Source organism: Giraffa tippelskirchi, chromosome X (assembly GCF_054371585.1).
Source record: "Giraffa tippelskirchi isolate mGirTip1 chromosome X, T2T-mGirTip1v1.2.pri, whole genome shotgun sequence".
Taxonomy (NCBI): domain Eukaryota; kingdom Metazoa; phylum Chordata; class Mammalia; order Artiodactyla; family Giraffidae; genus Giraffa; species Giraffa tippelskirchi.
In genome coordinates this window covers 22,447,763-22,519,851 of record NC_137289.1, presented here as the reverse complement: position 1 = coordinate 22,519,851, position 72,089 = coordinate 22,447,763, and the positions used below count along the sequence as shown (strand labels likewise).

The 72,089-nt window shown below is 43.6% G+C and overlaps 1 protein-coding gene across 2 annotated transcripts; it reads left to right on the top strand.

The window, feature by feature from the left end:
- The first annotated feature begins 24,210 nt into the window (after positions 1 to 24,210).
- Positions 24,211 to 55,181, top strand: ARHGAP36 (Rho GTPase activating protein 36). Of its 2 annotated transcripts, none has more exons than XM_081564392.1 (12): positions 24,211 to 24,308; positions 47,065 to 47,223; positions 48,448 to 48,513; positions 49,095 to 49,333; positions 49,568 to 49,760; positions 49,977 to 50,032; positions 50,280 to 50,430; positions 50,884 to 51,032; positions 51,205 to 51,381; positions 51,621 to 51,718; positions 51,855 to 51,961; positions 53,931 to 55,181. In XM_081564392.1, the coding sequence occupies exons 1-12, from the start codon at positions 24,251 to 24,253 to the stop codon at positions 54,086 to 54,088; spliced, it is 1,611 nt and encodes a 536-aa protein (XP_081420518.1). In that variant the 5' UTR covers positions 24,211 to 24,250; the 3' UTR covers positions 54,089 to 55,181. The 2 variants fall into 2 exon arrangements, with proteins under 2 accessions (XP_081420518.1, XP_081420517.1); XM_081564391.1 differs by having other exon boundaries at positions 51,855 to 53,521.
- Positions 55,182 to 72,089: the final 16,908 nt, after the last annotated feature.

Below are 72,089 nucleotides of genomic sequence, written 5' to 3'. Positions count from 1 at the left end.
TTACTTTTATAAAGACACTTGCAATTAAATTCAGAGGCCAGTCAGATAATCCAAGATGATTTCTCTATCTCAAGATCCTTAACCTAATTGCACCTCCAGAGTCCTGTTTAAGGTAATATTCAAAGATTCTGGGAATTAGAACATGGGTATTCGGGGTGGGGGTGGGGGTGCATCATTCAGCCAGCCACAAAGACTAATACCAAATAACTAATGCTCTTCTCTGTCATACTTTTCTCAGCTCTTTGGTTTATCTAAGTGTGAAGCAGATAATTGGTTGGAACAGAGAAAAGCAAAATATTGCAGAAGACGTCACTAGCCTTCTTTCCCTTTTTCGGCCCCTGGTGGTATGTCCAGTTGTGAATCTATTTATGTACCTGCTCAGGTTTCAAGCATACCCTGCTGGGAAGTAGGGCAGTATAATCCACTCCTGAAATTCATCTTTGCCACTTTTCACTCATTTTGGTTGGCTTTCGACCTCCACGGCATAATTGCTGACGCAGGTTGAAATTTTAACGGGGGAAAGATTCATTGGCTCACCAATAACATTTGTCTCTTGTGCTGGCAGTGAGCACAGAGGAGCCATTTATGCAATCTAATTATTACGTCAATTGGGGGATGGAGTAATGTTTCCCAGATGCCATTTGGCACCTGGAGAGCTGCAAATCAGCACTACCGTATAAGAAACATTAATACAGACCATTGATTGCATTCATTGATCCCACCGCCTATCCCTCCTCCCTTTGGCTTCTTATTTTGGTTAGAAGTGAAATGCAAAAGCTTTGCTTTGCCTCTTCTAGCTGCCATGTTCGGACACGGGGCTGCATCGATTATTTGTCTTTTACCATTAAATGTACTTAAGGAGTGATGTGCATTTCTGAATCGCTGTCCCTTTTCCTGACCTTGTGTCATTTAAAATATTCGTGGTCAGTGGGAGTGAGATCTGGACTCCAGAGGAACCTGAAACAGAAATTTCAGAGAAACTGAAATTCCTGCTGCCTATTTCCACTTTGATCTAGTGGTCAAAGATCTCTTGTGATCCCTGAATCCTGAGCCTGTGGGATATGTACTCAGAGCTTTTCTCCAAGCCCTTTGTGCTCATGGTTACAAGAGCTCCTTGGTGTTAAAGCACTGTAAACCCCAAAGAGGGCTTTATTTTTTAATGATTCTTTTTTTTAAATCAGTAACTATGATTTGGGATTAGCCTCAACAGAATACCCTAAGCCTAAGGCAAGAAGATGTTAGGATATTGGGGAAGTTTATCTTCTTTCCTTCTCATTGCCCTTCCTCAAATACTTCTTCCTCTTGTAGGTAGATCCCTGAAATTTATTCACCCATTGACAAAGCCTTTCATCCCACAGTGGGGGAAGAGCTTTAAGATTAGCTTAAAATGTAGCTAAGGCCAGGAAGAAGAAGCATAGACACTTAAATCTATACTAAGAAGTAAATTACTGCTGCTGCAGACTCCTGGATGGTCTTTCAGATTTGAAAAGTCCCTATCCCAAATTCCTTATTTTGAGGAAGGACTGGAGAACTGACTTTCCCAAGGTCTTACAGCAATTTAGTAGCAAATTCTTTCTTAAAAGAAAAAGTTTTACTAGGGGAGTACCTTAAAGGCATTGAAGACAAACATTTCTGATTGGTTTTATTTAATACTAAGGGCCAGTTCTGGAGCATTTCAAAGCCAACTACAGTATCAGACCAATCACTAAAGAATGTAAAGCAATCTATCATCAATGCTCAAAATATACTTCCCTTGGCCCTGCCATGGTGGTCTTCACCAAAAGCTCATGTGTCTTATTCCTCTTTGTCCCCTTAACGTCTAGTAGAGTGCTTGCCACATAAAAAGGCACTCAACAAGTATCTGATGAATGACTGAATATCTCCAGAAATAGAGAAGGCTTTGCACTGAACCCCCTATACACTCTATGCCTCTTCTCTATTCATTGTTTAAGTGACTTCTCAGCTTTGGGGTTTGGCCTTGGGTGGCACTAATAATAATGTCAGTGGTCAGGGAGTGAAACAAAAGTTAGCCAGTCTACTGAGGGTTGAACTTACAATCTTAGCCTTCCTTGCAGGACATAAGGAATTGGTCAGATTGCAGTCTGAGATGTAAGAAGCAAAGATCACGGGATCCATGTGTCCTTGGAATCCAAAGCCACTAAGTCTATCTCTGGGCTTTGTGAGAATCCAAAGGCAGGAAATACAGGTTCTTATTGGGAGCCAGCACTCTTTCTCCAACAAACTTCTCTTGTTCTCTCGGGAGGACTTCTTCCCCGGCTGTGGTTTGAGCTACAGGCAAAGAATAGAGAAGGCACCATAGGGTTTTGGACGAACCACTTGGATAATCATGGCTTGTGGGAAGGAAGGAATGAGAGTTTCACCTGTCAGGATTTGCCCTTCATTTCAGTCCTACGGTGCCCACTCCCACCGGTTCTACCTGCTGTTCTTTCCCTTTGCCGGCTCACCTGCACTCACCTGCAGGGGATGTGGGCCTGGGCCTGGCTCCTGGCCCCCAGCATGCCTACCTCTCATCGAGCTGCCTTGATTAGGTCCCTCTGCTCATGCCTTCTGTGCTTCAGGGCAAAAGTTCTCAATCAGGAATGACAATGGGGATAGAGGGCAGCCCCTGAGGGAGGGCTACCCATCAGCCTCAGAGGAAAACAGGAACCAGCAGCCGAGCACACTCCTGTTGGCTGACGGTTCAGTATTGGCTGAGAGTCCAGTAGCCTTCAGTTGGCCTGAACCAATGAAAAGGAGCCAAAGATGCAGTCTCTCTGGCCATTAAAGAGATACTTCCACCTATGATTGGCCCCAAGGTACTTCACCTCAGGGCTCTCCCATTGGCTTGGAACAGCATGCTGGCAGCCAGGGCATCCTGTGGTGAGCAGGCACCTACGTAGGCATGCAGTCAAGCACAGCCTGCTGCTGGGCACTGAAGGAAGAGGCAGATAGAGAAGGAGGTAACAAGATCCTCCCCTCTGCTTAACTGGTGACATCTTGGGGGCCCACCCATTTCTCCTTTCTGTGCCTCTCCCGTTGGGCTGGGCCTGCTCGCTCTCCTGGTCCCATTCCCCAAAGGACTTCGATTCCCAGGTGTGGTGGTGACCGGCAACACAAGGGTAAGAAGTAGCCTTTTCTCAGGGTTATCTGCACTGTCATAGGGGATTCCTGAACTATGAAAGGCTGTGATAATCTAAAGAAATCATAGATTCATAGAATTTTTGTGCCCAAAAGGGAGCTTTGGAATATTTCCCATTTTACAGAAGAAGAAGAAAACTGAAGTAAACTCTGACAGGTAATGGAATATGGTCAAAGTTACACGGCGAACTAGTGGCAAGTCTCCTGACCAGAGGCAAGGGCACTTTCTGATGTAACACAAATGAATCTAGAACTGTGGTATTTCATGTAACCGTGCCTTTCTATTGTTCTTCAAAGCACAGGTTTGCTGCCCCTGAGAAACTCCTAGTCCCACTGGGGAGCTCTTTAGACCACAAATGTGGCTTAGTTAACTTTCTCAAAGAATTTTTATCTGTGTTTCAATGGATAGAGAAGGAGGCTTGTGCCATAAGCATTCTCTCATTTTTCTCTTCTGGTGGTTATCAGCCCACAGCAGTGAACTGGCTCTTACCAGGGCTCTGGAATCACGGAATCAGCTATGTACATAGGAAGCTGTTCAACTGGGAACTGTAGCCACTAGTACCATGATGCCCGAACCATCACTGTTTGAGACAGCAAAGAAGCAAGTCATTACTAAACTGAAAAAGGTCTGAGCCTAAGCCACTGCCACATTAATATGAGTGCTTCATTCTTCATGCATTTATTCTCCAAGTTCCCTTTAAGTTGGAGACATGGGTTTATTTGTTCATATGTAAGATGAGCCCCTGGACAGTTCTGAAATCCTTGCCATGGGTAGCTCTGAATCATCATCAACAACAACAAAGCATAAAGGGAATTTGAGTGTTCCATCCAGCTTCCCCTGATTGCTTCTGTTTCATTGATGCCTCTGCTTTTTTCATTCTCCTTTACTTATCCCTTACAGGAAAACTGAAGGCTTGCCTTCTCTCTGAGCCTTCCCTCACTAGTGTTGCCTACATCAATCTCTCCTTCTTTTGGGTCCTTACTATCCTTCGGCCTGTCCCAAGAAATGACACTTAATGATATTCCGTTTTTAATTTTTCACTATTGGCATCACGCACATTAGTCTCAACTTCTCAACCAGATTATAAGGTCCATAAGGGCAAGGTACACATGTTAAACTTTTTAGTGTGCTCTACAATGTCTGGTAGGCATTCAGATTAGACTAGAATCATAGCTTTCTAATGATATGAAAATGCTCATGATATACTTGTGTATAACTCAAAGTATAAAACTCTATGATCACAATTTTATAGAGAGATGGAAAATAAAACAAGCAAGCAAAAAGCATATATGTTCAAATGGGCAAGATGTAGAAAGATAGATGAGTGTAAACTTCCATATATTTATCTCATTTTCCAAAATTTCAACAAGGAGTGTGCATTATTTTTATGAGAAACAATAAGCATTTAAAAAAAAGAAAATCATAGATGCATGGGTGCTGAAAACTAGAGCAGGAAGACAGCTTAGAGATCGTGTAAGTCCCATTTCCTTGTTTTAAGGTTGAAAAGCCTGGGGCATGGCTGTGAGAAACAGCAAGTGAGTAACTCCTAGTCTCCACTTTCTAGGAGCAAACAATCTAGAGTCCTGGAGCTCCGAGACTGAGCCTTCTAACTTCTACTTGATTTCCCTTCCCTTGGGTTTCCCCTCTAGGCATTGGTCCTGGAAGTATTTGCGTAGTTTTAACCTGCTGAATTGTCCCATGATTCCTTGGAGTCTTCTGGTTGGTGGAGCCTGAAGGTTTAGCTTTGACTCATGCTCGAGTCCCTTGCTAACTCTCTGCATTGCCTCTGGAGCATCTCAGTTCAATAGGACATAGCATCTCTGCCCCCAGGTGACTGGAACTAAAAACATCCAGCTCTACACTTAACTAGCAATATAAACTCACTGTATTCCAAGTACTTCCTGGGGAGGGCGATTTCAAATTCACTGCCTCCATACCTTTGCAAAACATGACTGAGAGCAATACTATTTAAGGAGGATAACCTGCAGATGAATGCAGCCCATCCATTCCTTTCACATTGGACTCAACAGAACAGCCCCAGGTACTTCCCTTGCCCATCTTTTCCTTCTAGTTAGGCCTACCCCACCCAAAGTACCATTGTCAGGGAAAAGGCTGGTTGATTTATTAACAGGAGTGACCACTCATTGGCCTGGGTTGGTCACCTGACCCCCGGCATGCCCTCCATGATGTGGTAGCACAACTTTGTGGTAGATTTTTCTAATAGTACACCTCTTACTAGGAACAGATTCAAAATGTGCCCACAATTGGCTACTCTTGTCTAAAGAAAGCTGTGAAGACTCTTGTTAAATGCATATTTGTCACTTATTTGGGAGGCTAAACATATGTAAACATATTGTATCCATCCATCCACCAAAACAGCACTGGGTTCCTACTGGTGGTTTAGTCACGAAGTCTTGTCTGACTCTTGTGACCCCATGGGCTGTAGCCCACCAGGCTCCTCTATCCATGGGATTCTCCAGGCAAGAATACTGGAGTGGGTTGCCATTTCCTTCTCCAGGGGATCTTCCTGACCCAAGAATCAAAGCTGGGTCTCCTGCATTGCAGGCAGATTCTTTACCGACTGAGCTATGAAAGAAGCCCTAAAAATGACTCCATGGATGGTGGTGGTTCAGTCACTAAGTCATTCCTACTACAGACCATCAATCCTCATTTGCACTTCCAAATCCACAAAGTTCTGAAAATAAAAAAAAAATTCCTCACAAGTTTGATGCTAAAACTGATTTTAAGTCATGTTAAGATATTGATAGTCTCTATTTGTCTCAGTATGAATATTCATGTAGTTCATGACACAAATATTAACATATTTGATTATGGGGAGCTATGTCACAACCTGCTAGAGGTATTATGTAATATAGGCAAATGCAGAGGATTACCTTGGTAAAAATCTCCCAAACTCTGAATTCTGAAACATCTGGCCTCGGAGGTTTTCAGTGAGGCACCTTAGCCCTGTAAGATATGGGGGCAAGTTGGGGGTGGATACCCTACCTAAGCTGAGTGGGAACAAAGGAGGCTTCGGAGAGGGAAGGCTTGCTGAAGTTGAAGCTAAGGAAACCCGGTTGGGTCACTCAGTCATAGGTCCAAAGGCATGAACAAGGCTGAAAATAGAAGACAAAATAAAGACTTGGGAGAAAAACTGAAATGGAAGTAGAACAGCTTGAGAATGGGAGGGATGAAAAGGGGCCTAGACAGTAGCCGGGGTAGTATCTTTGACTGTTGGTTTTGGCTGACAAATTTGACTATTTGACTTTGTCAATTATCAGAAAGCTGTTTAGGTACAAGTGTGGGTTAATCTGGCTTTAAAGATGGAGAATTGTGGCACATGCAGAGAGGAATGGGCACAATCTTGGCCTTCTCTTTGTCTAAAGTCTAGAATTCCGTTAGCCAGAAGCAGGATCCTGAGAGGATGGACAGAACTTGCGGTGATGTTAGTGCGAGAAAAAGATTTGTCTTTGGATTTTTCCTATATCTGTAGTTTTAAAGCTTTTTCTTGTGTGTGTGAAATTTGCCACACATAAAGAAAAAGGCACAAGTCATAAGTGCACAGCTTAGTCAATGAAACACCTGTGTTAACTCTCGCTCAATCAAAAAATAGAATATTATCAGCACCGCTGATGTCCAACTTGTGCCCCTTTTCCTAATCACAACTTCTTTCCCACCTACTAAAAGTTACTCTTCTGACACGTAAATCACTTCTGTGTTTTCATTTATACTTGTCTCCTCAGCATGCATCCCTAAACTCTATAGTTCTATCAGTTATTGATGTTTACACAATCATGCAGTATGTACTCTTTTGCATATGGCTTCTTTCATTCAACATGTTCGTGAAGCTTATTTTTTTCCTTCTCATTGCTCTCTACTATTCCATTTGTGACTATGCCACAATCTATCCATTCTACTGTAATGGGAATATGGATCATTCCCTGTTTGGAGCTATTAGGTCTAATATTTCTGTGAATATTTTTGTTTGACTTTTGGTGCATGTGTGCATGCATTTCTGTTACTTGTGGAATCACTGAGTCATAGGGACTGCACATGTTCCACTTTGGTAGATGTTGCTCAACAGTTTTCCAAAGTGTTATACCAATTTACACTCTTCCATTGCTCCAAATTATTATCAACACTTAGTATTGTCAGCTTTTTAAATTGTCATCATTCTGGTGGGCGTGCAGTGGTATCTCACTGAGGTTTAATTTGCATTTCTCTGGTGACTAATAAGATTGAGCACATGTCCATATGTTTATTGGTCTTTCAGATATACTCTTTTGTACAGTTCCTTTTTAAGTATTCTCTCCAATTTTTTCCTGCTAGATTGTCCTTTTTTATTCATTTGTAGGGATTTTTTAATGCATTTTAGATGCAAGCACCTCATCTTTTATATGTGGCAAATAAATTCTCCAGTATCTTGGATTCCCACTTTTTGAGTCTCATTCTTTCCCTCTAATTTCTATCAGCCCCCTGGGGCCCAAATGACCCCCATTTTTCTAAGGTCTTAACAAGCTCACCCAAGGCTGTTTCCTTCACCTTCACTTCCCTTTTATCTGTCACCCTCTTTCCCACTGATCTCCCCTGTCTCTTTCTTCCCTCCTTCTGACATTGCTCATTCTTGGGGGGCCAATTATGATTCACAGGATGAATAGAAAACCACCTTATTTCACCCATGATGCCAACCAAGGCCATCAGATTTGCCATGTCAAATTTGTCACATATGTCAGATTTGTCGTTAAGTCAGAAAATCTTCACTTTCGAAAACCCTTAGTGATCATGTGGTTCTCTCTTTAATAATGAGGAACTGAAAGCCCAGAGAAATTGAGTTCCCATGGTGAGCAATTATGGGACTTGTCCAAGGTCATACAGCATTTTTGCGGCCAAGCTGGAACTAGAACCCCAGCCTTTTGCATATCTTTTCCACTTCACTATGCTAAGAACCACCAGGACCCACAGCTGTATGTTGACAAGAGTGGATTCTTTTTATCTTTTGAAAATAGTGTTGTCTGTGTCTGTGTAACAAAGTAATCGGTAGAGACTTTGGCTCATGTCTGTCTGGACCCAGGTTGAGAGATCACATCACCTCTGCTACTTTCCCATCTCCTGAAAGACAACAAATGGCTTGAGTAATGAGATGAGTTAAGATAGTGTCTCCCACGCTGAATTATGTGCCAGTTCCAGGAGTACAGGATTCTGCCACAATCCGTTTACACAAGAAATTAAATTGAAGATCTCAATGTAATATTCATATATTAAATCCTGGCGGACAATCAAAGTAATTAAGGCCAAATGTTCTGAATCATCCTGTGGCATCACGAATATTCTATTGCTGGATTTTTAGAAGGACTTATTTCTACAGCCTATTATCTTGGAAATCATTAAAGCTCTTTTGGAATGTGAATAATTTGAAAGCCACCACAGTACCCAGTATGGCTCAAACCCATCCCCCCCCTACTTTGTGAGAGAAGAATTCTGCTAGAAAGGGGTACAGAGTGGGCCAGGAAAGTCTGATTTCAAGAAGCTGGAGTTAGAGGATAGAAACTGTTTCTGACCAACTCTTTCACTGTGTGTGTGTTTGTTAAGGAGAGGCTATATTTCATCTTAAATTGAAATAGCTAAACTGATGCAGGTTACCGAGTTAACCCCAGCCACAGACTGATCTGCTTGATGTGTAGCTTTGTTGCTCATACGAACACATACTGATTAAAACAACAACTTGGGGAATGGGGATGGCTCCATGTAGTCATGATAAATAGGGCTGACCTTCCGACCTACCCCCACCAGCGGGTCATCTTATATCACAAAGTTCCCCAGCCACCCTCATCTTTTAGTCCTTATTCTTTACAGCCTCCCTTTGTGCCCACCTCTGCCACAACATTCCTGCTAAAGTCCTCAAGCTGTGGGTTAGTTCCCCTCTTGGAGCGTATGTCCCTCAAGAGCAAGTGCGTGTTCAGTCACTCAGTTGTGTCCGACTCTTTGCAATTCCATGGACTGTACCCAGCCAGGCTCCTCTGTTCATGCGATTTCCCAGGCAAGAATACTGGAGTGGATTGCCATTTCCTCCTTCTGAGGATCTATCTTCTCGACCCAGGGATTGAACCTGAGTCCCCTGCATTGGCAGATGGATTCTTTACCGCTGAGCCACGAGGGAAGCCCTCAAGGGCAAGGGCAATGTCTAAATCTTTCCAGTATCCCTACACCTGACCCAGTACCTGCTTCAGACACGGTCTTCGTGTACAGTTGGTGAATGAATGAAATAATAAATAAGCAAAATAATGAATGACTGGGAGAATAAACTTACACAAAGCTATCTCTAGAAATGACAGAGTTAATGTCATGGCAGCATCAAAGAGAGGAATGAATCTTCCTTTCTCTGTCAGTAAATGGCTTAATTCTCAAAAAAAACAAAAAACAAAACAAAACCACAATGATCTCAAACCATCACCAACAAATGAAGCTCTGTCACCAAAACTGTGTAACTAAAAGATAAAAAAAAAGTATTAAGTTAACTTGTACTTTTTAGAGTCGTACTTAGAAAACAATCAGGTTATTTTACCTGAACTAATTACAAGAGTTCTATGCATCTTGAATACGGCATGCAAAAAAAGGTCTCTGATTCACCAGTTTTGCCATTGGGAATAATTAAAAGCATGCATATAGTGTAATAGTGCTACCAAATTATTTCTTCTCATAAATATTTATCCATAGCCGAAGTTTGTTGATGCTGAGCAGCATCAATGCTGCTCGGCTTTAGTGCATATCCTGGCCCCTTCCACCTGTACCATAATTAATTCTGGCTCATAAATAAGATATTTGAGAGAGAGTTGATTGTATCTTGTTCACATCTACATCCCTAGCTGTAGCACAGAGCTCAGCACAGAGAAAGCAGTAATCGTAGAATGAATGAACAATTGAATGGTGAGACATGTGCCAAGGGATATTTTCCATCATCGAGGCAGAGCAGCAGAAAGCAAGCCCCATTCACTTAGGTTCTTCCTGTGATCAGTTGGCTACACTATCTCAGAGCTTCTAAATCAACTTAATCTACCAACTCAAGCATTATGCCCTGTTCAAAGGCAGTTGTCACGTGCCCAGGACTGTCCAGAGGAGGTGGTGCAGTCTGTGTGTCAGCGTGAACCAGATGAACACACCAACAACCATCTGTGGTTTTCCTGGGAGGGCATCTTGAGCCTGCATGTTTCATATCATTACAGGTCTAGTAGCCAGTGTCAGAAACTGCACCAAGAAATATTGATACTGCACAAAATCAATAAACTGGGGCCATGGCTAAATATTTATTGGGGCAGACAGTGATGCCATATTTGCTCAGAAAATTCAATCAAGTTTTGTCCAATTACTGTGGGTTTAGATTTGAACGAATTAGCTCTTAGTCATAGAATCCTAGAATGTCAGAGCTGGAGGGACCCTTAGAACTCATCTGGCCCTGTGTAATCCTGAGATTTTCAAACTTTTCTTTTGTGAGAAGCACTTTTTATCCCATGAAATTTTACAGTGTTCCTCTCATTCAAGTGGAAGTGCAGGTATTAGATCTTGTTGCTTGACCTCCCCCTCTCAGGGAATACTGGCATGGGGGCGGGGGAGGGGGGAAGTCCTAGTTTTGGAGTAAGATTCAAGACGGACTCTGAATCTGTCTTAGCCACAGGTTCTGATATTTCACTATTTAAACTCATGCCTGAAGGGGCCTTTTACATACAGTTAGGGACATCTGCTCCTTGGGAAGGATGGCACAGTAACTAACAGAGCAGATTGATTAGCAGGAATGAGTTTATTTAAATAAAACACACTGCTACCCATAGTCACAATGCTCAGAGGAAAATCCTGAGGAGGGGGAGATACAGGGAGTAAATGCCTTTTATTAGGACACTTCACAAAGGCAAAGAGAGGAGAGGAAGATCACAGCTAAGGCGGCCCTTCCTCCTCCCACTCTGCCTGGTGTCTGCTTCTGCCCCTGTCTGGCTGTACGTCCATCTTTTCTGTGCCTCTGTGTCACCTTTCACAGCAGTGTATCCAGTTTCTTGTCGGTTTCTGCTGGTGCCCATCCTTGTGTTCAGGTCGACTCTGCTGACACCTGTCTGCTTGGGTCTGTCCCTGCCTACGTCTCAAGTTTTTCAGCACCTGTGCAGCTGCTTGCCTCAGAATGTGTCAATATCTTTGCCCGATTTTGCAGACGTGTGTGTGTTTGTATATGCACGTGCTCTTCTGTGTGTTCAGTGCTCCGTATCTGTGACTTTTATTTGGGTAAATTAATTGTCCCTACCTTTCTGTTTCTGCTTTCAATGTGTTACCCCACAAGAATGATTAATGGCAGAAGTGGAAGAGAGCTTTCGGAGCTAGGAGGGGAACCTGGTGACTCTGATGTTCTGAGTCATCACATTAAAATCGCGTGTGCCACAAAGCAAAAGGGAAAAGATGCAAATAGGAAATACAAAAACAAAAACTATTTCCTGTGCGTTTTAAGACCTCGATCTCTTCTTCTATGTTTCTCTCCTTCCTTCATCTGTTTTTCCCCTCCCATCCTCCTTCTCCCATCCCCTTTTCTTTCACTCTATTTCTTCTTGTTTTATTTTTCTATTTCTTTATATCCATTTCTCATTTTTTTTACTTTATTTCTCCTTTCTCCTGTTTCTTACTAGAGTTAGCTTTCTCCATATATTTTCCTTAGAAAACACTTTCATTTCCTGTTTATCTTTTTTCTCTTTTGGGGCGCTGCTTTCTTACTGTTTTTCTTTTCTTTCTCCCTTTCCTCTTAGCTCCTTTTTCTGAATTTCTCTTTTTACTCTATTCCTCTTATTCCCTGTGTCTTTTTTTGTTTCAAAATTTTTCATTTTCTCTTCCTCTCCCTCTCTCTTTTTATTTCCATCTTTCTTCATTTCTTTTTTTTTTGTCATTTGAACTATTTTTAGTTTTTTAAGAATTTATTTATTTAGTTGGAGGATAATTAATTTACAATACTGTGATGGTTTCTGCCATACATCCATATGAATCAGCCATAGGTATACACATGTCCCCCCATCCCCATCCTGAATCTCCCTCCCTGTTGCCCATTCTTCTATCAACAGGTTCCTGTGTATGAATCTGTCAGTCTCTTTTGTGCTCTGTCTTCCCCAAACATGCTTTAAGCATCAGGAGAGACAATAAGTTATCTTTTTCCGCTCTGGGCAGGGCTGTGGGTAGGTGGGGTTCATTATCCGTCTTCTTACTCACGGTGGGTGGAGTTGTTGCTGCTCCTTGGCACCTAAGCCCGTTCCCCACCCCAGGACCCATCTGCAGAGTCACACTGTGACTCCAGCTGCTGCTGGCATTCCCTGCACATCCCATGCAGAGCAATGAGCCCCCAGGTGCGATGGGAGAATTCATCAGCCGCCCGACAGGACTAACGATTTACTCCTGAGAAATAATCCATATCCAGATAATGGATCACCCCCGACTCCCTGAGACCATTTGTCTTGGCACTTAAATAGCACCAGAATCCAGGGGCAGAGCCAGGACTCTATCCCAAGTTCATTGGTAGATGAATAGGCTGGAATAATAATGTTAAGGATTATCATAAGGAATGCTTTGATTTGCATGGTGCTTTTAAACTTTATAAATTTGGAGGCGATTAACCTTCCCTAGCTCATCACTTTGAAATCTGACACACTGTGGACCCTGCTTACGAATTTAGAAGCAGGGGCTTTTAAGTGACTCACCCAGAGTCATCTAGCTCGTTACTGGCAAAAATGGAAAGGAAACTCTATTTTTCTGACTTGCTGAGATTCTTTCCTCTGAATGTACGCTGGCTTTCTGATCTCTGGATCTCATCTATCTGGGAAATGGAAGCCTACACTGAGAGACAGAATACTGTCAGACAGGCCTGGGTGTGAATCCTGGCTCTGCATTGACTAGCTGTGTGACCTTGGGGCTGACCGCTTACTTAATTGGAACTTCAGTTTTCTCTTCTTTAAAAATGGGGATCCTAATAAACCTTCCACAAAGTACCATTATGAAGATGAAGAGAGATTATGCATGTGAAGTGCTTAATATAGTGCCTGGCTCATAGTAAAAGCTCCCAGAGTGTTAGTTGTGATTGCTACCACTGCCTGTCTCTTTGCAGGGCACAAAGTGAACTCACACAAAGGCATGAGAAAACTGGTCTAGGGGAGGGGAAGAGATAATTGATGAGCCAGCTTCTGCAGAGGTGTCCCTGAGGCCACTAATGGGGGAAGGGACCTAGAAGGATGAATTCTGATGGTGGGAGGAGCTGAGGATTCTGCTTGGGCTGGAAGGACTGGCTGGCTCGGGAAACAGGTGAAGAGGAGGAAGGAGGCTGGGGATCACCGCTCAACACGTCTCAGTAGTGTGTTGCTACCCAGGATCAATTCCAGCTGGCTAATGTTCCCCTTCTTGGGGTCTCAGCTGTCAGCTTCCCTAGGGAGGTCCTGTCCTCCAAAGCGGGATGGAGGACTTGTTTCTTTGAGGAATACTGAAGCCATAAAGGCTTTGTGGAAGGCCAGTACACACTTAAAACTAATGAAATCTTGTGCAGGACCCTTCTGCATAAATGGAAGTTCACTGCACAAATGTAGGAAAGATTATTAATACCCCCGATAATAACAGTAACAATCAATCTTTAGGGTTTGTTCTGTGGAGTGTGGCTGCTAGAGGTTGACACATTATCTCAAATGGTGAGAAACAGCCCGCATTCTTCTCCTTGCCTGGGACCTCCTCCTCCCAGAGTCATACACGTAATTCAGCCTTCATCGAAATGATTCTGATGCTACTGAGGCTCCCTGGAGAATGGATGCCATGTGGAGGCGGAGAGTGTGGGCTCTGGACTTCAAGCTGAGGGAAGGGGAGGAATCGATACATCTCCTGAGCACCAAGGGCTCAACTCCTTTGGCGATGAGAAAGGCTTTGTCAAAGCCTGATGGCTTATTAATAATTCTCTCAACTGTGGAGAGCTCCCCGCTTATCAATTGACAAGTATTTCGTGAGAACCCTCTGTGGGGGGACCTAAAGAGGCTTGGCGGAGCTGACAATGTGGCTGAGGAGACAGACCACAGACGTATAAAGATTACTGACAATACAAAGCAGTCCCTTCAACAAAGGGATGCAAGCAGCTGGAAAAATATAAGATAGTCAGGAGACTTGACGTCATTTAGTCTCTCTGAGCCTTGGTTTCCTTATCCTCTCAGAAAGACAGCCTAGCGGTACTGAGAGAACACTAACTTTGGAGTCAGAGCAACCTGACTTAAAATTTCAGTTACCTCAAAAATGAACTAGGGGTCCCTGAACAGGTTACTTAACTCCTATGAGGTGCAATTATTTTATGTATAAATTGGGGTGTAACAGTAGCCCAGACCACATAGGGTGATGCTGAGGATCAAATGAAAGCACACATATAAAGCACTGAGCATAATGCCAGGCACACGGGAAGCACTCAATAATCAATTCCTATTATTATAACACGCAGTGGGAAAGGCAAGGGATGTTTGGAAATACAAGGGTTTTATTTTCCTCTTCAGTTCTTTTTATGCCTGACATTCCATTTCATAGGAATGCAAACTCAAAAAGAAAACTTAGATGTAAACAATAATTATAATATCATTCTGTGATACCTTTTATATGCCTCCCCAGTATTGCTCACTAAATTTGGTATGATCAAATGCACAGAACAATGAAAGAGCAGAGGAGGCAAATTATATACTCTTTGTGATCTTGGGTACCTCTCTGAACTTCAGTTTTCTCATCTGTAAAATGTGGCTAAGAGCATCTACATCACAGGGCTGTTGTAAAGATTAAATTGAAATGTTTATAAAGCACTTGGCACAGAATAGACAGAAGACAAATATTGGCTCCATTCCCCTTCTTTCTTTTATAAAAATTGGAACAATAAAGAATTAACCTCACCAGGTTATTATAAGGGTGAAGTCAGGTAACTATACAGGAAATGTTTGTAAACTGTGAGACCCCAATAACATGCTTTACGGAACATTTGTTATGTACCAGACCTATGCAATTAACAAATGTTAATCAATTAGGTAAATATTAATTAAGTGTCTTCTATACACTGGACACTGTTTCAGGTGCTGTAAGTGATACAGAAATAACAGAGCAAATAAAGTAGGTGAGCCCCTCCACATAAGAACAGAGCATTAAGGACAGGACCTTGAGAGATGCTCCCATTGGGGTACCAGGGGAGAAGACAGAGCCAGGAGAAGTCATGGATAAGACACTAGTACAGCACAGTATCCTCAGAGCCAAGGGAAGACAGGGTTTCAGTAAATACGGAGGGATTCACAATTTATGCCACATAAATGTGAACATGTTTATGTTCACATTAACATGTGAATGCTTTATGTGCATTCCACAGAGAAGCCAAATAAAACTAGGACACGTGTGTGTCCCATTCCATGGAGAGAGGAGCCTGGTGGGCTACAGTCCATGGGGTCACAAAGAGTCGGACACGACTGAGTGACTACACTTATGCGTCCCTTTGGATTAGGCCTCCCAAAAGTCATTGGTAGCTGCGGTGAGAGGAATCTCAGTAGTGTGTGTGTGTGTGTGTGTGTGTGTGTGTGTGTGTGTGTGTGTGTGTAGACAGAGCAGTTAGTATCTTGCTGTGGACTGAGGAATGGGTATGGTGAGAAGTAAGGAGAGAAAGTCCATACAGCTCTGTGAAGGTGCTAAGGAATAGGGCTGAGAAAATGAAGACTGGATGATAGCTGGAAGAGGACTCAGGGTCAGAGGAGGGTTGCTGTCATATAGGAGAGTTTAAATATCTTTGGGCTATGGGAAGAAGCCCATAGGGAAAGAGAAGGTCAATAAGAAGGTTATTATGAGAGACGGCTATCGAGTAGGCAAAATTCCAAGACATGGGAGATACAGCTAAGGTAAGAGGGACTTTCTTTTTTAAAAGTATAGTTGATTTACAACATTGTGTTAGTTTCAAGTGTACAGCAAAGTGATTCAGATATCTATACACATACACACACATATGTATGTATTCTTTTTTCATTTCATTTCTATTATGGTTTATTATAAGATATAGTTTCCTATGCTATACAGCAAATCCTTGTTGTTTATTTTATATATGGTAGTTTGCATCTGTTAATCCCATACTCCCAACTTATCCCTCCCCACTTCCCCTTTGATAACCATAGGTAACCTGGGCACATATCTGAAAAAGATGAAAGCTCTAATTCGAAAAGATTCATGCACCCCAATGTTCACAGCAGCACTAGTCACAAAGCCAAGACATGGAAGCAATCTAATTGTCCACTGATGGCTCAGACGGTAAAGAATCTGCCTGCAATATGGGAGACCCGGATTCGATCCTTGGGTTGGGAAGATCTCCTGGAGAAGGGAACAGCAACCCACTCCAGTATTCTTGCCTGGAGAATCCCATGGACAGAGGAGCCTGGCAGGCTACAGTCCATGGAGTAGCAAAGAATTGGACATGACCAAGCAACTAACATGTTCACTTTCACATTTTAGCATCTTTAGTTCTGAGGCCAGGTCTGGTGTTCACATACCATATACCACAGGGCCTGAGGTGTAGGAATGCAGAGGAGAAGGACAGACAACTCACCAGCTAAGGAAGACTGGCCTCTGGATTTAGCCTTGAGTCTCTATCTAAGACTTGAATTGCCCCAAGATTGAGTTATAGCAGAGAAAGACTTACTTGTGTTGACAAATGGCAATTAACAAAGGTGATTAAAAGTGAGAGAAGCTACAGCCTCAAAAATGTCAGCAGTTGGTGTGCAAGAGAACTCCTTCATTGAATTTTCCTCTGCCCTTCTCCTTCCACCTTTTCTTCCCTCCCTTTTTACTGTTTTCCCTTCTCCCTTCTCTGGTGCCCTCTTTCTGCTTCCTCCATCCACCCCCACCAGCAGCTACTGATGTGATTTCTCATGATCTACAGTCAAATGCCATTAATCCCAACAGGATCACGAGGGTCTAGCTAAGCTGTCCGATGAACCAATCCCATGAACAGACAGAGCAGGGGAAGCGGCAGGCTGACCACCCCCCCACCCCGCCCCCTCAGGGGCAATGAAAGCTAAACCAATGAACTAGAGTGGCTGCCCCCAAAATAATAAATCACTTGGGGGCCGCAAGAGGTGGAAGACTCCCCAGCAAACAGTTCTCAGGACAGATCCATGACCTCCTCTGTCGTGAATGTCCATGGTGCACCAGCCACACAGGCCTGGCCCACCTGCTCTCAAGGCGCCACTCCCAGATTCTGCCAGTCCCATCTCGCTGTTAGAGGGAGGTCATTCATTCCAATGGGATGTGACAGGTGCCATCTTCAGGTGCCTGGCTCTGCTTCCAGCGGCAGGGACTGTCGCTGACTGCAAATCCCTGAGTTCCATGCTAGTTTGAAGAGGGCAAGCCCTGGGATGGGCAGATGACCTTTCAAGAGCCCACGAATCCAAGGTGAGATGACAGTGCGATGTCATGGACCGACCCGGGAAAGAAGAGGCTGGACACATGGCTTCCACTTTCATTTCAGCCACTAATTCGCTGGGCGATGTTGGGTAAGTCACTCTCCCTCCCTGGATCTCAGTGTCCTCCCTGGCATGTGAAGAGGTTGGACTGGATTATCTCTAATGACACTTCCAGCTCTGATAAGCGAACCATGAAATTTAAAAAACAAGCAAACTCTCTTCTGGAAAAAAAAATCAAGCTCCGATTCTCTAGGGCTTCCATTTAGCTGCTCTGCCACAAAACCCCTCATACCAAACACCCACTCAATACATGTAGTCATTTTCCCACCACCCAAGCTCCACCTAAGACATCAAAACCAATCATGGGTCCAGTTTGTCCCTCCTGCTGAGCTAGGTCTGGACTTGGGGCTGGGCCATTCCGAACGATTCCCTGTGAAAGGGTATATGCCATTGACCTCCTAGATTTTAGCATAGGCAGGTAGGGGGACTGCCTGGGTTGGACAGATTTCCTCCAAGTTTATATTTTCAAATTCTTTAACATACCGTATCATTGAAAGAATGACACATATATTTGTACATACCCTCATTAATAATTTGCCATATTTGCATACTCTCCCTTCTCTCTCTCTCCTTCCCCACCCCCCTCTCCTATATTATAGACATTATGACACTTCACTTGCAGATACTTCAGCCCATAACTCCTAAGAACAAGAGTGTCCTTTACTGGAAGGCTTTTTAAGGGCCCTACAATGCTCAGTTAGGGGAACGTCTTCAGTCTCTATAGAGTCCAAAGGGAGTCAAGAAGTATATGAGGTCTAGACTCAGGGAAGTCAAACTGGGGCTCTGTAATAACCTTAGAGGAGTGGGAATGAGCAGGAGGTGGGAGGGAGATTCAAGAGGGAGGGCATATGTACCCCTATGATTAATTCATGTTGATGTATGACAGAAATCAAGCCAATATTGTAAAGCAATCATCAATTAAAAATAAATAAATATTTTTTAAAAAGAAGTATATGAGGTCTAAAGACCAGATTGAAGTCTGCATACAGGTGGTGTGAGAAGGAGCTAAACACAAGAGAAGGAGGCACAAACAGTGGTCCCAAAGGCAGAATGACCTTGGGCAAGTCACTTCCCTTTCTTGGGGTTCACTTTCTTCATCTATAAAATGGGGATTGTGCTAATCTCTCTCCTGCCAATCTCCCAAGCTCAGATGTATGAGGCTCAGATGTGGAAACAGATCCAGAACACATGGGGAGCTGCCACACTTAAACATTTAAGGGCGAGTGATTTACAGAAATGACCTTCAGAGCTAGTAAAGACCAAAAGCATTAACTTCCCTGGCGACACACGAAGTTGACAAGTTCCCCTGCTCAGCCCCCATACTCTTTATTACTGAAAGCCACAAAATTTTCATTTCTAATGGAAACCTCAGTGGCTCACATCTTTTGCAGTTTTTCCAAGGCATAAAAACACACACACCCAGTTCTTTCTAGTTCTTTTTTCAGATAGCTCCATTTTCTCTTATTGATTATGGCACAGACTAAATGATCATCTCTCTACTTTTTCTTCTGACATTTTTTTTCTGTGCTCCCCCTTAATTCCTACTATTCTGCCCCACTCTGTCGAGACTTCTAGACTTAAAAATTCTATCATCCTGCCTACCTTTAGCTCAAAGAGCAAAATGCTTTACAAAATTAAGTGAGCATTTGGGATTTTTAACTTGATTTTATCTTTTCATTCAACCAGAGGGGTATGTGTGTGGGAGATGCACTTGTCAACTAAAAGCAATTTCTCTGCCTCCTTGGGGACTGAAGCGTAATCGTAGTTCTGTCTTCCTGGTGTCAGGATGAAACTTGCATTTTCTTGAGTGGTGTCAGCACACTGACAGACAGCTCCTGGGATTTGTGGAGGGGTACTAGAAAAGAATGGGCGGGGAGTGAGAGATCGCGGGGATAGTCTCAGCTCATCTGTCCCCTGCCGGGTGACTGCGGGCTAGTTACTTACTGTCTTTTGCCTCAGCTTTTCTAACTTAAAAAATGGGAATAATTTTCTCCATTTCTGCCTCACAAAGATGGTGCCAGAACCTTGTCAGGCTTTGGTGATATGAAAATGCTTGGAAGTAATAGAGCTATGGGAAAAAATGAAATGCTGTAGAAGCAGTGTATCCTAGGAATGCTAAGTAGCTGCAGAGGAACTTCAAGTTTTCCTTGTAAAACTCCACTTAAAAAATGAGGACACCTATGCCTTTCTGAAACTCAGAGAGGTCTCAAATGGTCCCCCATGATTTTACTATATGTTCACCATGAGTTCAGATAAATCCTTCCCAAATAGAAAAGCAGGGAAGCAAAATCTTGAGGTCCTAAGGCTTCTAGCCCCCTTTAGAGGACCCATATGACCCTATACACACCATGTGGGCCTTCTGATAGGACTCTTCAAAAGGGGGTGAGGGGAGGCAGGCTTGCTAATCTCCCACTTCCTTCCATGGATCTGGGGGTAGTTACTTTTGTTATCTAACTTCTGAAATTGCGGAGACCTTCACACCAACCAGCTGGGAAGGTGGGCGGGGGGGATGGGGATCCCCGTTTCATAGAGGAGGAGCCTGGGGCTCAGGTTACAAAGCAGACATACTTGAAGCATCCATTCAGCCAGTCAGTCGAAATGCCCAGCCTCACTCCCGGTATTTTAGCTTTAAATGCCATACTCTTTCCACGGTGCCTCCACTGCCTCTTGCCTCACATAAGGACCCCAAGCAGGGAGTCCAAATGAGATAACCCGACTGAAAAAATGCTACATCGACATACACAAGGGTTCTTAGACAATCCAAGTGAAGGCTCATTTTGAGTACTACTAGATCCTATCAGGAGTCAAGTTTTGAGGTTTGTTCAACTTCTCATGCTACATATTTACCTGTATACCCAAAGGAGGTGGAGTGAGGTTCAAGTGATCGAGTTCTCCTTAGGGCTGTCCCAGGGTTCCTTGTAGTCGGAGTGCAATGGGAAGAGACAGTGGTGGAAGGTTTTCAGGGAAAGTGTTCTTTCCTCTGTATTAGAGTTTCTCTAACTGTATTGGGTACAGGAGCCCCCAAGGTAAGCTAAAATGTTGTTTCGTGGTCCCCATGCCCAGAGATTCTCTGGGTATTTACCCAGAGTAAATAAGAAAATCTGGAGTGGGAGCAGGGGATCTTCATTTATAGCACATCAAGTGATTCTGATGCAGCTGGTCCAGTGGACCATACTTCAAAATACGCTGATCCATGACAAGGTTTACAGGCCTCTGATGCTTGGCATCTTGTTTAAATAGCAAATTGTTTGCCTGGGTGCCAAGTACTTTTGAACTTCGGTAAAAAAGATAGGAAACCTTTCTTTTCATAGTCAGTGAGCCTCCAGTTTGATTTCATCATTGTGCCTTCTTAGCTAGTATATGTTTTTTTTCCTACACAGCAAACAATGACCTAAGTTAGGAGCAGGGTGCTTGGCTTTTAATTGGAATTGAAATGAGACAACCTTAAGAGGCAGAAAGTTGTTAAGCTTTAAGCCTTAAACTATCAGGGTGAGGGCAATCACACCCAATACACCTTGAACACCCTGGGGTGAGGGGTTGCAGGTCCAAGCTAGCAGGTTCTTGGCTGCTCAATTAGGATCTTATGAACCTCTGCATTCTTGGAAAGGAGATACCATATGGGTTCTGTGGCCCTGCACAAGAGGGGAGTTCTATATTTTACTCACAGACCAAGTTTCAGCTTTTTCTGAGTCACTGCAGCCAGGCCCAGAGCTCTGTACTAAGAGCACAATTCCAGCGTAAAGGCCCCAGTCTTTCCCTTACCTAACCTCTTTCTTTACTCAGCAGACAAAATTATAGGTTTTTTTTCCCTATAAGTAGCATTTTCTAACTCCAGAAAATGATATACGTTTATTAAAGAAAATTTAGAAAATACTAAAATATGGAAATAATAAAACAGTTTAAAATTGCCCATAATTGCATTGCTTAAATAAGAGTCACTACTAAGATTCTGGAGTGTTTCCTGTTAACATTTTTTTATGTAAAGTTTATTATTTATTTGCACTGTTTATATAATAGTGTGCATACATTTTGCATTTTGATTATTTTTCACTTAAAATAATCATAAATGTTTTTTTTCAGATTATCACACAGGCTTCCAAACTATACACTTAAAAATAATTGCAGGACAATTCATTGAGTTAATCAACATTATATCCACAGTTCAATATCTTACACACAAAGGACATTTAATAAATATTTGTTGAATGAATGGATGGATTGATGGATAAATGCATTCCCCTATTATGTGACATTTATTTAAGGGTAAATATTTTCAAAGGAAACAACACTAAGTCATTAAGTGGCAGAGGACATGGGTCAAAGCAAAAGGAGTTGGGGAAAACTGCTAACTTGACTGTTAAATAAAATTTTTTGACAATTCTGAACTCCATATTTTCCCTTTTCTTTTTTCCAAATGAGTAGGCTTTGGTTTGCCAAGAGCTTGTTCACAACTATTAATATCCCCATTTTACAGATGAGGAAAACTAATCCTCAGAGAGGTAAAATATCTTCCTAAAGTTACAGAGCCAGTACATAGCACAATCGGGCTTCCAGTCTAGGCATGTGAGCATCCTTAGCTTTGTTCCTTTACTACATCACCACAAGGGATAGTGGTCATGAGTTTGTACTTCAGGTAGAGCTATTTTAGAAGGAGAGAAACTTCAGTTACTGAAGGCCATTGGATTGGATTGGGCAGGCAGGCTTTATGGGACCCCCTCCCCACACACAAAATCTCATTCAGTGGGGGAAAAAAAAGAAACCCATTGAGACCATCACAAAAGCTAGTGGTATATATGCTCAGGGGAAGAAGTAAGGCCGAGATTTCAATAACCAGAGCTTGAAACTGGACATTTCTAGATGTCAGACTTGTTTGGCTTGGATGACTGGGTATTTGTACAGCAGAAATTGGTAAAAGAGCAGGTCTGGTGAATGTTTGTTGACTCTGATTGCTTTTAGAAAACAGAGAAATTGGAAATGATTTAGAAATTGGTATAAAGGCAGAGAGGTACCATGTTTCCCGGAAAGGAAGGGAAATAAGTGGAAACCCTTTAAACTCTGACTACAGCTCTGCTTTACTAAGAATTGCATGGTGAAGTACAGGCGATTTTTCCATTTTATGCACCCCTTTTGCTGCATTAATGCTAATATCAGTGGTTAGCAAAGCAAATATAATAACTGCTCTCCCCAAAGAACCTTTAATTGCAGCTTCCACTCCTCAAGCCTGCAATCGAGCTGTTGGAAGAGAATTTTTCATATTCCTTTCTACCTCCTCACTAGCGTTTTGATCAACAGAGCCCCATTTTCCCAGTAGAGAAAAACAAGGCACAGAGTCACGTTTGTACAACTGCCAACAGAGAATCGGGGGGAGAAATTACTATGGGGCTGAACAGGTATAGAAAGGGAAATTTCTCTCAGAAGCCTTTCTTGCCCCAAATGGTCCATCTCTGGTGGCTGCCTCTACCCCAGGATTTGGGGGTAGGACTGGTTTACTAGCACCGGACGCTCCCAAACACTGAACCTATTATGGTATGTGCCCCCATATGCATTTAAATTTTAAAAACTCAAAGCCATAAAAGAAGTGCAATGAAATCTAACACAGTACCACCCCCCATTGAAATATCAAATATCAAATTCTTTCTAAAAATAAATGTTGGTGCCCCTCCTATGTCAGTGCCCTAAGCAAAAGCGTAGGCGGTGGAATCCGTAAGTTAGCGGCAACTGAGGGACACCCCACATTCATACACACTTGATGCCATGTTCTTTTGTCTCAGTTGGGGACCAACCCCCTCAAAACAAACGATCCCAGACAGGAAAGCATCTCTCGCTTGCCCGAGGGATCCACAGGGCAGGAACAGTAAAAGTACTCTCAACTTTGGGCTCCTACATTCTTGGTCCTGGAGAACAGAGCTGTGACATCACAAATCAGATCCGGAGTTATTCACGGCTGAGGTGATGCCTCCTCTAAGGCAAGGGGGTCCCCAGGGGCGGAGGCCAGGCCTCCCCCTCCGGTTCAAGGCTCCTAAGGCAGACACCACTTCCCGCCTAGACGAGGCCTCTTCCCGAAGGCGGCGATGATGTGTCCGCTAAAACGTGGGGGTTTTCGGGCTGGGATACCATCTTACCCTCAGATCTGAGCTCCGAGAGGCAGGTGCACTATCTCGCCCTCAAATACCAGCTTCTTGGGGGGCAGGCTTGCTTTTACGCACCCGATTGGGGCTCCTGGGGGCAGAGGCCTCCCTTCTCTCTCAGCTTCGGGGCTCACCAGGGCTGAGATGGCGTCTCCCCTCAGACTCGGGGCTCCCCGGGATAGGGGCAGGGTCCCGCCTCAGAGTCGGGGCTTCCCGGGACAGGAGCTGGATCTCGGCCTCCCTCCGCGTGGGGGAAGGGGGTGTGGGACCAGCCGCCTCTCCTCCGGCGGGAGGGGGGGCTCCCGAGGCCCTGCCCCTTTCGTGACAGGCCCGAGGTGTCCGGTGACCGAGACACTCTTCGCTGGGTGCAGGGTGCGGCTCAGGGCGTGGTCACCGGGGGCTACTTAGGGCCGCCGGCGCGGGGGCTGGCGCGGACGCCGGCTGCGAGGCTGCGGCGCCGAGCGCGGGCCATGGCGTGGATGCTGGACTGCCTTTTCGCGTCGGCCTTCGAGCCCCGCCCCCGCCGTGGTGAGTGGGGCCCGCCGAGTCGGGGGGCTGGGGTCCTCGGCCGGGCGCTGCCGGCGGCTACCGCCCCGGCCGGGCGCCCGGGGGCTTGGATCGCCGCCCCTTCGCCTCCCTTCCCGAGGGCTTTTAGCTAATTGTTCCTGGCTCAAGGACTGCCCCGTCGAGGCCCCGCATAAATCACCGGCTTTGCCGGGAACAGCGAGCAATCGCGCTAATGGCTCGGCGGGACGCGGGTCGAGCGCGGGGGCGGAGTCGTTGGCTCAGCCGTCCTCGGGGACAGCTAGAGCGTCTGGGCCAGACACTTAGGAACAAGAGTCCCGAAACCTAAGGGCCATACAGGCCCCAGGATGAATGTCCCCGGCCCGGCAGCTCGGGCCCGCGAACCCTGAAGATGGAGGTGGGGGGACGGGGATCCTTTTGCCTTGAAGCCTGTCCCCCATGTGCCAATTGCAACTACAGAATATCGACAGGGGCCTCTTAGGGTCATCAAATTCAGCCCCTTTATTTAAGAGATGGTGACATTGAAGGCCAGAGATGGCAAAGGCCTGCCCAAGGTCACACAAGGAGTTGGCAGCCAATCTGTTTCTGCAGAGGCTCTGTCAACTGCCCACTACCCCAAACTGCCCAATGGCAGAGGCCTGGGATCTTTAGTCTGGGTCTTCCCATGAGTACTTTGAGATCAGTGCTGTTTTCCCTATCCCTGTGGAGTTGAGGGCATAGGTATACAAAAGATCCCAGGGCTGGTGTGCCACGTGGGTGGCCTTTCCTGGGAACTGCTTCTATAAAGTACATTTTGGAAACTCATTTATTTTTTTCCTCCTTAAGTTTCAGGAGACTTATATTTTCTTTTTGAGATTTCCCAGGACCCCCACCCACACTGTCCTTCACTCTCCCTTGGTAGGCCCCACCCCCTCTAGGCTGCCACCTGCCCCCGCTGCCACCTGTTTTTCCATAGTCTCCACCTCCAAAATCTATATTGGTGAGAGTGCGTCATTGGTCACCAGCCATAGACCAAACCTGGGGTTGTCTCTTCTTTCCTCTGCCCCCTCACAGGGAGGGGAGGGGAGGCAGGGAGAGGAGGGGCCTAGGCAGTTTAATTCTGCAGAAACGGTTTTTAGTCCTTGCCAGCCAGAGCACCCTGCTGAGAAACATCCCAGAACTCTGACCTACTAGTAGGGGGCTGCAGCATGCTTAGCAAGTTCAAGTGCAGTCTCTGGCAGGCCACACTTCTCTGAGAAAGAAAGATCTGCATACACACAGAGAGTTTCATTTTTTGTTCTGTATATTTTTTTTTCAAGTTTATGTGATCCTGTATATAGAAGACAAAAAAATTATAAGGGAGTTTTGTAAGATGCCTTTTAAGGCCTTTCAGCTCAAACACCCTACCTTTGAAAAGAGGATGGAATGAACCATTCCACCTCTGCCTGGCCTGAAAGCTGTGCCTCCAACGAGATCAAGGAAGTGAAGTCTCCTTTATGAATAACCCCAATGGGAAAAGGGTCAGTATCACACAAGAAACCCATTCCCAACTAAAGACAGTCATTTCTATTAGAATTAGAAGGTTTTCCCTTAAGCTGAACCCAAATCTCTTTTTCTGGCTCTGGTGCTGACCTTCATGATCCTTCCAAGGGAACAGTGCCAACCCTCTCCGTTCCCCACCCCCACTCACCCCTGTTTTCATCCAGGCCAAACCTCCCCAGTTCCTTCATCTGTTTAACACATGACACGGCTACAAGGCTCCTACCCACATCTAGCTGCTCTTCTTTGAATGTACTCCAAGTTGTGAATGCCCAATGACCTGGCCAAAAGAGGATTTCCAGCTGTGTCCCTGTAAATATAGTCCTGGATGGTTGACTTTCCCTCTGTTGGAAGACCAGGTTCGCACTCATGGTACACAGACACGTAGCCATAAACACACACATAGATACCATTCCCACCTACAATGTCACCTGTGCACACATACTTCACATGCATCACATACTTTTCACACACAACATAACCACATCACACATACACATGCCACACACAAATCCCTTGTACATGCCACATAGTTCACACAAATTGCTAATTTATAGTGGAAGTACTTTCTTCACCTGAAGAAAAAAGTAAACTCAAGTTCTTTTCAGAGTCTGTATTCTATAGTTGTTTGACATATATTTGCTACTGCATTCCCAATCTGGTGAGACCTGTCCCCCTACATATGCCAGCGGGGTACACCACTGCCTACACCAGTTCTATTACTTGCACAGAACAGCTAATATATGTGAAGTACTATCCAGAGGCTGGGCCCCAGCCTCAGTCCTTTACATATGTGATCTCACTTAAGTCATGGAACATTTTGAAATAAGTAATTAGTTTTTGGGTATAGTTTTTTGACCAGGTATGTGGTAACTACTGATATTCTGTAGGGCTCCAGATGCCCTCAGTGCCTCCTCTCAAATGCTTTCCAGAAATCCTCAGGAGTCAGAGAGAGGGAGTAGCTGACTGATGATTGGGAAGACTAGGGGAAGCATTCTCAATGTTCCTTTACCCACCCAACCACCTCTTGCTTGGGACATTGTTGGTGTGTCAGAGCAATCTTTTGAGGGTAGCAATGGGCAATCGATGACCATATGAAGACATCTGGGAGAAGCATCAATTAGGTATGGAAAGAATGGGGACCCAGAAAGGGCTTCTTTCCCAGGGAAAGGGACAGCACAATTGACCCACTTGAAATTCTGTTCCCAGTTCACTCCTGGCATTGGATTTAGCCTCAGACAATTGGACTTCTGTAAAGGAGCCAAAACTCTAAAGCTGAAGGGACCCTAGGGCCCACTTTACATACAAATTTGATCTTTTCTTGGGGATGGGACCCAATCGATGCACTGAGACCAGGCCTGGTTGTGCTGCACAGGATTACTTCCCAGAGCTGGGGGAAGTTTGCCATTGAGATGCCCCGCTTCCTTGATCATGGCATCGGACTAGCACCCCCATCCATCAATGGCAAGACTTCCTGAAGTGCCTTTGAAAATCATTTGTTTGCACCTCAAAAGACATTTCTCCAAAGGAAAAAAATGTGACACTCCAGAGCTTAGGTTCCTAGGTTAGGCCATGCTTTACCCATCATAGTATAAAATGCAGCATCTGTGTGATGAAAACTGGCAGAAAATGATACTCTTGCAAGTGTATCTCAGGCTCCAGCAGTAGAGCTGACATTCATCAAGCTTAAATATCAAATGACAGAAAGCATATTGGGCATTGATGGAGCAGGATGCCAGGTCCCTGAGGGTGATGATGACAACAGTGAAAGCAACGTCATTCCTTTGTTCAACTTATCAACCAAGACAGCCTAAATGTCCAACTGTAGGGGAATGGTTAAATAAAATATATGACATCTCCACTTGTTAGACTAGTCTAAACCCATAAAAATGCTGTTTATGACAAAGATGTAACAACATGGAAAATGGTATGATTTATGTGTCAAATATGCATTTTTTAAAAGACTGGAAGAAAATTCAGCAACGAGGTCAAGTAAGAGACCCTATTAGGTTGATAGGATAATAGTTATTTGTTCTCTGTTTCCCAAAATTTTTATTGAGTTTTTTCTTAAATTACTCTTACATTTTAAAGAGATTCTTAAAATGCTAGTTGAATGCAAACAGTCCATAGAATAGTCCATACAATAGTCCGTGTAATATAGTCCATACAATAATTATAATTATCCAGAATCCCACTATACGTAGTTTAATCTAAGGGATATTTTTCCTTCAAATTTTAGTTTAAATGTAATGACTAAATCAGGTCAGCCAAATATGATCTTCCCAATGATCATGAAATGTCCCCTAATACTGGGTGGGAAAAGGCAGAATGGGCTTGAATCCCAGACCTGCTTTCATAGTCTTGCAATGAGCAAGTGTCTTAACCTCTCTTAAAATGTAATAATGCCTACATTTTCAAGTTATAAATAATAATAGTCATTATTTTTAATAACTTTAATGATAGTTGTATTATTGTTATTGGCGATATCATTATTAAGTGCCTTCTATGGTTCAGGTATCAAAAGATGTGTTTTATTCCTTCTCCAAATATTTGCTGTGTACCAGTCATCTTACACAAATGATCCCATTTAACTTTCATAACAGCTCTTTGAGGTATTATCATCTTTACTGTAAAACAAAAACTCAGAGAGGTTTAGTAATTTGCTCACTGCCACACAATAGCTGAGCAGGGACCACAACCCCTTTTGGTCTGATTTCAAAGCCTGCATGAGATTAAAAGAAATAACATTTGCAAAGCTTCCATTCCTAAGCTGGTACAGAAGCAGACATTTACTAGGTGGTCAATACGATGATGATGTTTCCTTGCCCGGAGTCCAAATTCTGGTCTTTGATCTGCTTGATTACTTATAGATTCCTTTCTATGAAAAGGTGCACATTTCAACTGGAAAGATGCAATGAAAACACCATCTGTGTTCTTATTGCTGGGGCTCTGAGTCACTAGGAAACGATTTCTGTTTCCTTCTGGCAGTATCATTTGTTCTCACATGTATCAGCAGAAGTAGGTAGATGGCATGTTTGATGAGCCTTGGCAGCTACTGTCACGTCTCAGATACAGTTCTTGAAAAACCACACAGCTTCCTTGGGACAGGCACCTGCTACCCAGTAACTGGGAGGTCCCTGAACTCAGTGATGCTTATTAAATGGCCGGGGCCTCTCTCGAACCCCTGTTCCAGCCATTCTCTGTATGGTGTAGCTGACCCCTGTTACCCCTCCCACTTTCCTCTTCAAAGCAGGGGCTACAGGACCTCCTCAGAAGCAGACAGGGATAGGAACTAGAGAAAAGCTTAAATTCCTAAATCCTCGGAGGGACTCACTAACAGATTATCTCACGTGGTGGAGTCTGGGGTCTGTGAGGGGTAGCATGCAGGATGAACACGAGAGGTGAAGAAGAGGGAGGAATTGAAGGCATCTCCCAGAGACTGGGAGCACCTGGAGCCTGGCCGCTCAGAGCTTTTCTGCCATAAATCTCAATACATCTCTACTCTGTAGCCTCTTTATCCCTCCATGGGATTATATCCACCCCTTCCCCTCAACTTCTTAACCTCCACCCCTACCTCCACCCCCACTCTGCCCAAATGCAGCTTCAGCTTGTAGTGACTTGTTTTTGTCTCTAGAGGGAGGCAACAGCATCAGAGAGGAAAGGGCACCGATTGGGGTCTTCTCCTATACTTTACCAAAGGGTAGGTTTTCCTTTCCTTTAACTGCGAACGGTTACCTAACAACTAATTGGAACAGTATTTTAGGTGTTGCAGAGTATATTTCAGAGAAACATCATCTCTCCCCTCATCTACCCACCCCCCGCAACGTTGGTGGCTGCTAGAAAAGGGGTGGCCTTGGGAGCCCCTCATAATTTCTAGGTTAGAGTTCAGAAAAACAAAACAAAAAACATAACGGAAGTGGGGGGGCAATGTGTGGTTTTTCAAGAACTGTCGTGGGGACAGTTTAGCTAGGGAATATTCACCCTGTCTTTCTCTGGGGTACAATGGCACACATTTAAGAGACGGGGTCAGGACTGGCTCTGATGTGAGGGCTGGGGAGCGCAGTCCATAGCTGGGATGGGAGGAAGTCTAGATGCTGAGCAGGTAGTTGGAAACTTTCCTATATGGAATATTACATCTGAAACCTTGGTCTCATTAACACTGCCAGGAGAAACTGCAGAGTGAGAATTGGACTTAGGGTCCAATTCTTCCGGGCTGCATTAGGCTGATCAAAACATCACCCTAAAGGAAAAGGGGCTATTTCAAGAGTGTCAGACACACAAGTAATGAGGAAAATTGGCAGCTTAGTCAGTCAGCTTCAGTCCCTGAACACACCAGTTGGGACACTTTGGGCTATGTGGGTGGGGGGCAACTTAAGCAAGAGAGGGAATTATCCTTTTCTTGAACATTTACTAGACGTGTTAGACATCTGGCTGACACTTTCCATATTTTACCTCCTTCAGTCATCTGAGCATGTCTAAGGCAGGTGTTAACATCTCCAATCTACAGATGAGAAAACTGAGGTTCAGAGAGATGAAGTAACCTTCCCAAGATCACACAGCAAGTAAGTGATGGAGCTGGGATACAAACTTAAAGCTGTCTGAAGGTCCTTATCTTTAAAGGTTTTACTCACATTTTCTTAGGAAAACCAAGATCTTTCTCTTTGATAAAATTCCCGTTTTGGTGCCTTGCCCGTATGGGTTCTTGTTTTTAGGGTGAAAACAAGCAAATTTATGTTTACATTTGGCAGTAACGGAGGTTGTTAAAGCATTTTTTCCACCTTTGCAATTCCCCGTATAATCCTCCTGTTTATGAACTCCAGGGAGAGAGAGACTTACAGTGGGGATTTTAAGCTCCAAGGGAAGTGTGTGTGCGTGTGAGCATGTGCGTGTGTGTGTCTACCCCATGGTGGTGGCAATGTTGACAAGGGTCCTGGTAGCCCCTCCTAACCCACCATTTATGTGGGTTATGCAGCCTAGAAGTGCATCTTTGGAGTTAGAGCCGTGGAGCTTTCGGCTTCTTCAAAGGTGAAGTTTGTCCCCCATTTCACAGGTAAGAGTACTGGACTGGAGTGAACCAGACAGTCTTCATGAATTCAGGTGGGACTCAGACAACAGAATTTACATAGGTGGTCCCGTGGTTGAGTGGTCTGTGTGTAGGGGTGGGAGGCAGAAGCCTCGCACAGGATGGCAGTGAGGAAGTGGAAGTGGACTTGCTATATTCAGAGAAGGGTGAGGAGGTATCAGACTGGCCCCCACAGCAGCAGGAAAGACACCTGCCTGAGACCAGATGCTGGAAGACACCAAAGTTTGCATGAACTTCCTGGACAGATTTGAGCAAGGGGCTTCAGCTAGTCTGTGCCCTGTGTGACTTTGACTTCTCTAGAACCACTTTCCCCACTGCACTTAAAAACAAAACACAACACTTTCTGGCTACGTAGTAGTTTAGGCAATGCTTCTCTTGCCCACCCAGGATGAGGTGCTGACCCAGGCCCAGCTGGCGGGGAAGCTTTATGGATGTTACAGCTGCTTCTCGTCTGCACACCAGGCTCATTTGTGCCAGTTGAAAGGGCACAATAATAACAGTGGCAATTTAAATCGTGCTTCTTGCTTTCTGCTTTCCCCCCTGAAAAGTGGCAAAGTGACTCACCACTGTTGAATTGTCCCTCTCTATCCACCCCCTGACCTCTTTGCGGCAGTCTAGGCTGGTTCCCTGGGGGCTGAGCTGGAAATCAGTTCTTCTAGCGGCCCTTTAGCTGTGATGGAGCCAACTCCCCTCCCCCCCCCAATAAATGTGTTCCAAAAAAAAATGCGATGTATTGTTTTAATTTGAAATTCTCAGATGAGGCTGCTTGGAAGGCATCAGAGCAGCAGAAACCCCACTAGGTAGGCACAGTGCTCCCCCTAAACATGAATAATACAAAAGGGGGCCCATTCAAAAATCTATTTGGGGGGCTCTGCTTATTTTTCTGTGTGTAGTTTGATATGGAGATGACTGGTCTGCTTGAAATTTACTACATATCAATTTCTGGTGGTTGTGCCATAAAAATGGGTCGGGGGAGCTGTGAAATCATTCACTTACTCCATCCTGACCCCTCACCCCCATTCCCATCCATGCTCAATCCCCCTGATCCTATGGCTAGAAAGTGCTCCTTCTCTGCTCTTTCTTTCAGCACCAGCCTAAGGAGAGCTCCCAGAACTGGAGCCTGTGAGGTGCTTATGAGCCTTGAGTAATTAAAGATTTTGAGGTGTCAACAAAGCAGGTATGGTGGAGAAGCTATCAGCTGTCTCAGAGACAAAGAAAATAATCATGCTGAGCACTCTTGGTGCTGTCAGTAAACTCAAAAGAAAGATTTGTTGGGAAGTGATACTGTTTGATAGAGACCTCAATGCCTAGCAGAAATGAGGGATTCTTGGTGAGGCTGCTTGGCAAAGAAGAAAGGTTTAGGGAGCTTGGCAAACCTGGATTCAAATACCACCTGTACCTCCCACTGGCTGTGTGACCCTGGAGAAGTTACTTAACTACTCTGAGTTTGATGTGTGATGTGCAAAACAGTGAAAAGTCATAGCTCTCATTACCTCATGAGGTCATTGTGAAGACTCCAGACAATGCACTATCACAATGCCTGGTATACAATAAGTACTTAATAAATGGTAACACAATGATCATGATGACTATTATTATTTGTACCACATACCAGGCATTTACTACAGAAGCCCAAAGTTTAAAAAGAGAGACAAATAATCACAGTTATGTATGATGATATCATGAGAAGTATGAAGAGAGCAACTATGATGGCTCAAAGGAGGGAGCCCTCAACTGGGAGGGAGGGCTACAGAAAAGCAGAGAAAGTTTTGTGACTCCTAAGTGAGTTCTTAAAAAATAAGTAGGAGTTTGTCACGAGGCCCAGGGGGAAAGGGATTCCAGGCAACCGTATGTGCCCACACAAAGCCAAAGAACTGTGAAACAGCCAGGCCTTGAGCAAATAGCTGGGCTTTGCTGGGCAGGAACTGGGATCTCCTGGGGGGTGGGGGAGGGGATCAGTGACCAAGAATCTTTCCAGTTTACTCCCACCAGCCCCTGCACAGCGCCTTAGGCGCCCTACCTGGCCAATCACGGGCGGCGCCCTCCTCTTCTTTCCTCTAGGCAGTCAGGTAAGCTCACACCCAGCCCCCCGGGGGGCCTGGTGCGCACAGCGCGGGGGTCGTCGGACCCAGACCCGGCAATTCGGGGCACGAGGCAACTCTGCCGAAGTCGCGGGCCCCTAGCTCCTTCTTCTTCCCAGTCGTGGAGCAAAGTCCCCCTCCACCCCCAATTAAAAAAAAAACAACAAAAAACACCAAGCACACAGTCACTTGGGCTCTTTAGACAACCCCATGCTCTCACACACTACACCTGTAAAACCACACGGCGACCCCCCTCCAAGACACACACACCGGGTTTCAGCCCTCCATCCTAGCACAGACATTGGGTGCATGCGTCCCCACCACACACAAGAGCACATCACACTCACACACACAAACAGTGCACCCTGACACAAACCTTTGAACACACACGCCTTAAGTAAGCTCACATATAAAGACACCTTGCTCACGAACACACACTACACACCACAACAATCACCGCCCGTAAACCCATCTTGACCCAACACAGCTAAGGGTAGACCCACACCAAACAAACATATGCACACAAGCTTCTACGGGCACACAAACATACAAACACTGCATACACATATACACTACAGCATGACCACAGACCCCGGCAGAAGCATACATCAAACACACCCACATCCAGACCGCACCCACACAGTCACACTATAACCAGGCAGAAAAGGACAACCTACAAACGTGCACACACAAACACTGCACAAACACACGCTCCACATCCGAGCTCAAACCAAATCCACTTCACACCCAGCACTCGAACTAAAGCATGCAACACACATCCCACACCCAGCCACACACGGAACTCACACACAGGCGAGCCGCACTTGCGCGCGCACACACACGCGTACATGCATACATACATACACATACAGCCCGCCCCCTCCTTCCCTCCGGGCGGAAGAGAAGGGGGCGAGGATGGGAGGAGGGGGAAGGAAGGAGGGGGGATGGGCGGGCGAGGCGCCGCGGGCACAGACGCTCTTTTCCCTTTGACCTGGGTGTTGTCCCCATTAACCCGCCTGTTCCCCATCCCCAAGCAAAGGGAGTGAGTGAGTTGGGTCCAGATGGGGTCCAGTCGGAACCCGGGAAAACTGGAAGGCCCGGGGAATCCGCCGGCTGGCGGAGGGCACGTGAGCTCCGCGGGGACCCTGATTCTGCGTTGGTCGACCCTGCCGGAGGCTCCTCCCCCCAGCAGCCCCCCTCCCAGATCCCATCGCTGCTTAGACCCCAGCTCCCCGCGATTGGGGGTGGGGGTGGGGGTGGGGGTGGAGGTGGGGGTGGGGTGGGAACGAGGGAGGGGGAGGGGATGCTGCTTCCTCTCCCTCCAGGGAGAGTGAGCAACTGTTGGGGGTGGAAAGCTTTATTGGTTTCAAGAAGTAAAGAGTTTAGACCTGCAGACAAGCATTTTGCGAAATTCGTTCTAATCTAATTTGAAGACGTCTTTTAATAGAGACCTCACTATTTTGCCAAACTATTTTGACAATTTTCACATAAAAGGCGATGGCTATTAGGAATCACCGACATCGCGTTGAACACATAGTAGGGCGCCTTTTGTCACCAAATTTGGCAGGGCTGTCTGCAGCCCAGCACCAGCGTCGACCCCTCTTAGGAAGGCGGTGAGCTTTTTTCTGGCACACAAGCCCTTCCGAGGACAGCCGCCTCTGCCGGGGAGCCACCGGCGGCAGAGGGCGGTAGAGTCGCCGAGGGTGCTTTGCCCTTCGGGCAGCATAGCCATCGCGGGAAACTCTGAGGTCCCCTCCCACTGTAGCGAACTACAAAGGTCACTCCAGAATGTTCCGCGGCCAGATGACTATCTGGCTCCTGTCCTCCGCCTGCCTCCTTTCTGTAGAGATGGACCGCGGGTATCGGCGAGGAGAAGGAGAAAGAGGACTTCCGCCTGAGGCGGCGCATTGTGTAAAGCGCCTGGCGGTGCAAAGTGCACAAGCTTCAGCGTCTGTATTAAGTTCGAATCCCCACTCTGCCACCTTGCAGTTGATTACCTGGCTTAGGCTGCAGGCTGGTTGTGAAATTTAAAGGAGGAAATGTATGCAAAATGCTTATTCCAGTTAAGATCCCAGGGATGTCCATTCCTTCTCCCTCACCCTCACTAAAGATAAAGATTTGGGAGATTAGGGAAGAGGGGGATCAGAGGCTGGAGATACGGCCACCGGGTAATGCCTCTAAGCCAGAGGCTGAACAGGGGTTCAGTTGGCATTCAGTTACTTAAGCAACGTGCTTTGTTGAAGGGAAACACCCGCAGCAGTGATTTTAGTGGTGTCATTCACTAGCCACAAGGCATTTCAATTCACCACCACTCTGCCCTTCACCTCACCTCTCAAAGGGACTTCCTGATTCATTCCCACCCCCACCCTGAATTCTTCTCCCCCCTTTCCCAGTTGCCACCTTATTTTATTTTTTTTAACGGTAGTGAACACTCACTGGATGCCAGGGACACCTTCTCTTAACTTATGCCTTGCCAGTGCCTAGCACAGTGCTAGCTAGAGCACAGGGTGTATACATATGGCAAATGAGGCCCTGGGTGGAATCCCTTGGAAACCGGAAGACTTAAGCATACATAGGGGTTATTGTTAGGAGTTTGGAGAGAGGATTCCAATAGCAGCACCCCAGGCACTGTGGGGGTGGAGAGCAGTGGCTTTTCAATAGAGTGCTATTCCACTCTTCCTCAAAGCCCTCCAGCCCTCAACTTCTCCGGAAGGGGGGTTGTCTCACTGTGGCTGAGGCTTCTGCAGTCCATTAAGAAGAAAGCTGCTTTCCTGGAGGTCAGAGGCCCTGGCCAGCTAAAAAGTGACTCACTGTCTCAGAGTTGGGCAGCAGGGGTGGCGCTAAAGTGGCGATGTATTAGTCCAAGATGGAAAGGGGATGTTACTAGAATGATGATCAGGAGGGTAAAGCAGAAAGGTGAGCCCTTGAAGCTGGGACTCAGTGGTAGAATGTCTGTACATTAAGCATAGTCAACTCCTAACCTCCACACTTCCCTCCCCCTTCCCCCAGTCCCAAAGATGGCCAGGCAGCTTCTTAGAGGAGAAAGTGGAGTGGAAAGCATCCTTTCTGGGGGATGTTTGGGAGACCTGGTTTCCAATTCTGACTCGGTTATTTGCTGCGTGACCTTGAACAAGTCCTTTTCCTTCCTGTTCTCAACACCAGAAGGAAGTTGAGGGGGAAAGGGGCTCTGCTTGAGGCCCTGTGCTAAGTATTTTGCCAATGTTATTTCCACACACACTCTTCTCCATAGTGCTATACGGTGAGCATGTATCCCATTTCGCAGTTGAGAAAACTGAGGCTGGGTGATACTCAATCGTCTGCTTTCTAATATATCATGCCGTCTCTATGTATTTATGTTACCAAGGCAATCACGGTAACTCAAGCCAGTTATCTGTCAGTCTTCTGCCTAAATTGGCTCCTTATGCACTCAGGTTCAGATTATGTCTCCCGGCTGCCCCTAATGCCGTGTGTTGCTTTCCAGGCAGTTGGTTACCTGGGTGGGTTTCTCTTTTCATCTTCTATGACACCCAGCTACCCCCAACTCAGATCTTTCCCTGGAGTATCAGCATAAGATCCCACGTGAGAAAGCAAGCATCACCCGCAAGTTGCACCCCAGTATCTGTCCCTTATCCTGAGGGTGGGGGATCTGGCTGTGGGATGCTGTTGTGAGGAAGGGGAGCAGAGCCGCCAGTGCCAGAAGGAGGGGCTGCAGAAAAAGACCAAGAGGAGAAAGAGGATGCCAAGGACAAATTGGACCAGCTCCAACCTGCCGCTCCCTCCCTTTCTCTCCCTCTCCTCATCTGGTGCTCTAGAATGCATAAAGGGGCAGCACCCAGCCCATTCTTAGCAGGAGAGGAAGAGATCCTCTCCTTCCTGGGAAGGGAAAACCACCCTGGGTATTCAAATTACGCTGCTCTGTTGGGTAAGATTGATTTAATTCCTGGGGGGGGGTGGTAAGAAAGAGGAGCAGGGGAAGAGGGCGCCTTTTTGGTATTGCTGGTGCTGAGGTGGTACTTGAAGTGAAAAGAGTGCCACCAAGGGTGCTTCGAGAGCCAGAAGCTCTCTTCTTTTGCTAGGGCTTAAAAGAGACTTGCCACTGGGCTTCTGGATCTCATTTCCAATCCAGATCCAAGAGCCACAACTCCAAGCCTTTGGGGAATAAGTTCATGTCTTCCAGAGCTGCCCCAGCACCTATGGATGTTTATCCTCCCCTCTCCCCTCCCTTCCTCTTCTCCTTTGCCTAGACTCTGCTCTGCCTCCTTCCCTGTTGCTGGGCTCATCCAGTCTCTGGCATTCTTGATTTTCTTCCCTTTCTTTTCCATCCAGTCCCTCTGTGTCAACAACACTCTCCATCCATTTGCTTCATCTAGGAGAGGAGAAAATTCAACTGGGAGGGGGTGTAATTGTGTATTTGAAATTCTCCCCACCTGAGATCTTGCCTTTACAACCCCATATTGCCCTTGTTGTGTCAGATGAGAATATTTAGTGCTTGTGAATAATACATTTTTGCTTGGCCGAATAGTGATTTGAATATATGTTTGTTGGACTGCAGATTAGAACAAGGCATTTTTGGAAGTAGTATTAGAAGGTAAGATAGTTTGCGCAGGTGTGAATGGCCTTCTGAGTGCTCCAGGTGCCGAGAAGATAGAAAGGCGAAGACTCTGTGTGTGTTGAAAAGGGGATTACTGAAACCATTCTCATCCAGATGGGTGGAAGAATTGTTTGCTCTTGCTGTTTATTTATTTATTTTTCTTGCTGTTTATTGAAGTCTGAACAAAATGATCTTTTTTGTCTCTGAGTTTGGAAGAGCAGAGGCTCTGGATGAGATGGCAAACAAGGAGTCAGAAGAGTGAGGCAAGGAGGCTCTGGGGGCTGTTCCTTGTGCAGTCCTTGTGTGCAAAGGGATACCACCTGCCCTTTAATGCCACAGAAGTCAGGGCAGAGGAGAAGTGGAAGTGATGAGGGGTAATGACACGCGGTTCTGAGCTGGGTTCCAGGAATTCTGGGCCTTCCTCTTAGCTCGGCCACTAATTAGCTCAGTGACCTTTGGTAAGTTTCTTAGCCGTGTGAACCTCCCTTCTGCCTTCCGGTCCCCTATAATGTGAGACGGTGTGCCACGGCCAGGGGAAGAGAAAGGGAGCCCTCAGAGGAAGGGACTGTAGGCTGAATCTTGACAGGGAAATCAGCTTTGAGTAAAGTGAGAGATGATTGAGGGGTACGGTGAGAAAGAGTGGGAGTAGCCCAGGGAATTTAGCAAACAGGTATGCGTAAGGCACTGAGTTGGCTGCTGCGTAGAAAATTGCTATGAATCAGCCCCTGCCCCACCGCAGGAGCTTCAGAGAGAGCGCGGGGGAATCGGAGCCGAAGAGCTAAGCTCTCCGCCAAGCTTGCAGCTCGTCCCAGGACGGGTTGTAGTCGCGCCGCCGGACTGACCAGCGGGTCACGCAGCCATTTATTCTGTGGCCGGACCAGGAGAGCCTCCAAGAGGTAGTGCAGGGGCAGGGCTCCAGGGGCCTGAGTGCAGCCTTCACGAGGGGCTGAGTGGGGGGTGAGGACACTCCAAGCGGAGCGCCAGACGTGCGGGAGGGAGAGGAAGCCTGCGGGTGCTGAACAAGGTGCCCAGCGTTTCGCGTTCAGTGGCTCAAACGTGGAGCACGCAAGAAAGATTGCATTTTTCAAATTCTCGGCAGCGGCAAGAGTGAATTTTGCGCGCGGCGGGGCTTTGTTTAACTTTGCAGGTTCTGCGCGCTCTTGAGCCACTTAGGGGCGAGACGCGCGGGGAGCAATCCCGCCTGACCACTCGCTGCAGCGACAACCTGTAACCCGGGACATCCCTTCGAGGGGAGGGCGTAAAGTCATGGCCGGCCGGTTCCTGTCCCTCCCCGTCACCCGGTCTCCACCCCACCCCCCACCCCACCCCCATCCGTGGTCACCTAGCTCTGGGTCTGGGGCTGATTGCAGGATTGGGACTCCATTAGGGAGGGAAAGGGAGACCCGCTTCTATCCCCTCCCTACTCTGGTGCAAAGAAACCTGCAGAGGGGCAGGGGTTCTCTCTGTCCTGGAGGCGGCTGAGTCCTGTAGAAGAATCAAGGACACGGCAGACGTGAGGACTGTGTATCCACCGTGTTCTCTGATAAGCCGGATAATAATAAATAAATGGCACTGCTTGTGTTTGGGGCTTGGGGATGCTCACAAACTTGGCCAAGGCCACTCGGCTGCTTTGGTAACTAGGCAGATCGCCTGACTCCTGGTCTAAGGGTTTTTCTCACTGCATCATAGGCCAAGACAGTGGTCTAATTTTTGAAGGAGGATAGATACAGGTAGTTAGACAGACAATGATATTTTTAAAAATTCGATTATTTAAGTGTATTTTTAAAATACCATTCCTATCATGAAAACTATCAGAAAAACATCTCCCACAGCCCCAATTCCCTATGACAGCCACTCAGGATTTTGAAAAAGAAAACTGCAGAAAATTGAATGCTTCTTGGGGGAGATACAAAGGAGGAGGGAAGCAGGTGGGGGTGGGGGAACAAATGTGGAAGAGAGAGAGTTCTCAGCACATATTTGGAGCACAACTTTATTCTAAGGTTTCCTTGACAGCTCTCTCTGTCCAGATGGTTTGAGGAATTGTCCCCATGTTCTTTCCTCTCTCATGTCCACTGGTAGGAGCCCCAGCTGTGGTCTAGAGGGGCAAATGTTGGATGGTTCTCTCTTTAATTCAGAATCTCATTTCCCTCCTTCCTTCTGTTGTAGCAAATACACCGGGGAAGTCTATCCTGTGTGTGTGTGTGTGTATGTGTGTGTGTGTAGATGCATATGTGAGAACACATGAGGATGTGTGTGTATGTATAGATGTTGGTGAAAGGGAATGTGTGTGTCTGAAAGGGAATATGTCTTAAAGAAGGGGGCTTGGGGCCAGGGGAGTTGAGAAGATTGGAAAAATGAATCAGAGTTTACTGAATGCACACTAACAGCCTACAGCTGAAAGAGTCTGGCTACTGCTGGTGGACCTGAAGAAATGGTCAATTCTTAACACTCCTTAAAGGAATAAAGGGGAGGAAATGTATTTCAATACGGGCCGGGAAGGATGATGTTAGACCCATGGACTTTGCTTGATAGTGCTTCAGACTCTTGATTATGTGACCTGCAGCTAGGCTGTAAGAAAAGATCCCAAGGCAGGAACTGAGACTTTCCAGTCCAGATGGCTCCCCCTCTCCTCCACCATCTCTAGCCTGGATGGCTTGCACACTGTGCTGAGGAAACAAAAGGTATGCACTGAGTTCCACTTGTGAGCCAGTTAACTTTTTGTGTATGTTTCAGAGCCTAAACTGATCCCCAATCCCCACAGTTAGCTACCTTACATTTCTGATCACGCAAGACCCAGTGAAGAAACAGTTTAACTCATCCACTGTGAAAGGGAGCTATCTGCTGACAGGGGATGGTACCCACTTTCACCCCTCAATGGATGGTACAAGGGCATTCTTCAGTGGGGATACTCTGCTTCATCCCATATAGCAGCACTTCTGTTCAGTCTTCCTTTCAAATTTGACTCGCCGGTATTTGTGGGGGGTGCCGTTCCCCACCTGGGTTCAGCACTGACCCTTTGGAGGATTCTTTCATTTCATCCTGTCTTTTATTTAATCTTTACCACAGCCACACCTAATAGGTACCATGATTTTTATTTTGTAAGGTGATGGAACTGAGGCTCATAAAAGTTTGAAAATTAGCTCCGGGTCACTTGGTTGGTGAGTGTGTGAACTTACATGTGGTAAGGCTGGAATTTGAGCCCGAGTTCTAGCACATATCTCAGGACCTTTTTAGGATTCCATGCTGTCAGTTTGGAGAGTGGGCTGAAGCAAGAGACGGGATGGGTGGAATACAGAGCACTTTTGGTGCCTTTCTCTCTATTCATTCTTCTTCTCTACCTTTCATAATAGTGTTTTTCAAAACCATATATCTCTATCATCATTTATCTCTATCTATCTATTTATCCTGTCTATCAATCATCTCCTTTCATTCCCATTTCCCAAGAATAGTGTGTATAAAGAAAGACCTCAAAATCTAGCCATCTCTTTAGGAAAGGACATCTTCTTGACTCAGGTCATTCCAGTTCCAGGCAGCAAATGTTGGTGATGTAAACCAAGAAAGGCCATGTTTTGGTGGGGAGGGCAAGACCAGGTCTGGGGATAGGCTAGTTCCCAGATCATATCCCTCCATGGTATGTTAGTGCAACTTCAGGTAAGTTACAACCTCTCCGGAGTCGTAGTTTGTTGTTAACTGTAAAATGGGAAACGTAATACCAAACCTACCTCCTTCCCAGGGGTTGTTGTGAGAATAAAATGGCATGATTCATTTATCCATGAGTCACGAATAGCAGTTTTAATTACAAGACCTTTACGTTCTCTCAAAACTGTCAGAATGTATAATCCTGTGATTCACCCAATAAACACATTGAACACCTACTGTGTGCTAGGGTCTGAAAATAACAGACACATGGAAAGCTTTTGAGAACGTGAAAAGCACAGGAAAAATTAGACATTAAAAAAATTTACCTCCTATTGATGGAACATCATATTTTCTTTTTTTACTTTTTCTACCACAACATAATAGAAGCAGCAACCAAAAGGGAAAAAAGGTAAAGGGTGACACAGCTTGTGATACTAGCAGTATTATGCACTCTGACACATACTGCAGATAACAGGAAGAATATCTATATCTAATACAACTATGTCTTGTATTTGATGTCGCATCACTTCGTCTACACTATTGTTTGGGATGTTTATAGCATGAAGATTGCCTTTCACCATCCTGAGCTTGAGTTCTTTAGTCAATAAAATTGTAAAAGGGCATGGCACATTCTATACAATGACAACTGTCCTTATTTTACAAAGAGGTTGTAATTTGTGGTGGCTGTCTGCCTTCGGATATGACCTCCCTTAGTTTATCAAATCAGGCTTTGATTATGTATCCATTCTTTTGATTTCATTATTTAGCTAATTATTTTGTAGCTATTAAGAGCAAAGGTGGATGAGACAGTGGAAAGAGCCCTAGGTCTGAGAAGAACTGGGTTCTTGCCTAGATTTTGTGTTGAATTGCTGTGTGGCCTTGGGCAAATCCTGTCTCTGAGCCTCAGTTTTTTGAACTGTAGTATGGAAGCTTTGGACTAGGTGAAGGCTAGGGTCCCTTCTACCTCTGATCCATTCTAAGATTCTAATAAGTTCTGGAAACATTTTTTGATGCCAGAGCTTTTCTGGATGTATTTTAACAGTACTACCTTCAGTTTATGAGTGTCTGCTCTGGAGTGATGGGCTGACTCACGTATTGAAGAATGCTGCCCCCAAATTAATTATCTCGGGGCAGTACACTGCATAGGGTAAAATGAGCCATTTTGTTCATCACGACTGCAGCCTTTGCTGAAATGGAGGTTATGGAATAACAACATAAAGGCTAACTCATTAATGCTCAGGGACGAATGAGGTAATGTGCCAGCAGACCAAACTGGTGCCCGAATGTTTTCATCTAGAGACCTGTATCTCTCTCCCATGTTGTGATATATTAATGAGGATGTCTTTATTCATTGTTACTGCCTGTAGATATTTGAATACCGTAGATGTGATATCTTCTGGGTACTCAGCCTTGCACACTATCAGTTTCTCAAACTCCAAAGATCTCTTAGTGGCTAGAAGCAAAATTCTGATGGTGCCATAGAATGCCTAATTTATTAGGATTCTAACAACAGCATCAGTGCAGTCCTTTTTTTTTTTTTCCCCAGAGGTGTTTACTAGTGAGCACTGTACCACCCCTAACTATTTGATGGGGACAATGGAGTAAATTAGTCCTCCAAATTGTGAAGGCTGTGGATTTATGCTTAGCTGAAACATCTCTGTCCTCACAATGTCGAAGCGGGGTGACCTTTCTGACGTTAATTTGTTTCTCCATCTGTGCCATGCATTTCAGGAGGATGTGAGGAACAAGCTTGATGCCACTCATGTGTGTTTCCCCTCTTTATATTACTGGAGAGTTGATTGGTTGTACCTCTGCTGTTTGTTCAAATTCTGTCTCGGTATCTGCTAATATCCTAGCTGTTTACTGATCAAAATGAAATTATATGTTCTTTTGCTAGTCACAATGTGAAATTAGATGGTTTAAAAGATAGAAAAATTTTGAGACTTACAAGCACTTATCTGAATAGTAGCATTTGAAAATTTGACCTATGCAATTAGTTTTTCTAAATTTTATAATTTTTTAAATACTTGACCCTGGTGTCATTGGAGATTGAAGAAAAAAGATCTATTTGCAACAATCTCCCAAGATCTTTTTTGCCTGTTTTAATTTAATTCAAATTTTGTAAAGATTGAACTAAGTCGGATGGATGCATTGATACACATTCTAATTTTATGCAATTACTTTTGAAACTTGATACTTTCTGGTAAAGTCAGGCCCTCAGTAAAGAACCTTGAATATCAATGTGTTTATTAAAAACCAATGCTAAATATCACATATATATTATTCAATTCTTATACAGTTGCTGAAATGGATACCACACCATTTCCCTATTTTATAGAAGAAGCCACTGAGGTTCAGAGAATTCAACAAACTTTCCTAAGGTCACACAGCTAAGAAGTAATAAAGCCTGGCTTTGAACTCAGTTCTATTTAGCTCTGACCCCAGGGGCCTTTTACAGATATTTTTCTAAAGATATTGTTTTTGCAAATGTGTTGAATTCTAGGCTGAAATTAAGAGGGCTTGCTTTCATCTTCCTTCTTCCTTTTTAATGTTATGGTCACTTCTGGCCAGTGCCAGAGCAAGCTGAATGGGAAGGGGAAGACACTTTGAAGCAAGAGAGGTCTCTTGGCACATGGCTCTCTGTGAGGAGCCTCCTTTTGTGATCGTCTTGGAAAGTCATGCCCTAGGACAAATATTCAAATCTCAAGAATCTGTTATGTGCCTCTCATAGTGTTGAAGCCTAGTTACTGGTCCCTCCTCCCCAACCTGCCCATCTGCTTCTTGTCTGGGCACACTGACCTTCTTAATTCTGCTTCTGTCTGATATTTACTGGTGCCCTGAGAGGGTTGAAGGCATGCAAGACAGTGTCAATTTTGCTGGCAGAATTGTAGCATAAAAGTACTCTTAAGTTTAGCCGTGTATCTTTGAGCAGGAGGCAATGACAAACGGTTTATTCTAAGGCCTTTGATTTTCTTTGGAATTGTAAGCATCTAGGCTGACTCATCTCTCAAAAGCTTCTCTCTCTCTCTCTCTTGGCTGACATTGTTTTGAGGTTCTCTTATTTGTTCTCATCTTATTTGGGGAGGAGAAGAAGGATTGATTTTCCTCTTGATTTTTGGGTGAAAGAACCAGCTATACTCTTTGGATGACCAGATCTTGTAACCCTTGGCAAGAAGAAATAGCTGCAACTCCAAAACAGGTACCAAAATGTTTGAATTGGGTAAGGGAAAAAAAGGGAATCATGTAAAAAAATTAAACCAGAGCTGGGCTGTATATGTCAGAATGAGACCTTTGACTAATTGATTTTGGACCTGTCTTTGTGAATCGGGAATTACTGGCTCTTAATTGGGTACTGTGGTTAGCTTCTCTGCGTGTGCCTTTGGTTAAGATGGTCATTTTGTGGATGCAGTTTGGTGGCTGGGCTTAGGTGTTCACTTTGGGGCCAAGAGATATTGCTTTGCAGTTGAAGGAACTTTTATAAAGATGTATGCTAAGATTTTGCCTTATAGCTCAGTTCAAAAGGCATTAAAAATACTCCTCATCCTATCTGATACTGGACTTAATTATGAGGCAAGTGTTTATTTCTGACATATGTGACTCTGGCCATTAAGGAAAGCGGGCAACAGAGAATTTGGGAAACAAAAGAAGTGAGGGATTTTTTTGTTTTTGTTTTTGGGCAGAGCGCTTTTATATAGATTATTGGATGATAAACTTCTACCTATCCTTTCTCTTTCAACACTACATTACCTGATCTTTGGAGTTTAAAGTACTCCCCCCTCCCAATAATATATAGAATTTTATCATGAAACTCCATGGGCAAGGGGAACTCAGAAAAGTTGCATGTGACCATTTCCCTTCTTGTCAAAAGGTTTAGTTCCCCATGTCCCAAATTATCTTCTCTGTTGGGAATAAGCATCACACACTCACCCAGACCATAAACTTCGAAGCTATCCTTCCTACTACAATAAAAGGTTTCTCTAAGTCCTGTCAATTCTACCCATAAAATCCAGCCCCAATGACACTGACTTCTGTCAGCGTCTCTTGCCTCTTGGCTGATCTATCTACATCAGGCTTTCTACCCAAACCAGGCTTTTCACTGCTCTGTGATTTTTCCAAGCTGCAGCTCTCTGTCACTTCCCACTTAAAAACCTGCAGTAGTTCTCTATTGCCTTCAAGAGAAAGTCCAGCTCCTTAACATGGCATATAGGGTCATTTGCGATCTCATTCCTGCCTACCCAGATTTATCTCCGTCCATCCCCTTTATACAGCTTTAAGAATATAACAACCTCTCTCCCATGTCCTTGCCTTTGCATAAGCTGTTCTCTCTTTCCGGACGCTCCCCCCTCCCTATCTCCAGGCAGACTTAGAGGATTCCTCCTTTCTGTTCTCACAGCAGTTTGTTTATATCTTGGGCGATTGACTTATCACAAGGTTTTGTAAATTGTTGCTAACCTGTGTATTTCCTTCACTGCACTGTTAAACCCTTTATGAAAAGAGTATTATTATTTCGCTCATATTTGAATTTTTAGTGCCTGGCACAAAGTGGGCAATTAATAAAGCTTTCTTTTCTTTTAAATGCATGCATGAAAAAACAAATTAATAATAGTGGTGAAGACGTGCAGTTAGGATGCTGTGTAGGGTCCAGGGAAATCCCCACTGGGGGGGTCCTGTGCATCCTGGGAGCAGTATGAGATAGTGGGCACCATGGAGAAGGGGGCATCTAAAACAGGTTTGCCAACACACAAAGGAACTTCACTATACCAGTCCTGTATAGAAAGTCTCATTAGAAGCAGACTGGAGATGATGTCTGTTTTAGTACAAACTTTTTTTTTTTTCAGGAAAAAAATAACATAATCAAGTTGCACAATTTTTGGTAAATAGACAAAAGGCAAAAGGCAACAGAATCCCACCACTTAATACAGATGCCATCAGTAATTGGGTGCATTTATTTCAGTCTTTTATTTTTATGCATGTTTTCCTTCACATAGTTGTAATCATAATTGATACAATTCTGGATTTTATATTTGTTGTTTAAAAGTTCCTTGTAAACATCTTTAATGATTGCATAATTTTCCATACAGTGGCTATTCCTTAATGTATGTAACTAGTTTTGTTGCTGGACTAGCTTTTTTTTTTTTTTTTTACTGTTATGGTTCATGTACACATGGTTTTTCCTTTCTATAGGAAGATTTCATTAGGATAGATTCCTAGAAGGGAAATCACAGGGTCAAAGGGCCTAGGGATGATTTTTGGCTTCAGGTTCTTGTGTCCAGTTTGCTTTCTGGAAGAGCTGTACAAAATTTACAGGGTTCCTAACCTAGATGAATGTGCCCATTTCACCCAAACTGAACAGCATCAAGCATTATCATTAAAAAATAAAAATAAACTTCATCAGTGTTCTAAATAATTAATGGAAGAATATTACCTTATTCTTATCTTAATTTTCATTGAAAAATTTTAAGTAAGGTTGGTGGTTGGGGGTTTTTTAAATCTTTTTTTCTTCTTATTTTTTTACCTAATTAGGTTTTTTTTTTCTTTTCTGGACTGTCGGTTCAGAGCTGGTGGTTTTTTTTTTTTTAAGTTGGAGGTTTTTTGTTTTTTTTTTAAATAAGCAGCCAGAGGCAGCTCTGCCTGAGGGTTAAGCCGCCTCCCAGTTTTCCCTCCCTCTTTATCACCCTCCCCTCAGAGTTCTCTCCACCAGGTCCAGAGACAATTGGATGATGCAGTCCTCATAATCATCCGATGATTGCAGGATGGGTGGCTGCATTCCTTTTCTGAAGACGGCAAGGACGCGGTACCCCAGAATCATGCCCTCTTTGCTGTTGTTGTCTGTCTTGATTTTTTTAGTGAACGTCCTGGGAGGAGCCCCAGGACACAACCCGAACCGCAGGGCCAAGATGATCTCAATACATAGCCTCTCCGAGCTGGAGCGTCTGAAGCTGCAAGAGACTGCTTACCACGAACTCGTGGCCAGGCAGTTCCTCTCTGAATTCAAACCTGAAAGAGGTGAGCAGTACTCCGGTATGTGGCATCCTCGCCTTCGGGCTGAGTGGACCCTCCGGGCCGGGCGGAACGAATTGGGGGTTCGGGGTCGAGGGGTGGGAGGGACTCTCCTCTGGTCTCGGACCTGGCCGGTTCTCCCGGCTCCTGGATAACCGAGGGAGTGGGACTTGAGGGGTGTTTGGTCAACTGGGAAGAGGTACAGATGAGTTGAGTTGGGTCGAAGCTTGGGGGCTTGGGGGGCAGTGAGACAGGCAGATATCAGAGACAGGTGGACAGAGGACAGGTGAAGAGACAGACGGACCAGGTGCGGTGCCAGAACGAGTCGGGACGAGATGGAGGCGCAGAGAGACACTCCAAGAGGACTGGGACAGACAGAGACAGCGCGGTTGAGAGACCAAGAGTTGGAGGGAGATAGCGAGACCGAGAGAGAGACGCGCCAATCCCGGCGAGTAGCGGGAGGGCGGATGCGGGTGCGGGGAGCGGCGGCGGGAGGTGCGCTGGGAGCGCTGCCCACCTCGGCTGGCTGCCGGGGAGCGAGCGGGACCCAGTGCAGGACGGGGGTCGAAGAGCACCGGGGGTCTCCCCGGTGCGGGTGCAGATTGGGCGGCTATGGGGAGGTGGGGGGGGGGTCGCGCGAGACCAAGGGGCGCCGCCGCAGTGATGAAAAGTGCAGTGATGAAAAGGCGCGCGCGCCGCGGGCGCAGCCGAAAATAGGAGCGCAGCAAAGGGCGATGAGACCCCGCGGGCAGCCGCCGCTGCGGGGGTCGCCGCTTCTCCCGCCGCAGCAGTGCTGGGAGCCGCTGGCCTCGTGGCACGAGCGCGTCCGCAGTAACTTAGCGACCCCTACTCGCCCGGGCGCTGCAGGCAGAGCCCCTCCCCTCGCCTGTTGCTCTGTCCCGCGGCCGCGCAGCCCTGGAATCTCAGGTTTAAGGGTCGTGTTGAGCTACTGCTGGTGCGTAACGAGATGCGCGCTGCGCACGCGGCGCCGTACAGGATCTGGTGTGGTGACATCCTTGGAGTCTCGGGTGGTAAACAGAATTGGTCCCGTTTTCAAATGGGGAAACTGAGGCCGAGTGAAAGCAAAACACTTCGGGAGGACAAGACAAAGCTGTTTGCCCCTCCCTCCCCCCTCAGTCCCTGTGGATCAGTGCACTGCGATGTTTTAGTCACTTACTAAATCCTTTTTGTATGAGAGTGCGTGTATTTTCGTTTTTTCTCTTCCCATAGCTCTACCTACTGACCGTCCAAACACCTTGGAGAAGTGGTTTCTGTTTCTGAGAGGACAAGAGAGGGGTGAGGGTCTCTCTTACTGTACTTTTCTTAGGAAAGAAACAGAATGCTGCACCTCTCCTGCATTGGAGAGCCTGGCTACTGGAGACAGGATGGTGCCCATTGCCCCTTGGGGGACTTGCTGTCCCCCGTCCCCTCCCTTCCTCCTGTTCCCCCCGCCCCGCCCCGCCCCGCCCCGCCCCCCCGGCCCCCCGCGGCTTCCAGAAACTCCTCAGGGGATGGTTTCAGGAAATGGCTCACTAGTTGCCGGCGTGCTGAGCAGTCCCATCAGATCTGATCCCCGGTGAATCTACCCCAGACAGATAGCCCAGAGGAAACTGCCCTCACTGCTTCAAGGTGGTCACCCCCTGGCAGGTCTTAAGGCAGGGACCCCGTCGGGGTAGTGGAGTGGAGCTGAGTCGTTCAGCCAGATCACCGTAGGGTCTCTTTTGGCTCCCTCCCGGGGGAGGGGCGCTGCAGGTCTGGCGGGGTGGGGGTGGCTGGGGGTGGTTGCTTAGAGGAGGGCTACAGCCCCTGCAGTTCCTCCCGATTTAAGCGCTGTGGAGCGCTGACGTTTCTCATTCCTTCTCTCCCTGGCTCCCAAGCCGTATCCCTCAAGACCTTTGGCATTCGTCTGGAAGAGGTGTTGGTGAACGAGCTTACCCGCCGCAGGCAACTTGAACTGAGAGCCGCGATGCAAATTGAAGAAGCCGCCGGTCCGGCTACAAGCGGTCGTCGTCGGGGAAACGCGGTGCAGAGGATGTTTGGCCGCATCCGGCGCTTTTTCAGTCGCCGACAGGATGAGCCCTTCCTGCCTCGGGAGTTTACTCGCCGTGGGCGTAGAGTGAGTTCAACCTTCCAGGTTTCAGGCGGAGGCCCTTCCTGAAGTGTCCGGGATGTGGGGCGGGAGGGTCAAAGCCTGTGTCCTCAGAGACAAGGGGGTGCTGAACAGAACGCGTTGGAGGGGTGTAAGAACATGTCTCCTGTTGCGAAAGTGACGCAGTCTTTAGGAAGGTCCTAAGTGACACCCCCCCCCCCACGGCTCCCCCATTTTCACAGAGTCTGGGTTTCTCCACAGGGCGCAGTCTCTGTGGACAGCCTGGCTGAACTGGAGGGTGGGGCCCTGCTACTGCAGACCCTGCAACTTTCCAGGATTTCCTTTCCAATTGGCCAGCGACTTCTGGGATCCAAAAGGAAAATGAGCCTCAATCCGATTGCTAAGCAAATCCCCCATGTTGTTGAGGCTTGCTGCAGCTTCATAGAGAAACATGGTAAGGGGACAAGAACGGCGGTGAAATCAAGGTGGAAGGCAATTAAAGAGAAAGATCCGTATTCTAGAGATGGGGAAGGGCAAGAGGTCAAGGGAGGAAGGACTTGCAACATTCCCCTGACACCAATTGGGGTTGGTATGCGGTGGGGGAGGAAAGGGGTAGTGCTGGGGGAGGGGTGAGCAGAGATACTGAGCTTCCCTTGGTCTTTTCTTTCAGGCTTAAGCACAGTGGGGATTTTCACCCTGGAATATTCTGAGAAGAGAGTGCGTAAGGTAATAAATCAACTATGTTCACACGTTTGTTCCTTCAGTGAGAAAAAGCAGGTGGGGTGGGGGCTCCCCCATAGACGTGAAGAGACTGTCATGCCTGGTGAGGGGGGCATGGTCTTCTTTCTAGCCCCTCGGGCACACCATATAGCCAACTACCTCTACTGAGGGCTGAGATTTATTGAAGGAGTGGCCAGGAGGAAGGCTGCTGTGGGCAGAGCCTTCACAGGCAGTATTCTCTCTCTTTTTCTAGCTCCGTGAAGAATTTGACCAAGGTCTGGATGTGGTGCTGGATGACTCTCAGAATGTACACGATGTGGCCGCGCTCCTCAAGGAGTTTTTCCGGGACATGAAGGACTCGTTGCTGCCAGATGATCTGTACATGTCCTTCCTCCAGACAGCCAGTGAGCCTTCTGCTTTCTCTTGCTGGGCAGGGAAAGGAAATAGTACAGGGGATGTGGGGTTCTGGAGACAGAGCTCAGGCTGGAAGACACCAAGGCACTAAGGCAAAATGAATAGCAGAAGACGAAAATTCCCCTCCGGATTCCACTACAAATCTGTTCTTTGGAAATCTCTCTAGAGCTTCTTGACGCTGTGTGTACCCTCTCAGGGCAAAGTAAAACCTAGATTCTGTAGAGGAGGGGGTCTCTTTTTTGCGGGGGGGGTCTCATTTTGATGGGAGCACTTCTGGGTTCTAGGGATCCTGAGCGCAAATGCCAGGGAAATGGGCGGAGAAAAGATGCCTAGGTACCTTCCTGATAGCCTTCAGCAATTTTCAAGCAGAATCACACCTTTCTTTGTGTCAGGCTGCTGCCAAGGCCCGCCCCCTAATCCAGCCCCTGGTTTCTTCCCTCTAGCGCTGAAGCCACAGGATCAGCTTTCTGCCCTGCAATTGCTGGTTTACCTGATGCCACCTTGCCACAGTGACACCCTAGAGCGTCTGCTGAAGGTCCTGCATAAGGTCACTGAGAACTGTGAGGACTCCATCGGCATTGATGGACAGTTGGTAAAAAGCTCTGGGAAAGGGTAGTGAGGTTCATAGCGGGGGACATGTGTGGGAGTATAAGAGAAAGAGAGAAACAGAGGGAGAGGATAACAAGAACAAAAGCGACCTTTCTATTTGTGTAATTCCCATTACTGCTTCCCAGTTGATCACTTCCTGCTTTCCTTTTACCTAGGTTTCAGGCAATCGTATGACGTCCACCAATTTGGCTTTGGTGTTTGGATCTGCTCTCCTGAAGAAGGGGGCATCTGCCAAGAGGGAGTCCAGGAAAACCAGACTGTTGATTGACCACTATGTTGCCTCTGTCAGTGTGGTCCGTGCCATGATTGATAATTGGGATGTACTCTTCCAGGTAGGTGGAAGCTTTGGACACACTCATTTCACAGCTGTCTCTCCTGTTCCCAAAACAAGGAAGAGTTCTACATGCATCCTTGAGGGATAGTCGAAGCAGGCAGCCACAAATCTCCTAGTCTACAAGTTCTTCCTACATGAGCTGCGCATGCTGCCTTCAGTTCTGGGTACCTGATAGAGAGGAGCATAGATTTTTTAAATGTTGTGTAATAATGCTAACCTTGCTAATTTTGCTCTCAGGTGCCTTCCCATATTCAGAAGCAGGTTGCTAAGCGTGTGTGGAAATCCAGCCCTGAAGCCCTTGATTTTATCAGACGCAGGAATTTGAGGAAGATCCAGTGAGTGTTTTCTGGGTTTGTTCATGCTTAGCCTGAAGGAGGGTCTCCTATGGGGGCTTCTGACCCCAGGTCGCCTTTATGTTAGTCAACCCAAGTATATCAGCTGACTTGCTTTTTCAAATTCATTCCCCTTCAGGAGTGCACGGATAAAAATGGAAGAGGATGCTTTACTTTCTGACCCGGTGGAAACCTCTGCTGAAGCCCGGGCTGCTATCCTTGGTCAAAGCAAGCCCTTTGATGAAGGTCAGTTCCCTGCTGGCGGTCAGACCCTTGCTGAAGGTCAGGCCTTTGCTGCAGGTGAGTCCCTTGGTCAAGGTCAGGCCCTTGCTGAAGGCCAGGTCCTTGCTGAAGACGAGCCCGTTGAAGAAGATGAGTCCTCTGAGGACGATATGTCAGTCAATGAAGAACTAATATTTGAATATCTTAATCAAGAATTAGCCTTTGGTGAACTTCAAGATCTTGAGATTCCAGATGAGTTTCAAGGCCAGCATCTTGAAGGCATTCTAGAGCCTGATGAAGATGATGATGATGATGACAATAACAATGATGATGGTGTTCTGAATTTTGATGCTCTTCCTCTCCTTGAGGACATTCTACACGCTGCTGATGAAATTCCAGACCTCATTGAAATTCCAGTCTTTGAAGAAATACCATATTTTGATTTTGTTCCGGACCCTGATGTGCAAGAAGTCCCAAACCCTGGAGAACACCCAGACCACGATCTTCATGAAGGACAAGATTTTGAAGACTACGAAAACCTCAACCTCGCAGAAGTTCCGTATCTTGATGTTGTCCCAAACATTGAAGAAGCCTTATATCCTGATGAAATCCCAGACGATGAAGAAGCCCTTGACCATGATGAAGTTCCAGACCAGCAAGAAGCCCCAGAAATCAATGGGATTTCAGACTCTGATGAAGACTTTGATGAAGTCCTAGATGTTCATGTGGTCCCAGTCCCTGAAGAAGACCCTGGCGTTTATGTGGTCCCAATCCCTGAAGAAGCCCCTGGTGGTCATGAAATCCCAAATCATGAAGAAGCCCCAGAGATCAATGGATTCTCAGCCTCTGAAGAAGACCCCAATCTTGAAGAGGTTCCAGCTCTTGATGGAGTCCCAAATGGTGAAGAAAACTCAGCTACTGAAGAAATTCCAGAAGTCAATGGAATTGCAGGCTCTGAATACTCCAGTCCTGAAGAGGTCCCCACTTCCCATGTGGTAACAAGCCCCGAAGATGACTCTGATGCTGATGAAGTTCAAAGCCAGGAAGAATCCTCAGATGAAAGTGGAGTACTGAACGATGAAGAAACCTCAGATGGTGAAGAAAGGTCTGCACGTGAAGAAGCCGCTGATGTCCATGAAATCCAAGACTCCGAAGAAAATCCTGATCTTGAAGAAGACTCAGTTCTCAGTGTGGTTCCAGAGCCTAAGGACATTCAACTTTGCAACGAAATTCCAGTTTCTCAGAAAGACTTAGGCAACACTTTTGAAGAAGATGAAGTTAATGTGACTGCAGAGCTTGAAGATGTCTCCATTCTCAGTACAATTCCAGACCCTCAGCCAGACATAGCTGTCAATCTTGAAGAAATCATGAATGGGGAAACAATCCCAATGCCTAATACTGTTGACTCGAAAGAAGTTCAGAATCCGAAGACCATCTGGTTCCACCAAGAAGATGCAGATGTTACATTTCTTGTAGATATCATCTTCTTTAAGAACCAGTCTCAGCCTGGCCAAGTCATGAACTACAAGTCCTTCTTGGAGTCACTGAAGTACAACGCCTGCTTTCGCCTCTCCATGAAGTTCTGTAAGCTTCTGGCTCCGGCTTTGTTACTCATTTGCTTACTAAAATTAGTCAGGCTGGCTGTAGGGTGGTGGTGGCTGTTAAGAGGCCACCCACTTCCCCGCTTCCCTGGTGGTAGTTCCTATTTGCTCTGAGCATGGGGTATCTGTCTGACTCTCTCCTCTTCTCTAACACGGCCTTGCCCTCTTGCCCTCTGTCCCCCACAGCCAGCTTCCACAGTGGGCCTAGATATAGAGATATGTATTCTACTGTTAAGCTTCAGTTTTCTTACTTGTTAAATGGGGATAATCACTTCTGCCCTAACTTCTTGCTTCATACTGTATTTGAAACTCAAAATTAGGTCTTGGTCTCTTGGGTGCTGGGCAAAGTGTGAAGTCTAGAAACATGAGTTAACATTGTTACTATTTTCCAGGTTCCTCTGAGGAGCCAGCTGTGCCTCCCGGCACTGCCCGTTCCCATGACGATGAGGAAGGAGCGGGTAACCTCCTCATTCTGGAGCAAGACCGCCCATTGCTCCGTGTGCCCCGGGAGAAGGAGGCCAAAACTGGCATCGGCTACTTCTTTGCTTAGATGTCTTTCCTTCTTTATGGTGCCGGACAGGGGAAAAGGGTGGGGGTAGACCTGGGATGTCACAGGAAACATTAAAGCGAGTCTTGAAGGTAAAGATCTGAGGGAAAGAGGGAGTTCTACCTGATGCTCGGGTCAGGCTGAGAATCCCAAACACACTGCCAGCCCCTTTCCTGGGGATGTTTGGTTCCTTCTGCTGGTAAAAGCAGAGATGTTTCTGTGTCATGCTCAGGCGCCCTGGTGCTACCTTGCCTCTCTCTTTTACCCCTGATCCTGGCTTTCCCCTTACTACAGCTTTCCCCTTACTACAGCTCTCCCCTTACTACAGCTTTCCCCTTACTACAGCTTTCCCTTTAGTTGATGTAACATTTGTGGTAAAATACCTGTCCCAGAGAAGCTCGCAAATCTCGAGGTGCTTTCCCTCCCCCAAAGGGGATTGCATGCTTTTCCTGACTTTCCTACCCTCCTCCTAAGAGCTCAATTGGAAAGGCCCTCAAGAAGCATGCTAGGATGTTAGGTCAGCCTCCTGACAGCTGACAAACAATTAATGCTAGATCATGTCACACCAACTCATAGCCGTGTCCCCGCAGTCACTCCACTGCCTCAGGATAAATTTTCCAAATTATTTAGGCCAGTGGTTCTTCAAACAGCCGCTCCCCAAGTACTGAAAAACCCAATGAGCTTTTCTGGAGTCAAAAATTAGAGGAAAAATTTGACTTTATTACCTAGATCCATTTTACAGAGAGCTGGCAGGCACATCCTGTTGTCAGCAAAACAGCTAGTTAGATATGAACACATAGTTCCAAGTAGTAAAACTCACCTGATTACAAAAGTTCTAAATTATCATCTTTGTAGTTCCTCTATGCGAGACGGTACAAATTTGCGGGACATGCTCTGGTAACACACAGATATGGGTTACGTATGACATTCAAAATTATAGCTGTTATTGAGGGCCAAGGTCCATAGAATGAAGAGTGTACTGTATTGAGGGATAGAAATTGATCACACAATGGGTAACAACCACAGAGCTCGAAGATTTGTGATAAACTTCTCTGGCGTTTAATCCTTAATAAATATCTGTATTGTGGCAGCAGCATATTCATGGCTTACTGGTTTGTTTTTTGTCTTTTTGTGAAATTTTGTTGGTGAGTTGGGAAGCTTTGGCTGGAGCTGAAGGGGAAAGCGAGGTGGGGAAGAGGAACAAAAGAGAAGAGGGTGATGTGAAATGGAGGGGTGACGGTATAAAGGGATGAAGTCAGTGGAATAAAGGGGAAGGGGTGATGTGGAATAAGGGGATGGAGAAAAATGGAATAAAGGGGGTGAGGTATAAAGGGATGAGGTGGCATATGGGGGGTGGGATAAGAGTGGGTGATGAGTAGAGGGCAGGGGGTGAGATGGGATAATGAGATGGAGAGAAATTGAATAAAGGGGGTGAGGTGCAATAAAGGGGGGTGATGTGGAATAAAAGGGGGAGGTGGGATACAGGGGGGTGATATGGCATAAAGGAGAGCAGGTGATTAGTAGAGGGGAGGGGTGACATGGGATAAAGGGATGAAGAGAAATTGAATAAAGGGGGTGAGGTGCAATATAGGGGGTGAGATGGAATAAAGTGGGGGATATGGAATAAAGGGGTGAGGTGGGGTACAGAGGGGGTGAGGTGGGGTACAGAGGGGGTGAGGTGGGATAAAGGAGAGCAGGTGGTAAGGAATAGAGGGCGGGGGTGGCATGGGATAAATGGATGGAGAGAAACTGAACAAAGAGGGTGAGGTGGAATTAAGGGGGTAAAGTGGAATAAAAGAGGTGGAATAAAGAGGCAAGTGGGATACAGGGAGGTGATGTGGGATAAAGGAGAGCAGGTGATGAGTAGAGAGAAAGTGGTGACATGGGATAAAAGGATGAAGAGAAATTGAATAAAGGGAGTGAGGTGCAATAGAGGGGGGGAGGTGGAGTAAAGGGGAGAGTTGGATACAGGGGGATGATGTGGCATAAAGGAGAGCAGGTCATGAGGAATAGAGGGAAAGGGTGGTATGGGATAAAGGGATGGAGAGAAATTGAATAAAGGGGGTGAGGTGGATTAAAGGGGTGAGGTGGAATAAAGAGGCAAGTGGGATACAGGGAGCTGATGTGGGATAAAGGAGAGCAGGTGATGAGGAGTGGAGAGGAAGTGGTGACATGGGATAAAAGGATGCAGAGAAATTGAATAAAGGGGGCAAGGTGGAATAAACAAGGGAGAGGTGGGATAAAGGAAAGTGTTGGGGAATAAAGGGGAAGGGGTGATGTGAACTAAGGGCATGGAGAGAAGTGGAATAAAGAAGTGAGGTGGAATAAAGTAGGATGATGAAGAATGAAGAAGAGGGGTGGTGAAGAATAGAAGTGATGCGGAGAAGTGGAATAAGATGTGAGAAAGAATAAAGGGGCGTGATGTGTGATGAAGGAGAGTGAAATGGAAGAAGGGATAAAGGAGAAGTATGGGGAAAGAATAAAACTTAAGAGGAGGCCCTCTAAAAGCTGGGAAAAAGAGGGGAATAAAGGGAGAGATCACTCAGTGTTCTCAACTAAGAAATTCCCCCTGGATTGTCAAAAATGCAAACCTAGAAACACCTGGAGACATATGGTTTCCAAGGGCAAGAGAACATGCTTCTGTTTGACTGATGGGATGGCCAAACTTCCTTGAAATCCTGACTTCATGACATGCTTGGAAACTTCCCATGTCAGGGACAGGCTTCCAGAAAGAGGAATGGTGTGTATTATTTATTTTTGAACACTTTGCTTTAGGATATTTCCTTCCGTAGAGTTTTACTGACAGCAGAAATGTAATACTGGGTCCTTCCTATAATAATGATTATTTTATAATAACATAATGAAAGCTCACACATATTGAGCTCTTCAAAATATATTTAAAGCTTTACGTACATCATTTAAAAAAATATTCCCAGCAACTCTATTAGATACATGTTACTGTTATTCTCATTTTTCTTCTTGAGGAAAACGAGATACAGAGAGGTCAAATAACCTGCTCAAACTACACATCTGGTTAGTGGAAAACAGCCGGTCTTCAAAATTTAACCACTGGATTATATTCAGTTCAGTTCAGTTCAGTCGCTCAGTCATGTCTGACTCTTTACGACCCCATAGATTGCAGCATGCCAGGCTTCCCTGTCCATCACCAACTCCCAGAGCTTACTCACACTCATGTCCATCAAGTTGGTGATGCCATCCAACCATCTCATCCTCTGTTGTCCCTTTCTCCTCCCGCCTTCAATCTTTCCCAGCATCAGGGTCTTATCAGATGAGTCAGTTCTTCACATCAGGTGGCCAAAGTATTAGTTTCAGCTTCAGTATCAGTCCTTCCAATGAATATTCAGGACTGATCTCCTTTAGGATGGAGTGGCTGGATCTCCTTGCAGTCCAAGGGACTCTCAAGAGTCTTCTCCAACACCACAGTTCAAAAGCATCAATTCTTTGGCGCTCAGCTTTCTTTGTAGTCCAACTCTCACATCCATACATGACTACTGGAAAAACCATAGCTTGACTAGACTGGCTTATTCTAAAATTTTAGAATTCTTCCTCTGACACAAAGATGCACCGAGACATCTGCACTCAGGTTTTTTTGGTTTGGATTTCCACTTTTAACAAGCAAGCTTCAGGTTCCTTCCTTATAGATCTTTCCTTCAGACAAGCCTTTAGACAATAACTGTGACATCTCAGGCAGACCCTAGCAGTTATATCAAGGACTCACAGATATTAAAGCCAGCAGAAAATACAGAGCTCATCCATTCCAGGACTTCACGGAGCCAAAATAGTACCACGTGTCCTTGGAAGAGTTTACCTGTGCTTTTCCCACTCAGCTTGAAGATCAACAAATGAACCAGATACTGAGCGGGTGAGTAGATTGATTCAAAACCTTCCCTTCACTTCCTGGCCTTCCCTGACACCAGGCTTTTTCTGATCTAATTGCTTCCCCTACAGTCCTCCCTAGTGCTGACTCCAACCAAGGAGTTGGGACTGAGAGTGGTGAGTAGATATGCGTATTATTCTCACTCTTCCTATACTTGAAGGGCCAACTCAACAGGCTTCCTTGACACTTCAAGTCCTGTCTTCATTCTAGGTGACCTCAACATCTACACGGAAGGCCCATTCCACACAACTTGGCCTTTCACCCTTTAATTTCTTAGCATTTCAACCGCCTGCAGCCACTTACATCACTGGGCATGATTTCACTTCCAAAAGACTCAACTCCAGTATCCCGTTATGACTCAAATCTCATAACAATATCTGGATCCCACATCATCTGCTATTTGGTCTTGTTGAGATGCCTGGTACCCCAAGCATTTTCTTTTCTCTTCCCTTCTTTCCTTATCCAGGCAGGATCTCAGGGCATATTAATTCAGAACTGACTGTATCTTCATTCTCTTGTCCTGGAAATACCACATCTGTGCTATTTACTCTCAGTCTTGGGTCCCTTTAAGCATCTGATTTCTCCAATCTCATAATGACCACTGTGAGAGAAAGGTAGTAGCCCTCCAAATATCGGTTTATCTAATAGAATTTCCAACCCGACTGGGCCCTCAGGCCACTCAGCAACCCTCTTGCACACCCCAGGTTATGTCTGTCTCTAATTCTCCTCCCATTCATATTCCGTTTTCTACATTATTCCCCTCAAACAGCAGTCTCTTTCAATTTAACTCACTCCAAATACATCCTCTCTTCTGCTTTATGGTTGTTTATTTTCTTCTTCTTTTTCTAGTCTTTAGGTAGGAACTTAGAGTATTGATTTTCTCTTTTCTAATGTAAATATTCAGTGCTTTAACAGTGTATCACAAGTTTTGAGGTGTTGTATTTTCATTTAGTTCAATATATTGTTAAAATTTCCGAAAGGTTAATTTACTTTTTAAGTGTTTTGAGTTTTCCTGCCATCTTTCTGTTATTGATTTGTAGTGCTGCCTGGCTTACTGTTATGGGTGGGCCTTTCATTTCATCCAGAAAAAGGATGAGCATATTTAGGCCACCTTCTCTTTCTACAACTAAGCTTGTGTTCAGGAAATGGCAGACCTAGGTCACCTTTTTCTGTTGCATAGAGTTAACAAGGGCTTCCCAGGTGGCTCAGTGTAAAGATTCTGCCTGCCTTGGGTCGGGAAGATCCCCTGGAGAAGGGAATAGCAACCCACTCCAGTATTCTTGCCTGGAGAATCCCATGAACAAAGGAGCCTGGCAAGCTACAGTCCATGGGGTTGCAAAGAGTCAGACACAGCTGAGCGACTGAGCACACACACATATACTAGTTAATAAGATGTCTTTGTACTGTGCTGTTTCTCTTGTCCTAGGGTCCTAAACCTTCCTCTTCTGTGTTTTAGATTCTCCTTTGGTTTTCTCTGAAGACATTTCCAGAGTTTATAGTTGTACTTGGTAGGGAGGAGTTTGGGAGAAAAGGGGCTATGTGATCTTGCTCTGAGCAGAAGTCTGGTTATTCTTAAAAACTTTTATTCAGATATTTCCAATTTATTCATAATTTCCAATCTATATTTTAGAGTGTACAACATTGCTAGTGTATTCACAGAGTTGTGCAACCATTGCTATAATCTAATTTAATAATATTTTTATCACCCCCAAAGTAACTACATACTAATTAGCACTCACGCTCTATCTTCCCTATCCCCCATATATAGGCAGCCACCAAACTACTTTCTATCTTTACAGGCTTGAGTATTCTGAACATTTCATATAAATGGAATCACACAGTATGTAACCTTTTGTGACTGACTTCTTTCTTGTAGCATAATATTTTTAAGATTCAGCCATGTCACAGCATGTATCAGAACTTCATTCTTTTTTAATGTCAAATAATATTCCATTATTATTATGAATGTGCCATATTTGATTCATATTTACCTAAAACAATAATGTTGGAGCTTCCCGCGTGGCCTAGTGGTAAAGAATCTGCCCGCCAATGCAGGGGATGCCAGAGACACAGGTTTGATCCCTGGATTGGAAAGATCCCCTGGAGTTGCTGTTGTTCAGTCACTAAGTCGTGTCTGACTCTTTGCGACCCCATGAACTGCAGCATGCCAGAATTCCCTGTCCTTCACTGTCTCCCAGAGTTTGCTCAAACTCATGTCCAGAGAGTCAGTGATGCCATCCAACCATCTCGTCCTCTGTCGCCGCCTTTTCCTCCTGCCCTCAATCTTTTCCAGCATCAGGGTCTTTCCCCATGAGTCAACTCTTCGCCTCAGGTGGTCAAAGTATTGGCATTTCAGCTTCAGCATCAGTCCTTCCAATGTATATTCAGGGAAGATTTCCTTTGGTATTGACTGGTTGTATCTCCTTGCTTTCCAAGGGACTCTCAAGAGTCTTCTCCAACACCACAGTTTGAAAGCATCAATCCCCTGGAGTAGGTAATGGCAACCCACTCCAGTATTCTTGCCTGGAAGATTCCATGGATAGAGGAGCCTGGAACTTTTTTCATATTTCCCCCATCCTTTGGTCAAGTATCTTCTGTCAAATTTTTTCTGAGATTTTTGATTGAGTGTTGAAAGTTTTTCTCTATATTCTGGATAATTTTTTTCCCAGTCTGTGACTTGTTTTTCATTCTCTTAATGGAATCTTCTGAAGAGCAGAAGTTTATAATTTTAATGAAGCTCAGTTTACCATGTTAAAAATGTTTAGGATCTTACTTTTGGTGCCATTTCTAAGAAATCATTGCCTACACCACACTCACTAAGCATTCTCTCAAAGTCTGCACCAGACGGAGGAGATGATTGGTCTAGGGTATAAAATTTAAGGAGTATCTTTCAAAGTTGTGCAAATCCCTGATAGTAAGGACATTCTTGAGTTTTGGACCCGAGTCCCTCATTTGCCTCACTTTACTCTTGGTCCTGTTGTCTGCTATGTTTTTTCCTAGAAGCTTTGTGGTTTTATTCATACAATAATCAGTTGAGAGCCAAAAGAACTGTTTCTTCTCTTATTACAAGCAATGCTGTTTTGAAATTCATGTACAAGTTTTTATGTGGAGATACGTTTTCATTTCTCTCAGATACGTACGTAGGAGTAGAATTGCTGGGTGATATGATGACTCTATTTTTAAACATTTTTGGAAACTATCAGTTTTTTTAAGTGACTATATCATTTTGTGTTCCTACCAGCAATGCCTGAGATTTCCAATTTCTTTACATTTTTGTCAACAATTTTTATTATCTTTATTATTGCAGTCCTAGTGATGTGAATGCTTTCTCACAGTGGTTTTGATTTGCACTTCTCTGAAGACTAGCAATGCCGATCAATGTAATATACCATATTAAGAAACTAAAACTTTAAAAAAATTAAGTTTTCTATTTGTATCTACAAATTTTTTGGAGTTGAATTTATATATAGTGTGAGGCATGGATTGAAGTTCATTTTTTTTCTTCTACACATATATGCACATTTTCTAGTATCATTTATTGAACAGACTGTAATTTCTCCTTTTAATTGCCTTTATAACTTTATCAAAAATTAGTTGATCATTCATTTTGTGTATATTTCTGCATTTTCTCTCTGTTTGATGGATCTATTTTTCTATTTTTATGTAAGTACTGTGTTTCTTGATTACTCTAGATTTATAATAAATCTTTAAATTGGGGCATGCCGACTACCTATTTTTCCCCCAGTTTACTAAGGTATAATTGAATATAACACTGTGTAACTTTAAGGTATATAACATGATGATTTGATACATGCCTATTTCTCAAGATGTTTACCAGAACAAGGTTAGTTAACACATAGTTTACCTCATATAATTACCATTTTGTTGTAATGGTGATGATGGTGAGAACATTAGAGTTCTTTACTTTCCTAGCAACTTAAACTACAGTTACCATGATGCACATTATATTCCTAGAAATTATTCATCTTACAACGGAAAGTTTGTACCCTTTGACCAATACCTCCCTATTTCCCACCTCGCAGGCAACCCAGCCACCATTCTACTCTTTCTGAGTTTGATGTTTTTAGAGTCTGCTTATAAAGTGAAGTTATACAGTGTGTATTTCTCTGTCTGACTTATTTCACTTAGCATGATGCCTTGAAGGTGCATCATTTGTTGTTGCAAATGACAGAAGTTCCTTCTTTTGTATAGCTTAATTATATATCTATGCCTGTATCTACTTGTCTCCCTATATAGATAGGTATAGGTGTAGATATAGATATAGATACAGATCTCACATTTTCTTTATTGATTTATCCACTGATGGACACTTAGGTTGTATCCATGTATTGGCTGTTATGAATAATGCTGTAATAAACATGGGAGTGCAGATATCTCTTTGATACCCTGTTTTCATTTCCTTCGGATATGTACCCAAGTGGATTTCTGGGTCATATGGTAATTTTAATTTTATGAGAAATTTCCATTCTGTTTTCCATGGTGGCTATACCAACTTATATTTCTACCAGGAATGTGCAATGTTCCTTATTCTCCACATCTTTGCCTGCATTTGTTATCATTTATCTTTTTGATAACAGCCATTCTAAAAGGTATATGAGGTAATACTTCATTGTGGTTTTGATTTGCATTTTCCTGATGACTAGTGACATTGAGCACCTTTTAATGTATGTGTTGACCATTTGTATGTCAATGGTCATTTTTCTTTGGAAAAAAATGTCTTTTCAAATCCTCAGCTCATTTTTAAATAGGACTATTTGTTTTGGTTATTCAGTTGTGAAAGTGAAAGTCATGTCCGACTCTTTGTGACCCCATGGACTACACAGTCCATGGAATTCTCCAGGCCAGAATACTGGAATGGGTAGCCTTTCCCTTCTCCTGGGGATCTTCCCGACCCAGGAATCGAACTGGGGTCTCCTGCATTGCAGGAGGATTCTTTACCAACTGAGCTATCTGGGAGCCCTCAGTTGTATGAGTCTCATATATTTTGGATATTAACCCCTTATCAGACATATGGTTCACAAATATTTTCTCTTATTCACTAGATTGTCTCTTCATTCTGCTGATTGTTTCTATTGCTATACAAAAGCTTTTTAGTTTGATTTAGTCCAACTTGTTTACTTTTGCTGTTGTATCCAAAAAAGTGTTGCCAAAACCAATGTTGAGATTTCCCCCATGTTGTTTTCTTCTAGTAGTTTCATAGGTTGAGGTTTTACATTTGTCTTTAATTCATTTTCAGTAAGTTTTTGTGAGTGCCATAAGATAGGCCTCCAATTTCATTCTTTCACTTGTGCGTATCCAGTTTTCTCAATGTTATTTATTCGAAGAGACTATCCTTTTCCCCTTGAGTACAGTTGACCCTTGAACAACATGGGTTTGAACTCCGTGGGTCCACTTACACGTGAAATTTTTCAATAAACTCATACTACAGTGCAACCTGAGATTGATTTAATCCCTAGATTTGGAACCATGGATAGAAGGCTGACTGTAAAGTTATATATAGATTTTTGACTGCATTGGGGTTGATGCCTCTAAACCCCACATTGTTCTAGAGTCAACTGTATTTTTGGCTTTCTCATCAAATATTAGTTGACCATACATGCAGGGGCTTATTTTGGGCTCCCTATTCTATTCCATTGGCCTACACATTTATTTTTATGCCACTACTATGCTGTTTTGATTACCACAGCTTTGTAATATAGTGTGAAATCAAGAAATGTGATACTCTCAGCTTTTTCTTTTTCTTTTTTTCAGAATTGCTTCAGCTATTTGGGGTCTCTTGTGGTTCCACACAAATTTGGGGATTGTTTTTTTTCTATTCTTGTGAAAAATGTCTTTGGAATTTGATAAGAATTGCTCTGAATCTATAGATGATTTTAGGTAGTATGGACATTTTAGCAATGTTAATTCTTGCAATTCATGAACACAGGATACCTTTCCATTTATCTGTGTCTTCAATTTCTTTTATCCAAGTCTTGTAGTTTTCAGTGTACAGATCTTTCACTTCCTTGATAAATTTATTCCTAAATATTTCATTGTTTTTGATGCTGCTGTGAATGAGATTGCTTTCTTAATTTCTTTTTCTGTTTATTGTTAGCACATGGAAACACAACTGATTTCCATATGGTGATTTTATATCCTACAACTTTACTAAATTTGCTGATTAGTTCCAACTGTTTTTTGGTGCAGTCTTTAGGATTTTTTTATTTGTAAGATAATATCATCTGCAAATAAAGACAATTTTACATCTCTTTTTTCCAGTTTGGATGCCTTTTATTTCTTGATCTTTCTTGATTGCTTTAGCTGGGACTTCCAGTAGTATGTCGAATAAGAATGTTGAGAGTGGACACCTTGATTATCTTCCTGATCTTAGCGAGAAAGTTTTCAAACTTTTACCATTGAGTATATTACCTGTGGGTTTGTCATATATGGTCTTTATTATGTTGAGATAGTTTCTTTCTATACCCAATTTGTTGAGAATTTTTATCATGAAGGATGTTAAATTTTGTCAAACACTTTTTCTACATAAACACTTTTTTGATATGATTTTTGTCTTTCATAAAATTGGCATAAAACTGGAGAATTGTCAAGCTCTTTGAATTTGTTTCCCATCTTTCTGGGATTACTATCGTTTGTTGTATGGTTTCCAGTGTTTTGAGGAACTATTCTTTCATATATTTTGACAGTTTCTTAAGTTTTTCAGGTGGAATGATATATTTGGTCTCTGTTATTTCTTCTTGTTCAAAAGAAAAATTATAAGTGTTAATTTCACACTAGGGAGTTTCTAGATACCTTTCCATTATTTATTTATAATTTAAATATACATGGTCATAGAACATCCTTCATCTGACTCAATTTCCTTAAATTTGTTGAAGTTTGTTTTATGATCCAGAAATATGTTAAATCTTGGAAAATGTTGTATGTGCATATGAACGCAATATTTATTCTACTGTTGGGTGACGTATTTTCTATATATCAGCTAAGATAAGTTGATTAATAATTATCACTCAAGTAATTTATATACATATTTATTTCTCTGTACTTGATCTATTAATTACTGAGAAGGAGTGTTGAAATCTCCTATTACAAATGTGTATTTCTTTATTTCTATGTAAGTTTTATATTTGCTTCCTCTATTTTAAAGCTCTGTTGTTAGATGCATACACATTTAGAATTGTTGTTCACTTGGTGAATAGACCCCTTCATAATTATGTAATGGCACTTTTTATCCATGTTAATGTTGCTTGTTTTGAAGTTTACATGTATGATATTAATATATTCATTCTAGATACCTTTCCTTTCCTTAATTTTTGAAAAGAGCTTTATAGATACATGTATATGAATAGCTGAGTCACTTTACTGGGCACCTGAAGCTGTCACAACATTGTTAATTGGCTATACTCCAAAATAAAATAAAAAGTTAAAAGAAACAGCTTTATGGAGATATGTTTCAGATGCCATAAAGCATACTCATTTAAAGTTATTTAGTGCATACATTTAATGGTTTACTAGTTCCATAAAGTTATGAGACCAACTCCACTACCTAATTTTAGAATATTTAATTTCCCAGAAAAGAAATGCCATACACATTTGTGGTCATTCCCCACTTCTCCTTAGCCCCTAACCCAAGAGGCAATCACTATTCCAAATTCTGTGTTTATAAATCTACCTATTGTAGACATTTTCTGTAAAGAAAATATTCTGTGGCCTTTTGCCACTAGATTCTTTTACTTCACACAAAATGTTTTCAAGATTGACTCATGTTGTCTTATATGTAAGTACTAGATTCATTTTTTACTGGCAAAAAAACATTCTATATTATGGATATCCCTAATTTTATTTATCCCTTCATTAGCTAGCTGGTGGGCATTTGGATTATTTCCACTTTTGAGTGCTATGAATAGTGAACTATGAACATGTTTCTACAAGTTTTTGCGTGGACATGTTTTTTGAGTAGGTACTTAGGAAGGGCTTCCTTGGTGGCTCAGATGGTAAAGAATCTGCCTGCAATGCAGGAGACCTGGCTTCAATCCCTGGGTCAGGAAGATCCCCTGGAGAAGGGAATGACTACCCACTCCAGTATTCTTGCCTTGAGAATCCGCATGGACAGAGGAGCCTGGTGGGCTGTAGTCCATGGGGTTGCAAAAAATTGGACACGACTGACCAACTAACACTTCACTTCAGATACTTAGGAGAGGAATTTTTGGGTCAAATAGAAACTCTATGCTTAATATTAATACTTTGAGGAAATGTCACACTATTTTCCAAGGTAGCTGCATCATTTTCTCATCCCATAAACAATGTATGAGGTTTCTAGTTTCTTTAGATCTTTGCCAATGTTTGCTATTCTTGGTCTTTTTTTTATTATAACCATTTTGGTCGGTGTAAAATGATATCTCACTGTGCTTTTGACTTACACTTCCTTAATGATTTATGATACTGAGTATCTTTTTGTGTGTTTAATTGCCATTTGTGTATTTTCTTTAAAGGAATATATATTTAAAGTTTTTTAATATTATTTTGTTTTAAATATTGGGATTTAAGTACTATTTATAAATACTGGATATGTCTTCTGTCAAAAATATAATTTTAAGTATTTTCTCCCATCCTGTGAGCTGTCTTTTCATTTCTTTGATTATATACTTCACAGTACAAAAGTTTTTAATTTTGTTGAACTCTAATTTATGTTTTATCTTGTGTCATTTGTGCTTTAGTTTCACACTAAAGAAGCCATATGCTAACAAAATCATGAAGATTTATTCCTAAATTTTTTCTTCTAAGAGTTTCATAGTTTTAACTCTTATGTATATGTATATGATATGTTTTGACTTAGTATTTGTGGAAGATGTGAGGTAGAGGTATAACTTCATTCTTTTGCATGTAGATATTTGGTTGTCTGAACAGCATTCATTAAAGAGAATATTCTATGCTTATTATCTTTGTTTCTGTTGTTCATAGTATTCTTTTATAATACTTTTTATTTCTATAAGGTTGGTAGACATATTCCCTCTCTCAAATTACTTTAGTATTGAGTCTTCTTTCTTTTTTTTCTTGGTCATTCTAGCTGTTTGTTGATTTTGTTGATCTTTACAAAGAGCTAACTTTGGGTGGTTTTAGTTTTCTCCACTGTTTTTCTATTTAAAATTTCTGCTCTAATCCTTATTTACCCCTTCCTTCTATTTACTTTGGATTTATTTTACCTTTCTTTCCCCAGTTTCTGAAGGTTAAAAGCAAGGGTGTTTATTTGAGATTTTTCATCTTTTATATTGTATATTATACAGTTCTCAATTTCCTACTAAGTACTGCTTTCACTGCATTTTTATGTTTTTGCTTAATCAACAGACTTTGTGTGTTTTTTTTTTTTTTTGCAGTTTAAGTTTACAAGAAAAAGTGAGAAGAAATACATAGATTCCATATACTCTTCAATGTCTCCAAGTTCCCCTTTATTTAATATCTTGCATTACTGAGATATATTTGTTACCATCGATGAGCCAACATTGATACATTATTATTAAAGTCCATGGTTTACTCTTTGTGTTGTACATTATAAGCATTTTGACAAATGCATAATGATGTATATTCCTCTTTACAGTATCATACAAAATAATGGTTTTATTGCCCCAAATATTTTGTTATAATGCTCTGATTACTTATCTCTTCCTCCCTCCCCTAGAATTCCTGTCAAGCACTGATCTTTTTACTGCTTCCATAGTTTTGCCTTTCAAAACGTCATATACATAGTTTGAATCATACAGTATGCATGTAGCCTTTTAAGATTAGCTTCTTTCACTTAGCAATGTGCACTTAAGTTCCCCCTATGTCAGAGTTTAGGATCTAAGCACAGATATGACTGTGGAGATTGATTTGTGCTCTACAGCCTGCTGCTCACTTTAAGAACCATGGAGGATTTCTCTCTGTTTCAGAGCTTGGATGATAGTTGTTTGCTTCTCTGATTAGTTCTCTTAGGTCTCCAGTCCTGCCTCCCCTCTGGTTTTCTGTGCTTCAGGAGATGCCACTTTATACTGATGCTCTGCCTCTACCCACTGTGCCTCTCACCCACCCTCTGTCTTCAAAGGACTCCTTTAGCTGCTACTTTGTATTAGTTGAAGATTTAGATTTTTGTGAAGAGATGTCTGTCAACTACCCTGACCCACTGTTGGCTTTTGTCAGTCTCTGATTTATACTTACAGAAGACCTGCAGTGATCCATAATAGTTTTCCTCAGTTTTTATGCACAACACAACTTGATGAGGGATATCTCTGTCAGCTTTAATTGGATCACCAGATTTTAGTGTATTACTCCCATGCATTTAGTGAAGGCTTTGGGAAGTAGTTAAGGGGTGAGTAAAAATTAGCTAATTGAATGAAATTCCTTGGGAATCTAAAATGTCATCCCAGTCAACATGGGACATTTAATGTTTCTTTAAGAAGTTTAGCATATCTCTCCCTACCATTATCCATGGCAGTCTTCTAGGGATAAAATTATCATGAGTCTCTCAAGAATGGCTTATCATTTCTGGAAAAATAGTTTTCTTTTTTTTCAACATTTTGCACCTCAAATCTCTGATGGTATTGGAAAAAAACACTATACTTTTGCATGTTATCTGGCTTGTTCTTGTTCATAGAATGGGGGTGATGATCTTTTGTGATTTTCTACATTCTAATCCAAAAAGTAGGATCTGCTGAGTGTCTTGTCCTGAAAGAATGTCGGATTTTGTCAATCGCTTTTCTGCATCAGTTGAGATGGTATGTTTTTCTTCCTTCATTCTATTAATGTGTTGTATTACATTGACTGTTTTTCATATGTTGAACCACTTGGCTAGGATGACCAAAAAAACAAAAAAAACGAAAGAAGACTCAAATTACTAAAGTGAAGAATGAGAGAGGGAACATATCTACCAATTTTATAGAAATAGAAAGGATTATAAAGGAATATGATGAATGACAAATTAAGTAAAGAAGATAAAAGGCACAAATGCCTAGAAAGACACAAACTATTAAAAATGACTGAAGAAGAAATAGAAAACATGCGTAGAAAAGTAGGGAGATTGAATTAGTCATCAATAATTTGTCATAAATAAAAGCCCAAGACTGAATGGCTTCATTGGCAACTACCATAAAGCTTCTTTAAAATAAAACAAGTATTTTTAAGGAATTAGGACCAATCCTTCTCAAATTCTTCTTAAAAATATAATACAATCACTTTTTTCAATTACTACTATGAGACCAATATTACGCTGATATTAAAATCATAAAAACACAACATAAGAGACTACAGGCCAATATCATTTATGATATATGCACTAATACCAGATTCTCAACAAAACATCAGCAAAGTGAATTCGGAAACATATAAAGAAAAGAGTATGCAACATGACTAAGTTGAATGTATCCTAAAAATGTGAATTTGGTTCAGATTCCAAAAGTAAATAGATGTAATATAGCATACTTATAGAATAAAAGACAAAACCCCCAGATATCTCAATAGACAAAAAAGCATTTGATACCAAAACTAGAGAAAGACAATGTAAGAAAATAAAGCCTTAAACCAATATAAATATGGATCAAAATACTGTCATACTGAATCCAGTAACATATAAGGAGTATACATCATGACCTAGTGGCATTTATTCTAGAAATTTTAGGTTTGTTTAACATATGAAAATTAATCAAATACAGCATAGTGACTGAATAATGGATAAAAACACATGACTATCTATGTCAATAATCCCTGAAAAAGTATTTGACAAAATTCAACATCTGTTCATAAGGAAAACACTCAACAAATCATTAATAGAAGGAAAGTTCCTTAATATGATAAAAGGCTCTATTAAAATCCAAGGTTGCCGTAGGACCTAAGGACTTTTCATAGATACATATTTTCCTTGGTTCTCTGTGATAAACTTCTAGTTGGTCTACCTTTTAGTCTGTTGTTAATGTATAATGAAGCTACCAGTTTTCTCTTAATTGGCCACCAGTAAAATTGAAATTGTTTTCAACAATGCCTTTGGACTTGAACTTGCTCATGCTTTTTTTAAAATAAAATTAGTCCCTTTAGTCTTATCTGTGGAGCTTTTTGTTCTCATGTCTGCTTTTTTCCTGGGAAGAACTTATATGCCAATGCAAAGGAGCAAAGGGTAGAGATAGAAGCATGCTTTTCCTAGCTGTTGGAGCAGAGCTCTGGGCATGAAGCTTAACTCTTTTAAAAGTGTATAACCTCTGCCATTTTAGAGAGTTGGATCAGGTGTGTTCAGGGTATAACACACTTTGCCTGCTATGCTTATGAAAGTTTCCTTCCTGTGAGTAGGGACTGGGCGGGAAAAGGAAGACTGGTCCACTGTGATTGTCCAGAATATTATCTCTGCAATATGAAGCTTAGGATCATAAGTGATACTGGTAGCCAACTCCTCCCAGTATAAAACTATGGTCCTAGACTGGGAGCTAAGTGGAGAGGAAGCCCATCTATTTGATTGCAGATGCTTGGAGCAGAATTTTTATCACACCGAGCTGGTAGTAGTGGGGATATAAACATATCAAGGCTGCCGTGCCACAGACTCTCACTTTTCTTGCCAAGGTTTAGATTATTTTCTTTATTAGATGTTCCTCCATTTGCTTTGGGCCCTTAGGACATTTCCAGAGGCTATAAATGTTTTTGTACAATAGCTTTCTGTAGGTAAATGGTTGTTTTGATGAGGATAGGGTCTACTGTGCTCCTCAAACTACCATTCTGGAAGTCTACCCAAAGGTGATTTTTTTTTTCCCATATGGATATTCACTTCACTCAGAACTATTTATTAAACACACTATCTTTTCTTCAGAGTACAGCAGTTTCTTCTTCTCATAGATCAGATCATCATATACATATGCATCTGATTCTAGATTTTATATTTTGTTCCAAGAATTAGTTTGTCTAACCTTTTGGCAATACTACAGCCTCTTGATTACTGTCTTTTTATCATAGGTATTCTCGGGTAACTATTTCCTCCCATCTTTTGCAAAACCTTAGTTATTTCCAGCCCTTCACATTTCCTTATGAATTTCAGACTCACCTTGTAAAATTTCCAAAAACATACTGGGATATTCATTGGGATTGTGTTGAATCCATATATTAATTAGGGGAGAATTTATATCCTAACAATAGTCTTCTGAGCCATAATGTATCCATTTACTTATGTCTTTAAATGTTTTCTCAAAATATGATTTTAATATTCAATATAAAATTGTTTTACACTTTCATATCTATATCTAGGCACTTGATTTCTTATATAATTTTCAGCAATGTCTTTTTCAGTCAAGGTTTCATCAGAGAAATAGAACCAGTTTAAATATATATATATATATATACACATATATACATATATATGTATTTAAAGAGAGAGAATGTGGGGGCAAGTCTGAAATCTACTGGGGAGGCTGAACAGGCATCAGCTAAAGTTGCAACCACAGGCAGATTATCTTCAGATAAATCTTAGTTCTGCTCTTAGGTTCTTTCAACAAACTCAATCAGGACCACCTGTATTTAGGACAATCTTGTGCTTCAAGTCAACTAATTATCATATCTACAAAATACCTTCAGAGCAGCGTGTATCTTTGTATTTGAATACCTGGAGACTAGAACCTAGCTAAGTGGACACAGAACTGTATCACAGTGTCATTACATTTCCTTTTCAATTTTTATATTGTATTTAATATTTATTGATAATATGTTTTATTATTTGCAACATAATATACTCATATGCAATATATTTACATACTTATTTTATGTTACATGTATATACTTTTAAATTTATATTGTAATGGAAGCTTTATTTTTAATGGTGGAGACATTATAAACAAGCAAATCAGATAGTAATAAATGCCATGAAGAAAATTAAAGCAGGAGATGGGTAAACACATCTGTCTAATGAACTTGAGGTGGTGGAAGTAAGTTTAGAAGAAAAATGGCGGTGAGCAGCATGAAAATAGGGTGGAATAGGATGGCCAAGGTGCACCCCTCCCGGGTAGCAGATGTTGTTGGGGGGCCTGTGTGCAGTAAAGGAATGGCACAGGAGGATGGCTCGGATGGAGCGTCAGGTTGTTCAGATGATGA

Coding starts and splice junctions, on each gene's coding strand:
- ARHGAP36 (XM_081564391.1), top strand. CDS start 24,251: ATGGCGTGGATGCTGGACTGCCTTTTCGCGTCGGCCTTCGAGCCCCGC. Junction 49,334..49,567: donor TTACTCGCCGTGGGCGTAGA/GTGAGTTCAACC, acceptor GTTTCTCCACAG/GGCGCAGTCTCTGTGGACAG. Junction 50,033..50,279: donor CTGAGAAGAGAGTGCGTAAG/GTAATAAATCAA, acceptor CTCTTTTTCTAG/CTCCGTGAAGAATTTGACCA.